The sequence below is a fragment of the Nothobranchius furzeri genome, chromosome 2 (assembly GCF_043380555.1).
Source record: "Nothobranchius furzeri strain GRZ-AD chromosome 2, NfurGRZ-RIMD1, whole genome shotgun sequence".
NCBI classification, from domain to species: domain Eukaryota; kingdom Metazoa; phylum Chordata; class Actinopteri; order Cyprinodontiformes; family Nothobranchiidae; genus Nothobranchius; species Nothobranchius furzeri.
This window is the reverse complement of record NC_091742.1, coordinates 1,943,297-2,012,934: the sequence shown is the minus strand read 5'-3', so window position 1 is coordinate 2,012,934 and position 69,638 is coordinate 1,943,297. Positions and strand designations below refer to the sequence as shown.

The window sequence follows — 69,638 nt, the reverse complement described above, 5'->3', positions numbered from 1 at the left end:
AGTTAGTGTTCTTTTTTCACTAATATTAAAGCACTACTGAACAGCAGGAAAAATGAAACAAAATACTGATATGAGCCATTATTACAGAATCATGTCCTGTTTTAGTCAAGTTGTCAGTTATTTATTTATTCTTGGCTAAACTAGTTTAATGAGTTGTTTCAGTGATTATTACCAGCTGGATTTCATTGTGTCGATTATCTTCATGTTCTTTGTTCACATGTTGTGGGGAACATGGCAGCTCACGTGTTCTAGATTTGTTTGGTGGATTTTTTATAAATGTTCATCAAGATCACTGACTTCTGATCAGAATGAATAGAAATCTTAGATATTTGCCGTCTTGAGTCTGCATTTATCTCCATATTAGCAGTGTTTAGATCAGCTGGAAACTTTTTGGTAAACATGTGAAAAAGAGGTTTTATCTAAATGAAATACCTGGTCAGACTTGTATATAATTTGTGGGTTTCATTAGGGCAACATTGTGTGGATGTACGACGACTTTTTTTACATCAAAGTTAAGGTTTTGGTCAAAAATAACAGGTTCACTATAGCGGCACTGGAAAACAAAATGCTAGACCACAGGGTGAGAGGGCATGGAGGTGATTTTATTTGTTTTTTGCAGCAACTTAATTTCATTTATGAGTTGGTTTTGAGAAAGTTCTAAATGTTTTTAATTTTGACCTTTTAAGTTTGCAGCTGGTTTTGTGTCTTGTGCTTTTAATCGTACAAAGTTTTTTTTTACATTTCTGTAAATGAGAACCGTTATAACAGAAGTTGATAAATATTGAGTTTTTTCATGTAAAATCATGCAGTCTTGTACTTATTTTGTCGAGTTCTGTTTGTGAACTTTTTAATTTTCCATTGCCATAAACTTCTGGATTGAAAAGTCTCATTAAATGAAAATGTCTCGGTTTATCGAGGTGATTGCCTCCAAATGTTTGAGTTCTGGTAACCTATTCGGGTTTACAGTGCAGCAGCTTAATCAGCTAAAACAACATAAAACACATTATTGATGCAACAATTAACAATAAAATACTTGCACATGCAGTCAAATGAACTGTAAAAAAATACTAATTTGTAAATATCTAATTAAATAGAAAGAAAAATTTTATTCTCACTATAATTGTATATCACAACTAGCTTTACAACATTTACAGTTGGAGGCCCAAAGGTTATTAAAGCCACACTTTGCAACTTTTTCATATTTTAAAATAATTTCCTTGAACCATTATGTGCTAAAAATGACCCTTTACATGGTGAATGAAATGCCTGTGGGTAGAGTACCGGACTTGCAACTTCAGAGTTTCCGGTCTGGTCCCTGCTGGTGGGGGAGCGGTGGAGCTGGAGTCAGCTTCCAGCACGTTTCCTTGACTTTTGTTTGATTTAATGATAAATCGCTCCTGTAGAAAATAATGAAGGCGCTGTTAGACTAAAGTCTCTTTTTGGAGAATTTTTCTTATCCAATGGCACCATCTAGTGGCTGACAAGCATATCACACAAATAATTTCTTCTTCAGTTTTTTTAAGATGGCGACTTCACGTTAGTTTATTTATGTCCTGTAGCCGACAAACAGAGCTAAAACACGTTTTACAAGTATTATTCTCATGTAATGTGTTCTCGTATATTTATGTTTTAGAGACTTTCTTGTTCTTGAAAAGTTCATCAACTTTGCATAAGCTGAGGTATTTCTTAAATTCGAAGCAGGTAAGCAGTAGTTTAACGCTTTTGGTTAGTTCTGGTCGGCGCTCAGTTTCCTATTGCATGGAGCTCTGTAGGGTAGGAGCGTGCTTATCAAAAAAATAAAAAGATGTTTTGCTTACATGATGTCACAGTACATGATAAGACAAAGATTTTTACAGATTTTTGAAAAATCACATAATTTCTGAAAGGGGAAAACTCCAGAAAGATGCATTAAGTTACAGCGAGGAGATAAGTTTCATATTCGGTGTAACCACAGGAAGTAAATAATAGACACTAGGGGGTGCTAAAAGCAAGCAACACTGCGTATCCCTTTAATGATTCTTTGGAAATTGTTTTTTTTTAAATAAATGTTTTAACTACCTATATAAACCAAGATGAAACAGCTGATTGCTCTGAACATCTGTGGGGATAAAGGATGCGTCCCCACGTGGTTTGGCTCTGACAGAAAACTTGTTTTAAGCCAGGGGTGTCCAATCCTGGTCCTGGAGAGCTGGTATCCAGCAGGTTTTGTGGTTTTTCTACTCCAACAGACTTGATTCAGTGGTTGAAACACATGTGCAGCAGCTCATCAGGCTCTGCAGAAGCCTGTTATAGCTGCTGATTGACATCAGGTGTGACGAAACAGAGTTCAAACTAAAACATGCAGGACACCGGCCCTCCAGGACCAGGACTGAACACCCCCGTTTTAAGCGATCTGATGTGCAGTTAAAGTCGATTTATGTCAGCAGCTCGATGTGTTTAAACCACACTTGCTAAGACCTCCAACAATGAAGGTTTTTTTGTGTAAAAACCATTGTGAAAAAGAGTCAGAAGTCCACCACTCACAAGGAAATTGAAAACATGAGGGTGTTTTCACACAGGAAGGGAACAGAATGCTTTGATTTCTTCAAGTGTTGACAGAGTAAGGACACCTTATCCAGAATCCTCCCTCCCAGTGGTGCCTGGAGCCGCAGCCCAGAGACCAAAACTAGAGTTGAGCTGCAGGCCAGTCGTTTCACTGATCGTCCTTTAACGGGATTCTGACCCAACTGTAAAAACGACTTAAATTAGGTAAAAAAAAAAACTCCATTGTAACTCCATGAAATCCAGGTGCCTCCTTTTCTCTCTTTTTATATTTGATGTCTTTTGCAGCACAAGTCTGATTTGAGAGTGGGAAAAGCTGTCAGCTGTGACATTAGAGATGAATCTGAGTTTTCATATCGAGCTAATAAGAGTCATATGGTGAGAAGAAGACAGCAGAAGGGATTGATGTGGAGAACAGAGGGAGGGTTGCAGTGTTTTTCTCTGGTGCTGGTGCAAAATCAAAAACCAGAACTCGCAGAAGTAGCAGCCACTCTGTAATCTGTGGTTTTGAAAGCAAATGAGAAATATATCCAAGGTGTCATTCAGATCTGAGCTTTATTTTGAAAAGAAGTTTAGTCGTACTTTACACTATAGGAGGATGGACTCAAAGATCTCTTCATTCAGGGAAGAAGTTCATCACAGTGGGGAGAAAAAAAGGTCTCGGTCAGATTACCTTTCACTGGGAACAGCTTGCCAAAGTGCCCTGAAGGCTTCAAGCAAAACCCTAATTTCCTTGCAAATCCTTTACATCAATATTGGTTTTAGACTAGCAAAGCATTTTACGTCATCTCAGGTGACTCCAGCTGGAAAAGTAGGAAGGATTTAAAGTTTGAGAATTTGACTTGGATGAACTTTAATGTAGTCTCCTGCATGAAAACCCTGTCCAGGAATCTGTGATGGCACAAATAATAAAAACATTCAAATTCTGCTACTTCTAACGTGATTTGGGCCCACATGGCCAGATAAACTAGATTGTTTAGACTTTGAACTGATCTGTTTTAATGTCCTTTTGCTGTCTGTCAACAGTTCCCCTTGTGAACCATTAAAGCTTCTTTCAAGCTTCTGCTCAGTTTTGTTTCAAGCCAACTTAGTAAAAGAATGGAAAGCCCCAACACAGTAGTGCATCGTTATGTCTCCTAAAAACATGTTTGTTGCATCACTTAACATTTCTGTGTGATGACTGATGTACTGAGAGGATTTCAAACGGCTGATTAAGCTGCGTGGGATAAACAAAAAGAAAACCTTTGTGCTCAAGGAGCTACATTTTATCCATCTGCAACCTCTGCAGCCCCGTCGGTTATTATTCTGTGTTGAGTGGTAGAAGTTCAAGCAGTGAAAATGTGTCATGATGTGCAAAGATCCCCCCTCCTTTGGATGCATTTTTAGAGTAAATCCAAGCTTTTAGAGTTGGGATGGATTTAGCCGAACCGGAGTTTGAAGCTTCACGCTGGCTTAGTGGAAGTCTGAGAATACAGCTGATCATAATTCACAAAGTGGACATTTTACTCTGCTGATGTAACTTTCCACTTTAGTGATTATACTTACAGTTGACCTTTTGCCACCAGGGACCGTTTTCCAGAGGGGGTGTGTGTGTGTGTGTGTGTGTGTGTGTGTGTGTGTGTGTGTGTGTGTGTGTGTGTGTGTGTTCCAAAGGAACTGAAGTAATATGCAGCCAGAGGGACAAGCAGAGAGACAGGCAGCTGATGCAGCAAGTTGGCAATGTGACCAGTGCTTTACACACTCGGTTCATTCAATACTGGGAACTGAGAGTCAGTCTGCAGACCCTGGATCAGATCTGGATTGGCCGAGCCAGAGAATATAGGGTTTGTAAAAAAGCAGGTGCCTTAAAAGGTTAGGTGGATTTTTTTTGGAGTTTGTTTTGGTTTTTCATTTTTCCACCAATATTGCAGAGAAAAAGACATTTTTGCTGTTTTTTTTCTTGTATACTAACATGTTGCTTATTATTTAATGTCATGCTTGGTTTCTTAGTAATTTTTTTACAAAAATAGTTTTGCTACTTTGAGTAATCAAGTAACTAAGTAAGTCAGAGCTATTCAATTCTGGGCCTGATTTCAATCAGCAGGTGATTAACAGGCTTCTGCAGAGCCTGATGAGCTGCTGCACAGGTGAATCAACCACTGAATCTAGTGTGGTGGACCAGAGAAACCACTAAAACATGCTGTATACCGGCCCTCGAGGCCCGGAATTGAATAACCCTTACGTAAGTAAATAAGTGAGTGAGTAAATACATAAGTAAGTGAGTGAGTAATCAAGTAGCTAAGCAAGTCAGTAAATGTGTAGGTGAGAAAGTAAATAAAGCAATTAATAAATAAGAAAATAAGTAAATTACATTTTGAAAAACTAGAATTAAAACGTTGGACACTTTTGCGGGCTACCCCCTACATCACAGAATCCCATGGGTGAAGAAAATGGTATCACACTGGTTTGTGACATCTGCGGAAGCATTAGACACACAGCCTTGTTGAGCTGCTGTTAAGGTAGAAATTTCTAGAACCATCTACGAACTGAACCTATTCCCACCAACTTGGTCCTACTCCCAACTTGTATAGAAAAACAAAGCTGTTTTCATATTTATTGGTTTATTCTTAACTTCAAAATCACAAAAAGTCAGCCCCACTGGCAATCAAGGGAAACCCCACGACTGACTAAACATCCAGAACCTGAACCGAGCTCTCCAGTCTGCTCACTGCAACCCGTGCATGCACACACACAATATATGCACTCATGCTCGCACAATCGACGGAGTTGAGACTTGGCTTTGTTCCCAGACAATAACCCCACCTAAATGTTTCCCAACCATAACAGAAGCAGACTCTAAACAGAACATGTAAAACAACTTCTTAGGTGAGATCTGCTAACAGAACGGGATCTTCTGTGGCATCTCAGCTAGCTTCTGGTTCGCCTACTTTGCCGAGAATGTCGTTTTGTGCACAAGAGGGGGTGTTACGTGCAGCAGAGTGAGAGATGTTCAAAGACCAGTTTTATGGATGGGTTATTATCCAATCGCTTTAGTATTATGTTTCAGAGGAGATTCAAATTTTCCATTTGTTGACAAAACATTTATTTTATTGGTTGCCGTCAGTAAGTGAAGAGCATTTCAATCAATATAGCAAAAAATGTGACAGAAGAAAACCTCAGACGGTACCTTTAACTGCAAAGATTTTAACGTAACTCCCACAGCTGGAAGGAGGGCTACAACAAAAAGATAAATAAAAAAGTCACTTTGATCTGAATTATTTTTTTGCCACAAAATGACAGATCCAGAATTCTTTGTTGTGTTAGAAGAATGCAACCACGTTGACCAGCAAGAAGCATCCCATAGTTATAAACAGTAATTACACTTGGATTGTGTGAGTAATAACAGATATATAGTTGCAAATGAAGGTATTTGCAGAAGACGCAATAGTATCGTTGAAAAAAAACAAAAACAACGGAGGGATCAAAGGTCACTGTGATGCATATCGATCGTGTTTTATTTCTCCTTCAGACTGAGGAAGGACAAATGCCACAGACGGTGATTAAATCCAGGCCTCTTGCTTGGATGCTTCTGGGGCAGATTTTCCAAGAGTGAGGGAGTTGGCGCCGGGGATCCTGAGTATTTTCCACCCTGATCTCTGCTTGGCAGTGGCCTAAATAATAAAGCTCCTTTTACTGAGCTGCCTGGGGTTCCCTGTGTACAAACACAAGCCCCCCACCCCTTCGTCTCTGCTGTTTTAACATGACCTACCGCCATGGGAGGTTTGCGTCACACCCCGCTAAGCTCCTGTCCTGCAGTTCTCTAAAAGTCAACCCCCCTCCACCCCTAATTCTGTCCCAGACTCAGACACACAGCGGGGTCAAGCTTGCTTGGCCTTGGAGTAATTTTGCCAGAACATGAGTACACAATGCTGGGATTGATGTGAATAGTGGAAGTGATTAACAACTGATAACCATCTAAAATTAAACTTGAGGAGGGAATAAATCCTGGAAACAGTTCCAAAATGTGAATTATTGTGACGTTTTCAGCGTTATCGGTCCCTATAACGTCTCAGCTAGCAACGCACATGTGTTTTTGCATTTCAACTGTTATTTTAAATTGCATCATGGAGTGTAGCCGCGTGTTACTCAGGCGCAATCACGGAAACGTAGCGGGGCTGTGATGAAGTGTCCATTCATGCGGCCATGAGTGGATGTGTGTTTATTTAACTTCTGTGTAGGTTAATCTGGGTCCCCTAAGCCCGCTGCTGTGTATAAGTGCCAAGGCCCACAAACCTCGTGCACTCTGATCAGCCTGCCAGCTTTGAAACCTGAGGCGTTCAGGGGAAACCTCCTCCAAAAGCTACAGCTCAGGCTCCTCGTGCCTCCAGATGTACATTTTCAAAATCAGGTAAATCAGAGAGTTTTTTTCCTGCACAAACTATTCCATGAATACCTCTCTTGTCGTAAAAAGTGTGCAGTCTCTACCGTTGGTTATTACAGCCACTAACAGGATTTGGCCACAAACGTGTGTTGCTTAATGAATCTGGGCTGGATGATTGTAGGTGAAGGACGTCTGTAAAAGCCAGAACGGTAGTTTGGGTTGTAGAGGAGACAGATCAACAGATTTATTTTCGATTTTTGGTCGATGAAACATTAAAGAATCCATGCCAATATGAAATATATTTTGTGTTATTGTGGTTTGAAGTTGTAGGTTATTTTTGCAGCTTAGGGTAGCTTATTTCTTTTGTGGTCAGCTAAACACCCCAGCTGTTCATATTCACTTTTCACCCATCCCTGTACTCGTAGTCCCAGCTTCTCAAACTCATTTTCACTTTATTATGAAACTTTTTGTTAGTGTACTTTATCCATCTGCATTTTGTACCTTTGTGCTTGAGATCATAACAAACTACTGGAAAGGTACAGATGTGTGCAATGGTGAAATAAAAGGAGACGAATAGCTAAATTGGGCTTTTGTGTGTAGAAATGTGATCATTTGGGATCTGTTAGGGAGTAGGAACTGAGCTGAAAGGCCAGATTCTTGATTTACTGGTCCATCTTCATTCCAACCCTTACCTGTGGTCACAAGATTTGAATTCCAACCAAAAGAACAAGATTCAGGACGCAATGAGCTCCAGGTTGGCTTTGCAGGATCAGCCTTGCTGATAAGGTAAGGAACTCCTTCGTCACGTGGGAGGTTGGCGTAGAGCCACTGCTCCTCCTCGTTTAAAAAACAGTCAGTTGAGGTGATTTGGATGGCTGCTCATGATGCTTCATGGCTGGTTTTTCTGGGACATCCCACTGAGCGGTGGCGCCACCAAGAGGAGGCTGCGGCGCAATGGCCGCACCTATCAAACAGCTGGCTAAACGTAATAAGAGGAAAAACATTTATATTTGTACGTATATAGTTTTTTTCTAAAGACTAATTCAAAATGTTTTTTTAATAGCTACAACAGCATAATGACATTCTGGCTTAGTGCCACCCCAGATTAATCCAGATCTCACTGGACACATGACCTTCATAACCAAACATCGAGTAAAAATGGACGAACAGATGAATGGAAATGGGTTTTTTTAACCCTAATCCACCTGCAAACTTTTTTGCAGAAAACAATAAAAAATCACCAAAACTGAGGTTCATCTTTAAAGAGCAAGTCACCCCTTACGAGAAGCGTACTTCACTCCCACTTCATGTTTGAAAAATGCAACAAATGCTGTTGCCTAGCAGACCAAGAGGGTGGAGCCACTAACAAATACACACACTCACAACATTGTGACACCATAATGTACCAGTTTACATCATAGCATACCTCTTAGCCAATAGCGGTGGCAGATTTAAATTCAATTGCAGTGCAGAGTTTTTACCTGACAACAGCACAACACTGACAGTTCTAGGTAGAAAATTTAAATTTTAACTAAAATGCACTAAAGTGCAAAACTATTGACGACACGTGTCTGCAGCACGATTAGACACGCATTTATATAGTTTATCCGAAAAAATAGTTAATTTGGGGGTGATTTGCTCTTTAAATAATCAGAAAAAGACACCCAGACTACATTTATTCTGAACCTGCTAGGTACGTTTCCAGTATAAAACCTCTCACACACTCTGAGTGACTGATCTCTGTTCCGCTGAGTAATAAGGCACAGCTCCATAGCTTCGTGTCAGTGTTAAATATCAAGAATACAGTCTGACTTCATAACAGCACCTCCCTTCTCTGCTCTCCATCCGTGATTGCTCCAGAATGTGCGCAGATAAAGTGCTCATTCAGCAGCCTCTGCAAAGTCCATCGACTCGCCATATGTGACTTAAAACACACTTGACTGTTCTCTGTCAGCTCCAAACGTGTTGTAATTATATTTAATCTCCAGGTCTGAGCTCCATGCATACATCAGTTCCACCAGGCAGCACAAACAGGAGGCAATGCCAAGTTCTTCCTCTTCCGCTTGCACGCTCCTCCAGCATGTGGCAGCGATATTTGCAAAATCATGGTTTGCTTGTGAGAAGGCCAGTTCCTTTAAACCTCAGTTGAAATAAACAGCACACAAGTGAATCACAGAATGCAGGAAACGCTAAATATAGCCTATGATTTTAGCTGTGTATTTTTGGTTTGTGGGAGCATGATAGATAATGTGGGTGCAGAGGTCACCACAGGCCACTAGGGTGTGCTGCGATCAAGCCTCGAGGGAAAAAGGTGATTTCAGGGATGTGCCTGAAGTCACGTACAGGTGACTATCCCCTGCAGGGACGTGCCTGAAGTCACGTACAGGTGACTATCCCCTGCAGGGACGTGCCTGAAGTCACGTACAGGTGACTATCCCCTGCAGGGACGTGCCTGAAGTCACGTACAGGTGACTATCCCTCACTGTACATACTGATGCTTCTCATTTGGATTGCTACTGCTCAACCATCACACTGCTGTCTATCCATGCTACTGTTCGACTTGTATCTGTAAGTCTTCACCTGCTTGTTAAGCTAATGTAATGGTCACATTGTCAGTATGCATGCTAAGTTGCGCTGCATTTATTTACCTATTTTATCGCATTGCTTAGCTTTGGTCTTCAGCCCATGCTGCTGCTTCACGCTGCCGTTAGCTTCTGCTCACTCAGCTTTGTATGTCGCCGCAGGGCTCCTTCATCCTTGTCAATAAAACCATTCTGCAAATGTGAGACTTTCGCAACTGAGTCCCCATTCCACCTGGCGCGCCGGATCCCGAAAGGGACCTGGAAGACTGTCACTGACGCCTGGACTGTATATCACAGCGTGCCCCTGCGCGAGTCGGACTGTCATCTCACTACCTTCATCACTCCTTTTGGCCGCTGGCGTTACACCAGAGCCCCACAGGGCTTTCTGTCGTCTGGCGATGGCTACAATCGCCGCTTTGATGCGATCCTCTCCGACTTTGAACGGAAGGAAAGGTGCGTGGATGACACCATCCACTATGACACCGACCTTAACACTCATTGGTGGAGAACAATTGACTTCCTGACGCACGTTGGCCGATCCGGCATCGTGTTGAACCCATCAAAGTTTCAATTTGCCGAGAGGGACATTGATTTAGCTGGTTTCAGGGTCGCTGATGCTACAATCAAGCCCCTCCCAAAGTACCTGACAGCCATCAGGGACTTCCCCACGCCTACCTCGACCACGGACATCAGGAGCTGGTTTGGTCTGGTCAATCAGGTGGCCAACTATGCGCAGCTGCGTGATATAATGGTGCCATTTAAGCCCTTTCTGAGCCCTCGATGCAAATTTGTATGGTCACCCGAGTTAGAGGAAGCATTTCAGGCATCCAAGCTGGCCATCGTGGACTCTATCCGGGCAGGCGTAGAGATCTACGACATGGAGAGGTGTACTCGTCTCTGCCCAGACTGGTCCAGGCGTGGCATTGGATACTTCTTCCTCCAGCAGAACTGCACCTGCAGCTTTGGTGTCCGTAGCTGCTGTCCGGATGGATGGAAAATTACTCTGGCCGGCTCACACTTTCTCTCCTCCACTGAGCAGCGATACGCCGCTATTGAGGGGGAGGCCTTGGCTGTAGCATGGGGTCTGGAGCAGACCAGGTACTTCACGCAGGGGTGCGACAACCTGGTCATGGTCACCGACCATAAGCCCCTGGTGAAGATCCTTGGGGACCGGACATTGGATGAGATAACCAACTCTCGCCTGTTCAGGCTTAAACAGTGCACACTCCCATGGCACTTTGATATTGTACACTTGCCTGGCAAGAGCAACTGCCCTGCCAACGCAGCCTTCAGGTATCCCTCGCCCTCTGGCTCTGATGAGGGACGCTGCATGGGCGCATGGAATGTGACCAATAGCGAGGAGTCGGCACATATGGCGTCCATTTGCAGTGACGCACTGGAGTCTGCTGCCATTGCATGGCCACTCCTTGCACAGGAGACGGCCCGCGGGAGTCATGAGCTCTCCCGCGGGCACCAATCTCGGGGGCTCCATTGGGCTTATCCGTCACTTAAGGGAATTCTTCGCCATGTTTGGTGTGCCCGAGGATTTGTCAAGTGACGGAGGCCCGGAGTTCTCGGCAGGGTGCACAGCGGACTTCCTCCGCTTATGGCAGGTCAAGCACCGCGTGTCCTCGGTTGGGTTCCCCCCAGTCTAATGGAAGGGCGGAGGTGGCTGTCAAGACGGCGAAGCGCCTACTAGTCTAAAACACCGGCCCGACCGGGAGCCTCGACCATGACCGCTTTCTGCGTGCGATGCTGCAACTGCGTAATACGCCTGACCCCGACTGCGACCTGTTGCCCACACAAATCATCTTTGGTCGCCCCCTCAGGGACTCGCTGTCATTTGTTAATAGGCTAGAGAAGTACTCCAACCCTCACATCCGTCCGCTCTGGCATCAGGCATGGGCGGTGAAGGAAGAGGCCCTCCGGACTCGGATGGCCCGTACCACTGAGTCTCTGAGAGAACATGTACGACCGCTCCGCCCTATCATAGTCAGGGAGGCTGTGTTCCTCCAGAACCTAGTTGGCTGTAGCCCGCGGGCATGGGACAGATCTGGGGTGGTAGTAGAGTCACTAGGACATGACCAATACCGTGTCAGGGTCGATGGGTCTGGCCGCCTCACCCTGCGCAACTGGCGCTTTCTCCGCACCTTCACCCCGGCCACCCCTCGCACTCACCTAGAGAGCGCTGGGCCCCTGCCTGCGCCCGACGACGAGACACACGACTTAGGTCCCACCAACCCGGGGTCAGCGGGACCCCTGCCAGATCAGTCACACACACCACCCGAGCCCCAAGGCACAAACCCCGGCACCGCCCAGCCGGTACCTTGTCGCGACTTCATGTCGGCCGAGAATCCTCCAGACGTAGCCAACGGGGACGCTGCCCCAGCGGCGCAGACCCCGGAACAGTGCCCATCACCCCTCACCTCCCAGCCAGTGGGCTCCGGTAGGGTAAGGCGGCCACCCAAGCGTTATGTACCTGAAACTGGCCTGTGGGTTAGGTCATAAGTCCACTGCGCCGGTGTGTCACACGGCTTCCTGGACTGGGGGGGATGCAGAGGTCACCATTGGCCACTAGGGTGTGCTGTGATCAAGCCTCGAGGGGAAAAAGGTGTATTCAGGGATGTGCCTGAAGTCACGTACAGGTGACTATCCCCTGCAGGGACGTGCCTGAAGTCACGTACATGTGACTATCCCTCATTGTACATATTGCTGCTTCTCATTTGGATTGCTACTGCTCAACCATCACACTGCTGTCTATCCATGCCTCTGTTCGACTTGTATCTGTAAGTCTTCACCTGCTTGTTAAGCTAATGTAATGGTCATTGTCAGTATGCATGCTAAGCCGTGCTGCATTTATTTACCTATTATATCGCATTGCTTAGCTTTGGTCTTCAGCCCATGCTGCTGCTTCACGCTGCCGTTAGCTTCCGCTCACTCAGCTTTGTATGTCGCCGCAGGGCTCCTTCATCCTTGTCAATAAAACCATTTGACATTGAGGAGTGTATTTCTTCAGTGGGGAGTTGGTAATACGTGAGAAGCCCCAAGAAGAAGATCGAATCAGCCACATTTAGGGAAATTATGCAGTTTACTAGCATGCACAGCGAAGTAAATCATCACTCAGTGGAGTGAGGTACACCGTGACCTAACCCAAGGTAATGCTGGTTAATTTGAGGTATTACAGTTTCTGCAAGGCTTTAAATTTAAATATCTAGGAACAGGCCATATGATTAAATATCCCGTAAGGCGTAATTTGTGTTGACTTAGCTCATCTTTAAAGGTTTTTGCTCATTTGAATCCTTGTTGGGACTGAAATAAGATCATCCAGCGTTTACATTTTTTTTTTTTTGTTAAATATAGAGTTCGAGGTGGGAATTAGACAGAATTCTTCCTACCAATAGCGCTTCCAAATTAACAAGATGTTTGCCAGATTTCAATTTGTCGGAAAATTCTACGGTGCGCTTTTTGGCTCAAACATGAGGATGTGCCCAACATGGAAAACAACCTTAATGGTAATAAAAGATCTGAGGTAGTAATGAGTCCTAACTCTCATCAAAATGAATAAATAAATAAATAAAGCATTTTCTATTATTAATGCGATCTTTATGTAGTTATATGGTTTTTGTTCTGACCACTTGCAAACCTGAGAAAAATATTACATTAACATGACATAAGTGGCCTAATTATTAAACTATTAGTACTTGATGTGTGTATTAAAATGTCATCATATTTGGTGTTTGCGGTTGGTTGTAAAAGTCCTTGTAAAAGACTCATGATTATTCCATCTCTCAAAGTGGTCAGTTAAACTTATTAAATCGTACTTATTCCTTACTTTGTTCCTTAATCTCAACGGTTTTACAGTCACATAAATTATAACTCTGAAGCGTTTATAAAGATATGGATTTCTTGCTTTTTATAAGCATATAAATATACTGTTTAAGTAAATAAAAAAGAAAAATTACAAATAGATTAAATGTAAAGGGACATTTTGAAGCACTGGTATAGATATTTGAGCTGCTTTCGGCTTTGCTTGGGACTAAATATCCTTACTATTTTGATTGTTATCTCCATTATTTCTTGTGCTAATTGTTTATAATGGAAATACGTCACAAAATGGGTCTTCAGATATGCTGTTTTATTGTCGTTGATGCAACCTTGTCTGTTTTTTTAGTCTTGTAAAATCAAAATTATTCATATATAATGACCACTCAAAACCAGAAGTACATCAAGTGTGTCTCGTGGGCCTTTTATAGTCCTCAGAATGGCTTTGAATGCATTTTGGCCCACCAGAACGAGCTGTTGGTGGACAAACACTTTTATTTCGATGTTAGGAAGGACCATACACCTCCACTGACCTGTGTTCACCACTGATAACACCTGCTACCTACAGTCATTTCTACTTAACCACAAATTGAGCCAAAAGAAAACCTAAAATTAAAACCTAACATTAAGATCTGCCATATTTTTGCATTTTCAGTGAGAAATAGCTGAAGAGTTTGATGATTAACGCCGTGTGATTAAGAGTAAAAACCGATACAGATCACTTCTGATGTTACATTTTAATTCTAATATCGGTCGATGATATCAAACATCCCTAGTGTAGAAATCCAGACAGACTGTAGCAGAAGCAAAAGGATCTTGCTCTGCAGGTTGGTTTAGCCACACTTCATAGGAGCCTCAGCAGGTCTACCAATAACAGTTTTGTATTGTGCCATCATTGGTTTGGTGGGTGGGATTAGCCTCAATATGCAACAGAAAGAAACAAAGAGGGCAGCCACTCGTTTCAAATGGGTTTGGCATCAACTTTGGATTATTTAGACGTGGTCTTTCTTTGACTGAAGAGCAGAAACAGGTACTTAAGTCCTTTATTTAGAAAGAGGATGTACTTGCGTCCTCTTCGACGCTGACTGCAACGTTGCTCATCCGTAGTGGAGAGTATGCTACGTTGTTCATTGTCTAACAGTATGCAGACACGGTTTGAAAGACAATCATAGATTACACCCCACAACTGAGCTCTGCCCATGGGTCGAGGCCAGACTATAGATGGCTTTCCAGGCTAAGATTAGACAATAAAAAACAATAAAGAAGACATTAAAGTTATTGTTTCATGTTTTCTGGCTTTAAAGGGTTAAAAGGCGTGTAGACTATGTTTAGTTGGCTCCATTGACCAAGTTTTACTCAGAATAATGGTCGTAAGGTATGGAGCCACTTTTCTATTTCCAGTTAACAGGCAACCCGTCTTCTCTAAAACAGCTACCAACTTTCAACGATGGAACCGGCCCATCCGCTGTTTTAACAATCTTTGATTTCATACGATTGTTTTTAGACTCTTCCAGCACAGTAGGCTAAAATTCCTGTACTTACACTTCAACAGAGCTCATGTCACGTTTTTAGACAGACCAAATGATGCAACAGTAAAAAGCAAACAGTGAAAGCCATACACCTCTGCATATACAGTCAATTCTTCCAAGCAGGTCTGAGATGTCATCTATACACAAGGAGCCTTATTCAAACATGCATTCATACATGTGGTTTGGCTGACATTCAGCCTGCAGTCTCACACACACCCTACGCTTCTGTTTACAGTTCATATACACCACAATGATAAAGCTGAAGAAGAAATAAACTCTGGTGGGTGGTATGAAGCAGCACTTACTGATAAACCTGTCCTACCGTGTGTGGCAGGAGACTTTAAATGTACAGCATGATGTATGCTAGGGGCCAGTCGTAACTACAAAACAGTGAGCTCATCAGAGAAATGGGAGCTGCTCACTTCGCACTGGCTTTAAGTCAGGATGAGCTCATAACTTCACCGCTCCGAGGCAAGTTTATCTTTTTACCACCGACAGCAGCTTCTGTAGCGTCAGCTCGGGTGAACTCACAGCCCCTCGTCGACTTCTAGATTTTAATCTGAGCATGAAAGTCTTCAAAGTTTTGTTCCAGCATCATAAATAATTCATTTGACACGTTAAACAAGCAGATCGACAGATTGTTTTTGTTCCTTGAAGCTCCAGAGGATGTTGGTCAGAGGTCAGCCATGAGGTACGGAACAATACTGCCCCCGTGTGGCCGAAGGCAGCACACACAGTGTCCTACAATGGATAATAAACTTTATAAAACAAAGTGTATTAAGAGGAAAATAATTAAATTTTTGTATAAATCAAAAAAACTTTTTGTGAATAATATTTCTAATTGTGATTAAATAAGACTCCTTTCATTTGAATAAAGTTTTTCCCCATATAGTTTCGATTTGATTACATTTTTTTCACGTTTCTACATTTTCCTGAATTTTTTTTTAATAAGCAAAAGTTACTTCAGCTTTAACAAAACTGTGGTTTGCATTTAGAACTGGTGTTTTATTGTAAAATGTGCCCCAGAACCACTTCATAAATGATCAATAAACTGCAGACAACGTTCATTTCAGATTCAAACTGGACGTGCTGTGTGTGTGTGTGTGTGTGTGTGTGTGTGTGTGTGTGTGTGTGTGTGTGTGTGTGTGTGTGTGTGTGTGTGTGTGTGTGTGTGGTTGTCAGTTCAGATTGAGACAGAAATTTTAAGCATGAGAAATTAACTGGACTCAAAATAAGAACTTTTTTACAAAACTGTTTTATTTCATGTAAAATGACGTCAAGATGAAAAGTGTCCAGGATTAAAGTTCATCTTCTACTGATTTCATCAACTGAGCACAAAAATTACTATTAAAAACAGTTTGTAACAAACTTTGCATCAACTCTTTGTGGTAAACGCAGCGTGACCAAAAAATTCAAAAGAACAAACTAAACAGTCACATTAAAAGAAAGGTTATGCCAGAAGAACCGGCACACTGCGATTCACCCAACTGACTGCCGTTGCTCAACAGCTACAGGACCAGCAACTATGAAGTGGAAGAAGGCGGCTGGAGCACTCGGGTCAAAATAGAAGTACTTAATTGGTGCAAATAAATGAACTAACATTTGGAAATTGGTATTTGCACCAATTAAGTACTTTTATTTTGACCCGAGTGCTCCAGCCTTCTTCTTCCACTTCCAAAGTTATGCCAGAGTTTTTGAGCAAAACATGGAAAATTTCATGCAAAGACTCCAGATCTGATGGGATCTGCTAATGATCAGGGTCTGTGTTGTGAACCACTCTCAGCTACCAACACATGAAGTTCTATGTTAATAACTGTAAAACTACCTGAGTTAAAACATTTTTGGATTTGATGAATAATGGGAAATATGTTTTGGTAAAGCCAGATTATTAATCTGTGATGAGTACAAGTCAGAAAAAAGGATACTGGAAATAAAACAGGCGCATCTTTAAAATCTTTAAACCCTACAAATACTGCAGGGAAGGGAACCAATATATTTTAATGAGAACTCCCAACATTTTTTCTGTTTATTAAAAAAACATTTAAAGATCAACTTTTCTCATATTTTTCATACATTTGGAGTGGTCGCTCCAGCGCGTCTGTTCCAGGAAATAATAATAAAAATATAGTTTTTCAGTTAAGTTGACCTTTAAATTAAAAAAATCAAATATGATTTAAAAATGACTTATCGGGAAGTACATAAATGGATCAAGGCATAATGTGAGCTGTAATCCAAAGCTAAAATGTCTGTTGTGCTTTTTTTTCCTTGTTTTTCGGACCAGGCACGGTTATCTCTAAGATCTGCCTTACACCTTTTGTTTAAATACAGATTTATAAAAACAACTTTTCCAATCAGTGGATTTCACACGTTGTTCATTTAATTCTTCTCAGAATGTAAACAATCTTAAGGCTTTTTGATTGTCAGACTTTTACGAGAAAACAAAAATAAAACGTTTGGGGTCTAAAACTGGACTTCTTTGATGACTGAGGGTGAATCCGGGCTTTCTGTGTGACGGTCAGATGTTCCCTGTCGATCAAAAGATGGATTTGTTTTAGACACCTTGAATTAAAGTTCAGCTAACCACCCTGGCAGCACACCTGGGGGTCTGTCTCTTTAATATAGCACAGATACAGATTCACAGGTTTCAATTTGTAACAATAAATATAAAATAACTAATGATCTGATCAAGATAAGCTTAAAAAAATCTCCAAAGCTGAGAATTCCAGTAAACAATAATGACTAAAGATTCGGTGGAATCATGATTAAAGGTGCAAAGTGTGCATGATTTCAATTAGTGATAGTAGGGGTCGACCGATGTGTCGGTCGGCCGACTAATTGGGTCGATTTGTAGCTTTTTTTTTTATTTAATCAGCCTAAAAAATAATCAACAGAACTTATCAGCCATTGGCTGACTGTGAACGCCTCATATCGGCAAAGAAAAAAACAATATCGGTAGACCTATAATTGATTGGGAAAAACTCTGAAGCAAAGGGTGCAGGGAGGGTGGAGGTGATTTCTCTGTGCTCCTACCTTTCTGATTCAGCGCTGAGCTAAGATTTGAGGAGATTTTGCTTTTTTTGTGTGTGTGTAGAAGCAAAACATTTTATTGATCAGGGTTGAGAAGCAGGAGTCTGTGACTCGGAGATTAGCGCCGTCGCTCCGTAATCCTGTCCCGACAGCGGCCCCTCCGCCTAAAACAAATGCTGCTGATTACTTCTCATTCAGGGTGGGTGGAGCTCCGGTCTGAGGTGAAGTTCAGCTCATCCTGATGCACTAATGTGCCTCAGTTTTAAAATTAATTCACAGGTAATGTTTGTCGTGCAGAAAGCACACCTGTGCATGTCACAAAGGATCAAAATAGTGACTCAAAATCAGAAAAGTTCCTGCAGATTTGTGTGCAACTTCACCACAAACCTCAGAGTCTCATTTAGATAGGAAGCAAAACTATGATGGAGAAGTTAAAGGAATCACAAGAGCAGTGGAAGAAGAGTTTAAGAGATGCCCCGAAATAAAAATCAGCTGCGAGGACATTCAAGTGAACAAACAACGCCTCCATGTGGAATTTTTCACTTTAAATCCCATAAATCAGAAATTTAAATACATGTATGTTCTTTAACTTATAATTATTGGATTATTCGTATCAAGAGATCAGGATCAGGACCAGAAATCGGTATCGGTCCTCAGATCTAGAATTGGTACACCTTTGCACAAAGCTTGAAGGAAAAAAGCTAAATTAAATCACACAGGTCGGTCAAATATCACCTTCTGAATTTGATATTTAGATGTTTCACCACCAAAGTATAGTTTCTCATGCTAAAGAATGTTTTTCAAACACATGAAAAACCGATTTATTTCTTCTTCTCAAGAAGCTCCATTCTAATACTTTCATCCTCAGATTATATTCTGGATGTTTGGAATTTACCACGCATCTCATTTCCACATAATACAAACTATTCCAACTTTGCTATGATTAACAGGTTTGACAAACTCGATGTGGGACTTTTCCTTCTTTTTCGGTCATAAACTGCAGTTTTTTTTTAAATAAGTGCATCCTGGTGATTTGTAAATCTTTGGGAAATGTCAGTCCTGCCACAACCACACCACATTTAAGCAAAAACAGGCAGCAAAATGTTAGTAATTTATGGAGCAGCAGGTGGTGCAAAAGAGACTTTGATTCTAGCCCCAACATTCAAACTTAAGAACAAAAACAACCACATTGGTTTTTCAACACTTACAGCTGCTTTGGCCTGCTGGTTTGCATTTTGCCTGCGTAGATCCGACTTGATGAAAGCTGCAGGAACATGCAGACACAAAAAAAGAGATATAAGTTATGTTTTATCCTCAGTTATAATAAAAAAGGGAGCAGGTGTGAATAAAGCTGAAAAGTTGCAAAAGCACAAACAATGCCATGATGGCGACTCATGAAAGTTTATTCTTATAAACTGTAATTAACAAGTAATCACGCCTCCTTCTCAAAACAACAAGAGGTTAACTCATCCATCTAAGTATTGAGTAAATAAATGAGTCAGTCTGTTGACCTTTGAGAGCAGTTTGTTGTTCTTTGTTTAGTGAGCACAAAGTTGATGACATCAGTGGCGGATCCATAGTTACAAACGTCATCATTGCTGAAAAAGCTAACTGCAAACCCACCTTACTGTTCGCCCTTACATTAACCCTTTAGAACCCAAACCTTTTTGAATTAGAAAATAGATTAGAATGAATTCATAAATGTAGAAAATAAATACAATAAATAAGTAGAATCATTTTCAATTTATGTACGGATAGAATGTCACTTGGAGGCATTTGGAGACTTGTCACTCAAGAATCAATTTTGCAGATGCTTGAAATGGGTTGTGACACCAGTTTCCACCACGGGTCCTTAAATGTTCACTTGTCATCGAGAAAAAAAAAGCCATTTCAGTTGCTAAACCACATCATTTCTCCAACTGAGCTCATTGTAGCACAAGTATATCAGTCATTCGATGGGAAATGTTTGATCTGTTTCTGGAAGTCAATTTAAAAACGGACTAAGAACAACAGACTTTCTCAGAATTGACCATCTTCCCACGGGCGTGTTAGTAACAGAGTAACAGAGTTGGTGAAAGTCAAAGTCAGATGTGACTGAGAGACTTGAGATGACTATACCGTTCACACTTACAAAGGTCGTACCTGTCATTATCGAGCCTATTAGAAGGAAGACGCACAGGAAGATGTTTCCTTCCAGCGTGCCGAAATTGTCAATGATTTTCCCCTGGCAGATGGTGAATATGATGCCAAACACCTATGTGTGCAGAACATGTGTAGTTAGAAAAAATGCTGGTTCTTGCATTCACAAACAGATGAGGAGCCACCAGGGACATTATTCTAATTTACCTCTCATACACACATGTGAAAACCTCTCATACACACATGTGAAAACCTCTCATACACACATGTGAAAACCTCTCATACACATGTGTGCAACCTTTCATACACACATATGAAAAACTCATTCACACATGTGAAAATCATTTCATACACACATATGAAAAACTCATTCACACATGTGAAAATCATTTCATAAACACATGTGAAACCGTTCATACACGCGCGTGAAAACCTTTCATACACACATGTGGAACCTTTCATACACACATGTGGAACCTTTCATACACACATGTGGAACCTTTCATACACACATGTGGAACCTTTCATACACACATGTGGAACACTTCATACACACATGTGTAGGGTTGTCACGGTAACCGGTATAGCGGTAAACCCCGGTAAAAAAGTTGACAATAAAAATAACCGTCCAGTTTTTAAAAAACTATATTATCTCGGTGGGTTTACCGTGGCCGCGGTTTCGGCGCGATGACCCTTACCAGCCACCGTCGCTTCAGCTGAAGTTCCCGCGGCGCGCACTTTTTAGTTTGCAACGGCACCAAAACTTTGAAGCTGAAATAATGGCCGAAGGAGGAGACGGCAGCGCCCAGGACATCCATCCGCCCTCAAAGAAGACTAAATCGGAAGTATGGGCATATTTGGGATTTCTGAAAAATGCTGAGGGACAGTTAATAGAAGACGGCTATCCCGTTTGCAGAACGTGCAGGAAACAAGTGTCTGCAAAAGGTAACACTTCGAATCTAATGGCACATCTGTGTGACGATCACCCACGTCTCTACAGCCAGTGCAAGGTAAGTTAACATTAGCATTTTAGCTGAAATGCATGACGTGAGGACTTTTGGTTGAGGGAGAATGCAACGAGTCACTATATACTGCAGCCGCAGCGTCCTCTGCCAGCATTTAAACCGTGTCACGGACACCCTGTTGCTGGATGAAGCATCTTATTTGTTGATGAAGAGAAATATACAATTAGTTCCTTGTCAATGATTTGTTTACTTATTCAATGCCATTTATACTTGAACATTTGGATTTTATTACATAGTGTAGTAGTTATTTTAGTCATTTGTTTAAAGTGGCTATTTATTTTAAATACATATTTTTTTAAGGTTGACTTGTACAGTGCTCAAGTCAAGTGTGGACTGGAGTTTTAGATTTTCATTTTGATAATGAAGAAAACAAGTATATGAGAAAACAAGTGGTGTTTCTTTGATTTGTTTACATATTGTTTATGTTTTGAATGTTTGGATTTGTATAATTTAAACCTGCACTGACTACTGTAACATGTTCCAGAAAAATAAGCTATTTGTTCCTTTACTTGTGAAAAGTTGCACTTTTGCTAAGGCTTTGTGTTATTTTAGGTTTAATAAACACTGTTAAACATTTTCAAAACTATTTCAGTTTGTGTAGAACAGGACTATCAATGCTTTCTGAACATATGCAACACCGTTTAAAAAATACCGCGATAATACCGAAAACCGTGATAATTTTGGTCACAATAACCGTGAGGTTAAATTTTCATACCGTGACAACCCTACACATGTGGAACCTCTCATACACACATATGAAAACCTCTCATACACACATGTAAAAACCTCTCATACACACATGTAAAAACCTTTCATACACACATGTGAAAACCTTTCATACACACGGGTGGAACCTTTCATACACACACGTGGAACCTTTCATACACACACGTGGAACCTTTCATACACACACGTGGAACCTTTCATACACACACGTGGAACCTTTCATACACACATGAAAACATTTCATACACACATATGAAACCTTCCATACACACATGTGAAAACCTCTCATACACACATGTGAAAACCTCTCATACACACATGTAAAAACCTCTCATACACATGTGAAACCTTTCATACACACATGTGAAAACCTTTCATACACACACGTGGAACCTTTCATACACACACGTGGAACCTTTCATACACACATGAAAACCTTTCATACACACATGAAAACCTTTCATACACACATATGAAACCTTTCATACACACATGTGAAACCTTCCATACACACGCGTGGAACTTTTCATACACACATGAAAACCTTTCATACACACATATGAAACCTTTCATACACATGTGTGAAAACCTCTCAAACACGTGTGCAACCTTTCATAAACACATGTGAAAACCTTTCATACACACAGGTGAAAACCTTTCATACACACATGTGAAAACCTCTCATACACACATGTGGACGCTTCTCATACACACATGTGGACGCTTCTCATACACACATGTGAAAACCTCTCATACACACATGTGAAAACCTCTCATACACACATGTGGATGCCTCTCATACACATATGTGGATGCCTCTCATACACGTGTGGAATCTTCTCCTCAATACATGTGGAAGCCACTCATACACACATGTGAAATGCTTTGATACACACGTGACTGAACCGTACCTGAGCTGAACAGTTCAGCAGTCCTGACGACGTTCCTTCTGACTCTGGATACGTCAGTTCAACTGCAAACTCAAAACCCAAGGGCAGGTAGCCGGTCATGAAGAACCTGGACACATGAGGACACACAGCCATGAGCAGATCAGATCTTAAATGTTTATGAATCCTATAAAATCAAACAGTGAAAGTTGATTAAACTGCAGATTATAATCTGATAACACCTCAGAAACCTTGAACCTTCAAAGCAGCTTGTTTTATGTGACTGAGGATTAAAGCAACAGACGTCAGTATGAGTCAAGTGGCATCAGATGTTTTTTAATAAATACATCAGTTTGAGTCATTTCCCACATATGCCTCTTTAGTGACAAGAAATAAAAAAACTGACATTTGTGCATCTCTTTATATTTCCTGCTGAGGTAACTATAATATTAGATTACTACAAATTAGATTAAATTAAAAGAATACCCGAGGGCTCCGGCGGTGATAAACACCAGCCAGAGGTGTCCGAGGCTGAGGGTGGCAGCGAACACGATCATCCCCACCAGAGACATCAAGTAGACGGAGAGTGTCGTCTGCCTGGAAACAAAATGAAAATGTTTAATAAAATACTTAACTAGAAAAACAGAATCCATTACGTTAATTATACATTTTGCACATGAGACAGCATTCCCACATCCAATGATAACATCGGTGGACTCCAACAACTTCTAAAAACATTTCAAATCTACTAAATCTTGCAGATCTAAAACACAAGCTATGGTCGGTTGGAATTTCCTGTTTGATAAGCAAAACTTCCAGAGACGGGACTGGATCAGGGAAGTCGGCTAGACTGAGCCGTCTAAAACCAACTGCTGTCAGCATTTTTGTCCACATCTTGTTGTGGTCCGTCTCAAGGTCTTCCAGTGAGACTTTTCAGTCCGTAAACGTGTGCTTTTGTGAGGAGCTGTGCCCACTCTTGCAGCTCCAGAAGCAACACCCACATGCTTTAATCCTCTCAACCGGAGAAAAGAGTTAAGGTGGTTCTTCAAAAGGCAAAACGTTAGTATGTAAAACAGCTGGGGTGGTGATTCAGACGGTGTCAGTACGAAGCGTGAAGGGCAAAAAGGTCCATGAGGTCACCGTACAACAGCACGCTGCACCTGAACAAGCAGCTGCACAAGACTAAACACAAAACACAACAAGAGGAAGACCAAGAAGAGCAGCTGTCTGCGTAGAAAGAAAACTGAGTCACATGTTTGTAAAGCCACTTCTCCAAAATCCTGGAATTTAGTTCTACATTGAATTTACAGAAGAAGAAAGTCTGACTTGTATGTTTTAGTTCTGTCCAGCCACATGCCACAGATGAGCGAGCCGACCATCCCTGCGATGACGATTGTGAGCCCGATCCTCCCAGCATTCACCTCTTCACCCTAACAACGTGAAATACCTTTAAACTGCTGCTAGTTCTGCTAATCGTTTCTCCAAACGGGGACAGGAAGTTAAACGGGACACTTGAGCTTACAGGGTAATGACTGAGGACCATTCGGTTCAGTAGGGTCCCAACGGCGTAGAAACAGCCAACGTTGAGGCCTGTCGGAAGAGAAATGACACATCACACCAAATCTGCACACAGAAGTCCCTAACACACTTCATTTACTAAATTATAATGAACATTTGGGTTTTTGGTCTTAGTTGACCCTGGAAAGGATGGACACATTTACTAAAATGCTCACTGAAACTGATGCTATTATAAAAAGTTAGGATGATGAATGTATTACTAATATTACTATTATATAATCCATATAATATTAACTCAAAGGTGTTTACAAACCTTCTAGTTTCCATAACTAAACAAAACAGAGGTCAGCTCAGGTCAGCTGACATGGAGGCTGCAGAGATCCCAACAGACATAACGTTTACCTATCATGACTTTTGTAGGACAGAAATCAGAAGAACTGGTGACCAGTGACTTTGGTCCTGTGATTGTGTCACATGATCAGAAAAGAGGAAGGCCAATACACAAATATTTATTTGTAACTATGTCTAGCAGTTTCACAAGAGTATCAAATACATTTTAGAATTATATCACACACACACACACACACACACACACACACACACACACACACACAAACTTCTGCAATGTCACCAGATTTATTTCCATCCAGTGTTACATTAATTGTTCACCAAGATCTCACATAGATGATGGTAGAGTCTGACCGCTGCACACAGCCTTCTCCTGCACATCCCAAAGATTCTCAGTGCGGTTCAGGTCTGGACTCTCTGGAGGTCGATCCATGAGTGAAAATGATGTCTCATGGTCCCTAAACCACTCTTTCATTATTTGAACCTGATGAATCCTGGCATTATCATCTTGGAATATGTTCTTGCCATCTGGGGAGATGGAATAACCTGGTCATTCCGTTTATTCAGGTAGTCAGCTGACCTCATTCATGAAGCGCACCCTGTTGCTTAACCTAGACCTGACTTTACCTCTAGATGACCCGAGCTTGGAAGGATGAGACCACCCGCGCAAGGTGAGATGAGAGTTTGTTATATATATATATATATATATATATATATATATATATATATATATATACATACACACATAATTTATATTTAGCATAGAAATATCAGCTGAATTAAGGATTTTCTCTAAAATAACACAGCTACTTTTTTTTTTTAGATTTAAAACTAGAGTGTAATACATTCATGTTTATTCATTTTAAAACACAAAAGGTGGAAATCTTCATATATTTAATTAGAACCTGATTTAAATGATTCTTAAGATGTATATCTAATGGACTGGAGACAAAAAAGCTAACCTTAATGATGTTCCAGATTTCCTTAAAGGAGCATTTGATCTTCCAGTGACATTGATCCAACACATTAGTTATTCATTGTCAGGCTTTAAAAGAAACTTTGGACTTCTGCAGGTCGACCTCACTTTGATCTTTAAAAAAATCACAATTATAATGTTTGCCTTTATATGAGATTGATAAGATATAAACCTTGTTACACAATGAAGACAGCCTCTTGATGTTTCTGGTCCACCTGTTACTATAGAAACCCAACAATTGACCCGATGAGGACAGATATGCATACTAGAGAATTGGCATTTGCACTAAATAAATCTGTGGGTAACAGTTTACATACTTTCATAGTAGAATAATACTGTAAATCTTTATTAGCACTTTAACCGAAGAGTTAGGACCAACCGTAGCTGATGATGAGGAGGATGAAGGCCTTGTTTCGCAGCAGCCTAAGGATGGAGGCAGTGTAGGAGTACTGCTCAGGTGGGATGCTCCGAGCTGTGGCCTGGGCCTGAGTCGGGGGGAGTTTAGGGCGCTCCTGGAAAACTAATGGATAGACAAATTGAAGGCAAACGGGGAGATTTAATTATGAATAAATAATAATTATGCCCTTAAATAATATGTTTATTTAACTATAAAGACTGCTCTGGTGATAAAAATGCTAAAGAGATCAGAAGGATTGGGAAAAGTTGGATTTCCAAGCATGGAAAGAAAAAGTATGATGGAAAATATAGGAGAAATGGAAAACTCTGGAATCCTCCTAAAAAAGTGCATCAATGAAATCACTAGAAAGATAAGTCTAAGTAGATGGCAGGAAGATGGGGCAATGGTGACAAAACACTGAACTGTAATGGAACCAATTATGGAAAAATGGAAATGTTTGAGCAAATTTAAATTTAAAGCTGCTTTTTTCAGGGAGAGAGGGATCACAGTGTTTCCCCCAGGAATTTTTCCAGCTGTGGTGGTGGTGGTGGGGGGGGATTATGACACGTCTCACCTTCATGTTATTATTGTTTTATTTGATGCACTCCACGTTGAACTGCACCAATCCAGCCACTACTGCATTTTAATAACTAGTATTAAAGGTGAATACACCAATATTTGCACAAGAATAATTTTTGTTTTACACTCTCAGTGACACACTTTGCAGGGGGGTTTGGCGTTTATTTTTATTTTTTTATTTTTTACCGTGTCCTGTCTGGCTGTGAAGCAAACAGATTTGATGTCTGAATGCTGGTAACAAGCCTTACAGATTTACTCTCAGGTGGAGCATCAAAGCATCTGCTTTTAATGTCACGCCAGATACTTAAAACTTTATTGTTATTGTTGTTGAATGCTTTGTAATTCCGACCAGACACGGAGACAGAGGTGAAAGAGAAAGGAAAAGACAAAAGGTGGGACGAGAGAGGGGGGGTCCACAAAAAAATGAACAAGAGTCTGCTTCTAGACCTGCAGAAAGACAAAAAAAAGCAAAAGAACAAAAAAATGGGACACAACAACAATACAACAGGAGCACACTATCACTGCATCAGCCTGATGATGAAATATAACATCAACATTGTTTAACTGAACAATCACACGATAATAAATCATAGTGCATTTAGTGCCAACCACAGCCTTAAGACATGTGTTGAACGTGCCCAAGCCCATACTTTTGAGAGCACCATGTGAGCACCTGTGTGTGTACATGCGCTTGTTTAAGTAAGGTTTCTCTATAGGAGCGTCCAATAGAGAGTGTGAGGGGCCACAGATCTGCCCCCAAAGATGCGTAGGAGACGGGGGGAGCTCCAAGTCCCAGAGATCCAGGCGCTGCCCCAGAACACAGGAACCCCAAGGAGACTGCAACCAGAAAGGCCCCCGCACCCCTCGAGAGGCACAGAGGATCACCCCGGGGGGCCACAACCAGCAGCCGGCAGAGTCCCGGGAGATATCAGCGGCAAGTCCACAGGCCCGCCCGCAGCCTCCCACCCCCTAGCCGGCCGAGCCCGGGACCCACATATTTGGCATTATTGACCAATATCTTTGATTTAATTCATTTGTTGAGAACATCAAGATGCATTACAGTGAACATTATAATAAAGTACATTTTTCTAGTGCAGAGAGGAGACAACCCACAGAAGCACTGATTTGATCTCATTTCAGAGAAGAATAGAACAGGTCAGATGCACCTAATAAATAAAATTACTGACATAAACTCAGGAATATGTTTCTTTGCTTCATTGTTCTGGTGCTGAAAATATCACTGATGTGGATCAAAGGAGACACACAGATGAATGCACCTCTTATTTATTATTTGGAAATGAGGGTGGGTGTTGTTTACTTCAATACATTATTTTAGATCTGAAATTGATATGGATTGATCAGAAGTTGATATGTGTATTGTTTATTTGAAAACTATTTACAGAGCAGCCTCAGAATTGAGATTAAATATTTTTGATCACAATAGTAAAGGAAGTATTACAGAACAAGTGTTTCAGTAAAATCAGAACATTAATATTTAATGAATTAATACATCTGAACTCATGCAGCAGGAAATATGAAATACTAGAACCATTTTATTTTTATTTGATTAAACTGATTTTTTCCTAACGCTGTTGGAATTTTTCCCACACACAGTTAAACAGAACAATGTTGATTGAGGTGTGTGTGTGTGTGTGTGTGTGTGTGTGTGTGTGTGTGTGTGTGTGTGTGTGTGTGTGTGTGTGTGTGTGTGTGTGTGTGTGTGTGTGTGTGTGTTAAAATAATAATAATAAAAAAAAAACTGACCGGAGCGGAGGCAGTGACCGACGCACGCACGAGCCGTTTTCAGCTCTGTGTTGTCAAATGCACGATGTACGTTACGAAAAAAGTAACTTTAAATATTCAGCCGAAAAAGAGGCGAGCTGAAGAAAACCTAGGGAGCACTGAAGAAACGTGAGCGACAGTGAAGCAAGCACAGAGAGATCCGTTACTGTGTGTGTGTGTGTGTGTGTGTGTGTGTGTGTGTGTGTGTGCGTGCGTGCGTGCGTGCGTGCGTGCGTGTGTGTGGATGGGTCGGACGGACTGAGCTCCCGGCTGCAGTTTTGTGTGTAGGGAGGGGCGGGCGCTCTGTGTGACTGGCCAATTCCAGAGCGTGAAGACAGTCAGTTACCCAATGAGGAGTTTCCTTCAGCACTGTTACAGATATTTACAAGTTTTACTCGTTTCATGCTCGTATTCGTCAAAAATGCTTTATCCGTACCGGATACTCGTCTGAAACGATCCCCTTAGCTGTAACCACCCTGCCCTGCCTCCTCCTCCTTGCTGCCTGCCGGCTGTGATCACAAGCAACAACAGAGTAGTTCCCGCTGCTTCTTCGGGAAACGGCGCAAAAATAAATAAATAAATAAAATCAATACAACTTGGGATCTTGTAGGCGTGGCGCTGGGATTTCAGCCATGGCAGGCCGCCACGGCTACGCCTATGTAAGGGAAACACTGGATCACCATTCAAGTTCTTAAAGCAAAAGGTTATAATTCATCAGGTCTACATTGATGTATGTGAAGTTTGAGTCAAACAGAAGCAGCAGAGCGCTCACAGCTCCTATACGTAGTAAGTTTTATTCTCATATGAAGACTATCTATGATCTGGTTCTGTCACCTAGGTAGGAGCCATAGATGTCTTAGCTTTTTGTTTCCTGAGCCTGCCTGAGGCCCGTTTTTCTCCTGAACGCCTCTAACCATGTCTCACTAATCCCAGTGGCCTAACCTACATTTAAACACAGCTGTTCTGCCCTTTGCTGCACTTGACTACACTAATCTATATAAGGGAAATCAACCAGGTGACCCCCCTTTTCCTGCCGCTGCAGCTCACCAACTCTGATGTTGTTCTGTGTTTTTTAACAAAGTGAAGCCGCCAAACTTGTATTCTCACCTCTCTGAGCACAGCTTATGCAAATCTCTCAGCAGTGGGACTTTGTCTGCCCTGCTGACTCACCGGCCTGTGGCTACAGATGGCCGCGCCAGCAGGACAACCCTCACACATGGCATTTTGCATGTAAGCGTGAGTGTGTTATGTGCATGAGTATAAATGTGTTCATTTCATGAAAAGACTGCGGCCCACTGGTGAGAAACGCTTGAGCGATCAAGGGGAGTATCATCAGCATAGAATCTGAGCTGATATTTTCTCAGTTTTGTTCTGACCCTATCCTTCAGACTAACTTGTGCTTTTGAAAAAAAATGTCCTCCATTCTAATCTGGGAAATTCATCTACACCAAAATCTGCTCAAACGTAAAAAGGGTGTTTAATAGGAGTAAAGGAGTTTGTCCATTTTTGATGTTTGTTGAAACAATTTCATGTCCTTTGAGAAATCAAGTTCAATTGTCTGTTTCTTGAAATGTCTTGAAAAACTCAAAACAGGTTCTTCTCTGGGATTTCCTTAAAGCTGTTCTAGCAAATTTACAGAACACTCACCCCTCCCCTCAGGCAACTCCTGAGATGCTTCTGCCCGAACTGGAAACCCCTGATGCCAGACCACACAAGATAGTGCTAAACACCAGTCGCCATTTTCTAGGCCCAAACATCTTTTGTTGTCCATGATTTGTAATGGTGTTTTTCTTTTTGGGACTGGTAGTTAGTTCTAAAGTTGAAGCGGTTGCAGCCGGCTGTTTCTGCTTCTCTGACAAAATTGAGTAACAAACGTCACACACCAGTGGTGTTCTGTTGATAAATACGCGAGTGCGTTATGAGCTGAGGACCCAGGTAAGTGCGGCGGTTCAGCTGGACCAACAACCAGATAGTCCAATAGTTGCTTTAGACAAATATGAGACGCGCTTTTTTAAATCCCCACAATTTATTTATAACTTTACTATGTTGGAACGTTGTTAAAGAGGGACTGCACACCATCAGAAAACGTAACTCCACCCCTAGTCAAGATATGAAAAAAAAAAAAAGGAGGCATGGAGTGACATGGCAAAGTGTGGGGAATTTCCATCCCGGGAGAGAGGGAGAGTGGGCGGAGATTGTACCGATGACATGAAATTGTACCAGCCCCAGTCCCTCACAAATTTAAAATGCAGTAGCCACAGTTAAACCCACAGGGGGCAGCACTAAGACATTTTTAGGCCTAGCTTCTATATTTAATCAAGTTTACACAAACATGTCACAAAATGCACAGAAACTGAAAGACTGCATTTGTAAAAACCCACTTATACAGTTTATAAGCAAAAAAAATAATGTTATTTTGGGATTTAGTTACTCTTTAAGAGGCGGGAAAATAATGTTTTAAACTCATTTGTTTTCCAAATTTGCCATTGTAGGTTTAACTAGTTCAGAAGTCAGTGTTTATAAAACTTTAAATTTTTATTTCAAGCATCAGTCATTTATTTGTTAATCACCTAATGACAAAAATATTAAAAGAAAATGTAATCTGTGTTGTTAATCCACTATTTTACCAAGATTTTTAATAACTTAAAACCCATTTCTCTGACCTGTACCTGTCAAAAATAGCTCATCTTTTTATTAAAGTTGTGTGAAAGCTCACTTTAGTGACTCTCCTAACTGCTCTGCACAAAAGAATGAATATATTTTAATATTTTATTGCCCTACCAAAAAAGACCTTTAATATAAACTTGTTGGATTGGAAAACATGCCCGCCTGCTGGTCACCTCAACAAAAAATTTGCCTAAGTTCGCATTTTGGTGGAATTTATCCACAACAGGGGATGCTAGCATAGCACTAACTCCTAGTCACAGCATAGCCAGTCTAAATGTTGTGCATGGTACTGATGGGAATGCCTTTACAGGCATCCTTTTGTGCTGAGGAATGCTGTTGTGTGCCCCCACCCTCCCTCCGCTAAGATGAGACATTATTATATACTGTTGACATGGGGTGCTACAAATCTGGGTAAAAATGTAAAAGTTGAGGAATGTGGAAGAGAAAATGCACAACCTACAGAAAAATGAGGTTTCTTCCTTCCGAGCAGTTTTCCCAAAGACTTGTCAGTAATGATGCCACATCCCTCTACCAAAAAGAGCCGAGTCTTTGTTTGGCCTTGGGTTTTTTTTCTACTCTGGCTCACATGGATGTGACAAAGTATTACTGTGTCAGAGCAGAAATGTCTCCTGAGCAAATGTTTTTGTGTCTCCCTTGTCTGAACACTCGGTTGGTCGGAGCTCTTTCTGTCAGTGTGTGTAAACTAAAACCATCACTGCAAAGAATTCCCATCGGTCTGGACAAGAACAGATTCATACAGAACTCCAAAAATCAAGACCCATCAGGGAAAATTCAAACAATGAAGGGAGCATCAGACCGCTTCATCTATCCATTACGCCATTCATAAAAAGCTACTTCGTAAAATTAAATCATATTAGTGATGCACCGATATGACATTTTTGGGCCAATACTAAGATATTAAGATCACTGTTATGGCCGATAACCGATATTTGCCGATACCGATATGCTGACATTAATGCCTCTAAAATCAGCAGATTTTGTATAGAATCAAAAATGATTAAAGCTGAATTTACGTTATCATGTACACACAACACACACATTTATGCTTCTGAGATGATTACAATCACTGTTCACATGACTAAACAAATACACATCACCCCCCTCACCCTCTGAAACAGGCAAACAAATGGTGACAAGATGGAAAAAATATCGGTTGATAATATCAGCCGTGTTTTTTTTATTGGACCGATACCAATGTTAAAAAATGACTAACATCAGCCGATACCGATATTGATGTCGATATATTGTCCATATCTATTTACCACATTTATTTAAATAATAGTTTCCATAAATTCTAAATGCCACGTTATGCTTGATGGAGACCAAGTATGCAGAAAGTTTTCCTTGTATCTGCAGAAGTTGTAGACGTCTTGATTTCTGCTACCACGAAGTTATGAACAGCCTGCCTGCAGACTTTTAAAAGGTGGTGTAAAACAGTTTAATGAATGGGAGATTAGCATGAGCCAATAATCTGTAAATCACAGAACAAATAACATGTTCAAACTATGTTACTATGCTAATTGTACCTTCCTTTTAACCTGCTAAAAGCGCAACTGCGATGTTCATTGTCCCTGTTAAAACTGATGATTTAAGCCCCACCATCGCTGATTTCACTGACATTTTAGTTACATTTTTTGTACATAAAGTGTACTTCCTGTCAACTCTTCTGCTGCTGCCATTCCTGCAGCTATATTACTTTCTCTGTAGCGAAGCCTGCTGTTAAACAAAGGCACTGCAAGAAGCGTGGTGCATTTTGGTTAAAGCCAGATTTTTAGTCTATTACTTTTATTAACAACCAGATAATAAAATACATTAATAGGACAGCATCTGTTAATAAATCTGCTGTATTCTCTGGTATACAACTGGAAGATCTCAATTGTGTGCTACCAAATGAAACCCTACAGGACACTAAACAAAGGGTACTTATTTACTAGCATTAGCATTAAAAATAGCTGTATTTCCATTATTAGGAGTTCCAGGAAATTTCTGGGATGGGGGAAGGTGACAGGGAAGATATGCTGGCTTAGTCCTCTCAGTTGTGGTGTAAAACAGAACGCTACCATAGGTCATTCATCTCCTCTGCAGTAAGTGTGTGTAACTCCTCAGTTTAACTGGTCCTGGTACTATCCTGTTACACAATAACATCAGTGCATACTCAGTATGTGTTCAATACTTAACGCCAGATGTGCATTAGTATGTTTGTGTCCCTTGTACTGTATAGTTCTGGAAACACAAGTTTGTTCCCTTCTGGGGTCAGGGAGAACGGCTGTGAGATGTAAAACGTGGCGTTCAATGAACAAAAGAAGCGTTGATTTTCACTGTGCTCTGTAAGAGATCATAAAGCAGCATGATTTACAGCGATGTGGTGAGAGATGCCACATTTTTCAGAGCTGGGTGTTTAGAAACAACAATTTTAAAGCAGCATAAGAGCTGCTCATTTTCTTTTCCTTCCATTCTGCCTCACCAGCAACTCTTCCAATTTTACAAATGCCAGTTGTTTGGGGACATCTGTCGATATCATTTCCCAATCAGTTATAACCAATCAGCATGAGTTAACCACAAGTCCAGCCCAGAAACTTGACCAGGCCATTTCCAAATACCTACCCCAATGCAGGTACTTGGTTGGTTCATGAAATGGCCCAAAAGACGGACTTGTCCGACTGGCTCGAAATGAAGACTTGTTAAAATTGTTAAAATTATCTGGAAGCTCTGATAGCCTAATGTGAGTCCTTTAAAAGGCTGCTACCATCTGTTGCACCTGATGTTGTGGTTACAAATAAATGTAAAGTTTGTTTTTTAAAAAGCAAAACAACACATGTTTGTTCTTTTTTTAAAGGAATGGTTGACTGAAAAACAACTTTTAAATGTTATTTCTGATTATTGGGCACTGAGTTTTTCATGCAGGCTGAACATATCTCCTGCATTAGCTTCTGACAGAAAATCCTCACAGATCTACGTCACACTGTGAATAAGCATTCATGGACTCACCCGTCTTTACTCACACGGCTGTTTTTTGAATGTCTGGGAATCAGCAGTGGATGTCGTGGCTAGTTTAAGCTAACCGTTAGCATTAGCAACTCCACCACTCAGCGGAAGGTCCTCCAGGCTTGTGTTATTTGTGGAGATAAAATGTCCCCCGTTGCAGGTCAGCGGTTGAGTTACGTTGCTGTTATCCAGTCTGGGGCGAGATGTCCAAATATCAGGAAATAAAAACTCCAAAACCTGCCGTCTGAAGATATGATGTGGGCAACTTTAAGGTCCGAGAAATGGTGCACTGCTATACTGTTTCCCCAGAGAACGACTTAGAAGGCATTTATTTCTGCTCTACAATGTATTGATTAAACGAGTCAACCACTCCTTTAAGTCTTTGAAAAACCAAAAGATTCAAACTAAAATCCTCATCAGGTTTTATGATTTGGGAAAGTATAATCTTCGTTTATCTTACCAATAACAACGAGGATGAAGAGGAAAGTCGCCACTCCCGCTGTGATATAGAACATGATACTGATGTGATGAGCCAGCTCATCCAGGTCATCCACATTGGGCACCAGAATTGGAGGCACAAGGAAGCCGATGGCGATACCCAACTGGGTGCAAATAAACGGAAAATACACAATTAGGACAAAAAGTTAAAACAAAATCATCCAGGAGACATACCGTTCCATAAATCATTAGGGATGTCCCGTTCTGATATTGATATAGGAAGTAATTCGAAATCGACCCAAAAACACCGTCTCGGATTATGTCGGACTGCATCCAAAATCTCTGACATAAGCAGTCCGTTAAGGTTCACATTGTTGCAACCAATGGTTAAAAGCCATTTATTTCATACTTACTGTTATTGGCTCTTGTTCTCTGAGTAATATCACTTAAACAAGCCTTTCATACATTCAACACTACGAAACAGGTAAAAGTATGTATGATTTGTTCTGATATTGTATCAGATTGATATTGGTATCGGTCAATACTGAAGGCTGCAATATCTGTATCGTATCAGAAGTGAAAATGTTGCGTCGGGACATCCCTATAAATCATAGATTCAACCCTTTAACCTTTTTGCAGCTGACAAGAATAATTCCTAATTCATTTCATTTTTATTCAGACCAACCTGATTTCCCACGACTCCGATGGAACAAGCAGAGGAAACCTCTTCCTCTCCAAACCAAACCGAGGCGAGGTGAGAAGGAACTCCAAGAACAAAAACTGTGGCTACTGAGCACACTAACTGACCCACAAAGGCGACCAGGACCATATCAGGCCCGGCACTACCAACCTTTATCCATGCCCCAATGCAGTTAAAGGCTGACCCAATGAGGACGGCCTCCCTGATGCCCCTGTTGTCCAGCAGCCAGAGGACAGGAAGAATGAGAGGAATGTAAGTGAGCAGGTAGATCATAGACAACCAGTCTATCGCCAGTGGGCCAATGTTGTAGAAGCGCATGAATATGTTGCTTATGATGCCGTACTGGAGCCACATGAGGGCGTTGCTGGCTGAGACAGAGCTGAAGAGAAAGAGCATGAGCCATCGGCGACGATAAAGCACAGAATGTGGGACCTGTTCTGATCCGGATCCAGAGGAGATGGCCTTGCCTAACAGGCCCGAACTCCACTGAAGGTAAGAGAGTCCTGCAGCGAGGTTCCTTTTAGTCTTGGATCGCCGCCATTCTTCAACAGAATTTGCATGGTTTCCTTGCAAGGTATTGTTTTGTGGCATTTCAGCGTTCTGAAAGAAGGCCCCTGCGGTCTTAGAACTCTTGTGCCAACAGCTTGCAGACCCAACTCCAAAGTGCTCGGTGGAGAAAGATGCTAAAGTGTAAGGGCAGCTGGAAGTGGCATCCCGTCCCTTCTCAACATGATGCATGTGACAACAGTGCACGTCCACATATTTATTACCTTAAGCCCTGTCATGGGATGCCAATATAGTAGCAATTCTCCATTTTGAACAAAACCACTCCTACACACTCAAGACTGTCCAAATACTTCTAATTAAACATGAGAACATATTAGTAGCACATTGTTTACGAGCTGTTTATCACACTGTCTCGCACAATTGCAGAAAAAAAGTCAGAAATTACAACAACTATTTATTTTGCTCCTGAAATGTTTTTAAATCAATTTCAAAGCTACCAGTTGGACAGAAACTGCATCCAAATACCAAAACTCCTGCAGCACAAGGACGCTTTGGCGACATTTGCTGCAGTTTGATGCTAAGGCGACTCAAGTGCTGTTTAATCAGGAACCTTTGGGTGTGAACTATGGTGCATTTATGCCAACAATGTCTCTCAGCTGATCTTTGCACTCGGTTTATCGTGCCGCTTGACTCACATACGTTTTCAAATCTCCTGCAGCAACAGGCTTAAGAAATTAACCTCCGGTGGGTACATTTCTGCAGACAATAAACACGAATCACTATGTGAGGAATGCTGTGTCCATTGTGCTGTTGCCAATCAGCAATGCTTTTTATGGAGCATATTTCTGGTTCTCTTTCTGTTTCTTTACCCTACAAAGCATCTATTTGTATTTTACTTTATTCTCGTGGTGTAAAAGTGTGAAATTCTGCTGCACGTGTCTTACAAGGTTACGTAAAACAGCAGTAAATGTGATATCTAGACACCCTCAAAAGGCTCAAAGCTTAAAAACAGTCTATTTTATTACCTAACTAAAACAGTGTGGCATAAATTTGTGCAGAAAGCTGGAATCAGTGGATAAAACTATAATCTTGCAGTTGCAGGCCCATGCTCATGTTCTCAGTGATCCTCTCAGCAGTCTAAAGTTTTCACTTCAGCCTAACAAGCCTGATTCGTACGTCTCCATCAGCTCGGGGGCAGCGTTGTGCACATGCATTAACAAAGACATTTGCCTTTGAGACTTCTCTGAACTCTAGAGAGTGTTACAAAACAATATCCCACCGGACAACAGAGTACGCTTTTCTGGGGTACTCACCACCATCACCATTGAAGTCTGATCCACAATGGTGTATTTACTATTGTGTATTTGTAATGTGGGGGTCACGTGACCAATTCACAGTTGTCTCTCAATCACTGCGTTTACATGCAGCCAGTAACCCTTTTAAAACCCGAATATTCACAATAACCCGGTTCCGCATAACCATGTAAACACAGCCAAAAACCCGGATATGCTCATAACCGGGTTTTTAAAAACCCGGTTACTACACCTGGGGTAACCCTTTTCTAACCCGAATGTTTGGTCGTGTAAACGCATATCGGGATATCCCCATCAAAGCGTGTGTTCTATGCATGCTCTGTTCGCAAGGAATCTTGGTCTTTTGAGTAGCGAGACGTCTTGTATGTGCCAGAACTCCGGAAGTAAACAACAAGTTGGGAGCAACATGGCGAGTCGCAGTAAGAGCTGCTAGTGGGTCAATACCAGCACTAAAGCGCAAACAAACGCGGTCGCTATCTTCCGAACTGGGAAACATGTTGTTGTTTTCACGGATACCGGAACAAGAAGAACCGGAAATGACGCATATTGCGTCTTGACGTAGTCCATACGTCCTGACGCTACCCCAACGTCCGCATTTAAATCGGGTTATGCAAGTTAGGGGTAACTCTTTCTATTTATGCTTGTAAACGGGTTATTCTGATCAACTCAGAAACCCGAATCCCGACCTTAACCTGATCATAACCCGGATATTGGCTGCATGTACACGTAGTCAATGAACAGCGCACAGAAGCATGTTTTCAAGTTAGGACTTGCATTTACCCACATGTGACCCATACTGTTCAACCAACTGGGTCCCACCCATGTCATCAGTTATACCAACCCCTACATTGATGATTTGACTTTGCTCCACATGTGGCCCACAACAAACGTTTATCTCTAAATTGCGATGTTTGCCCATTTCTAACACCCCCACCCCCCACCCCACCCCCAAACCCCCCCCAAAAGAATTAAAAAGTGGGTCCTATATGTCTTTCCCATTTTCAACCAATTTTGACAGTTCCCACCTTTTTGACCAAGCCAAAACTAATTAAATCAGTTACTTTTTACCTGCAAACCTGCTTCCTGTGCCTGCTCTCCTGCATTTGGTTCCAAACAACCCTCCACAACATGGCAAGTTTAAGCCCATACCAAGATGGAACCAATCTAGCCCAAGTGGGGCCCATATATACATATATACATGTTGGCTGGGACTGCATTAAGCTATCTGTGACAGACCGGTAGGGTCTTCAAGTATGTGGGCGGGGCAAAGGACGTGTGTTAAAATCAGTGGTGTCTCAAACAAAGGCAGCCATGAGCATGTGTGTGTGTGTGCTCTTCACAGCAGTGAGAAAGAGACAGAGCTGCTGCAGCTTCAGTCAGAGGCAACGTTTATGTATCAGCATCCAGAATGATAATGAATCACGCATGTGGGAAGCCCCCGCTGGTTGATTCTACCCGCCAGTCGGAGGCTACCCCTAACGTATGTGTGTATTTGAGCCAGCCAATCAGTCGTAGTTGGCCCAGACCAACCCTGAGCGGACCACCGGAGGATAAGGGCTGAAAAACTGCCGGTAGGATAGGGGAAAATACCTGGCAACCTAGGTATGAAACCTATATAAACAATGAGTCAGCGAGCAGTACCAGATGCAAAACACGTAATAGTGGGTGTTTAGGTTAATCTAATAATAAACTTCAAATTGACAACAATAAAATAATAAAAATCACCTTAAAAAACACCAAGGATCTGATAGATATGGTTCGACGGCCGTTTCTGGCCCCCGAGCCGTCTGTTGACTCACAGTGATATTAATAAAACAGAAATTGCATGAGGCCTGAACCCAATCAGCTGATTTTAATAAATGCAGCTCCTGCATCACCTGATTCCCGAAGACCCCGACAGAGCAGGCGGTGGACACCTCCCCCGAGCCGAACCACACCGAAGCGATCCTCGAGGGCATCCCCAGGATGAACACCTGCGCGAACGAGCAGCAGAACTGCCCCAGGAAGGTGACGGGGAACAGGTTGGGCCGGACGCTGGCCACTTTGATCCACGTCCCGGCGCAGTTGAGCGCCGTGGCCACCAGAGCGATGACCCGGAGCCCCTTTCTGTCCAGCAGCCAGGTCACCGGGAAGATGAACGGGATGTATGTCAGCATGTAAATCATCGACATCCAGTCTATGGTGAACGCGTCCACGTTGTAGAACTTCGTGAAAATGTTGCTGATGATGCCGTACTGGATCCACTGGTAGGAATTACAAAGGGAATAGGAGCTGAAGAGGAAAACGATCAACCAGCGCCGCTTGTAGAGGCGCGTCGGTTGCGGCGCTTCGTGACCGACCTCCAGAGGCTGCTCGCCGGGGAGCGTCCCCGCGTCCCCCGCCTCCAGCCCGACATGGTTCTCCAGCTCCTCCTTACCCGGCTCCTCGTTTAGTTTAGTCTCTCCCAGCGCTTGTTTCTCCTCCATACTCAAGTCTTCTCAGTGTCGACTCTCATAGAGGACAAACTCAACTTTCATCTACTGTAAAGGAGGGAAAAAAGGACAGCCCTCAGTTATTTAGGGTCACATCTTCTGTTCGAGTTCAAGGACGTCCACGAGTCCAACTAAAACTCCGAAGGTATTAATTAGTCAAATACTGATGAGTAAAAATAGTTTCACGAGTCGTAAATATCGCCGACTGTTAGCACGTGCTGGGACGCCTGGTGTGACCCTCCACCCGGACTTAAACCGGCCGCTTCGAGTTCCTCTAACGAGTCGGTAAAATTCGACCCCCCGGGGCGGAGTTTCAGAAAAAACTTCACTTTTCTCTCACGTGGTCATTAAGTGTGTGAGACAACATCCGGCACCTTTTCCAGCGAGTCTATTCATTTATTACTCTCATTTTTCTGCTTTAACAGATCATTTTTTCACCTCTCCATAAAAGCAACGAGGTGACTTGAACGCCTCATTTGTGCTCAAAGGCTGAAATTAAAATTTCCACACAAAACCATGGACACCAGCAGTCTGCATGTTTTTTTCCTGTTTATAAATATAAACTCTTATTAGGTAAACAGCGCCATCTATTGGTACTCCTTCATAAGCAGAAAAAACTCACATTGGTCTTTTATCAGTAGCTGTGCAGACTTTACACACCAAGCTGAGTCACAAAACAAAAATTGTATTTAAAAATAAAAAATAAAAAGTATCACACTTAATAAATACATCTGCGGATTCTGATCAACACTGATTCCTAACCAAGTCCTCTCTCCTTGCACTTTCGGATTATTTTGATGTTTTACATTCTTCATGTCCACAATCAAAGCCTGTCGAATAAAAATAAAAATCCTCTGAATTTATACACACACAAAAACAAACTCATAATACAACCACTTGTAGCACAAGACATGACAGTATGACATAAAAAAGATGTTCCCCATGACATTAAATGAAGCACAATTTACAAAAACTAAGGCTCACCTGAGAGTACACTATCCTCCCACTGTAAACATCGACTGTTTGATATTGAGCTATAAACAGACCCGGATGCAAGAAAACAAGAGCGGAAGCTAAATAAATAAATCTGATTTCTACATGTTACAGGTGGGGCTTTGATGAACGTGCATCATTAACAACATCAGACGAGTCTCCAGTGAGTCTTTCTCCGTTGAGGTCAGTTTTGGCAGCATGTCCTCGGGCAGGTCAGCGCTGGTAGTGTGGTACAGCAATGTGCTGGTGGTGGTAGCTGTTCTGATGGGGGGAGTAGTGCAGGTCGGGGTTCTGAGCAACGCCCCCGGTGCACACCAGCTCATGCTTGGTCAGCATGGTCTTCAGGTAGTCGAACTCATCGGTCAGATGTTTCACCTCCTTCTTCAGGGCGGCGTTCAGCTTCTCCAGCTTCTCACTCTCCTGCAAACACACAGATGGGATGTTAGTGCACCTCGCAGGGATACAAGTAGTGGAAATGCTGCTTTTTAACCTCTTCTAGCAGGTATCTGTATAAAATGATATGAAATAAATGCCATTGCAACTAGAGGAATATCGATATATCGGTGGGTTGATATATCAAGCCGATATAAATTTTATACATTGGCGTCGGCTGATATTTGTCCTTAGTAAAGCCCATTTAAAGTCAGGCACATCCTCGGGTTGTCCGATGCTGTTGCAGAATTTAATTTAACTCATTCGCTGCTATTGATGACTAAAGTCATGAACTGTTTTTTTTAAGGCTCGGGTACAAGCTTGCGCAACTTGAAAGTAAACATCTCTAAAGTCGATTTTCATCAGCGCTAACCCAGAAAAAGCTTCTGCAGCTCACACTTGGACAAACGGGTAGTGAAAGAACGGAAAAGGCTAGAAACACGGTGATTCTTCCTGATGTAAGAAGTGAGTCTACTCTTTCATTTGGTCATTTGATGTTTACATGATCATGCAGTACAACGTTCTGCGACTCTTTAAAAAACAGTAAAGATGCTCACAAATGCAGGAAGTCAGTGGCTCTCTGATCAGAAAACAACTGGCAGTGAATGGGTTAAATTAGTTTTACATTTACTAATAACATCTGCATAATGCATATTCTAAATTAACTTTATTTAAGTGTCTAGCTTCAACACTGAGCAGTGCACAAAGTTAAAGAAACACTTTTACACTGCTTTAGTTAACGTTATTAATTCACTGTGGTTAAACCAAAAATGAAACGTGTCTCCTTGCTGTGCGTTCATCTTTTTAACACCTTAATCTAACAGCTGAAATGTCTCCCAGCCTTCATTAGTCTCTACAGGAACGATTTGTCACTAAATCAGCTGTGTTCACGGACTAAACTGTTAAATTCAGAGTTCAAAACTGATTCCGCTTCAGAAATTTAGTGCATCAAACAACGTTATTAGTGACATTTTTGCATGAAAATAAATTGGAAAATGTCTGGATGTCGGTCCATAAAATCAGCCATATCGGTATCGGTTGACCTCTAATTCCAACCCTTGCATCTTTATGTGTTTTCTGATCGCTCAAGTTACATTTAGCACAGTTTTTACCCAAAGAGGAAATAAATGTATTTATTTTCATATTATTTTAAGTTATCACTGCTATTATCATTAGCTATCAAATGAACAACCTTTCATTTTTTGTTGCAATTTTATTTCTCCTTTTTAGTGTTTTTGTTAAATCCCCGGGTTACAGAACACCTCAGTTCAGATGAAGAAGGGAAAAAAAAATTCACCTCCTGTTAGCAAAATTCCTGGATGATCACATTTCAGCTAATACTCAGAACAGGAGTTGAAACAACCACACACACACAACCACACACACACACACACACACACACACACACACACACACACACACACACACACACACACACACACACACACACACACACACACACAAGTGATCTGATTTGTTTAATAGATTCTGACTTTTTTACAATTACCACTAAACAAGTGTGTAAATTCTTCATTCAAATCACAAATATGGAAGTGATCCTTTCACTAACCAATAAACGGATTTCCACTGTTCTTTTTCCTGAAACTGACGTTACTCCCCCTCTTCACACTTTCAAAAACTGTTATCTGAAGTCATCATTAAGTTGGAAATTTAGCCCAGTTTAGAAAAATAGGGGCTATTTCACCAGCTACAGCTAATTAATGTACATGTCTGTATTTGTAAAAGTTGATTAAACCAGTTTAAAGTCTGGATTTTATTACCTCAAAGCAAGACTGTGGGGTAAAGAACGCCGCCACAAAGAAGACAACCTAGCTGTAAATGTGTTTTTATTTAAATATGTGATAGTTTTTAATCATGAACAGCCTGGTATAAATGTCTAATGTCACTTTTTAAGCTAATCTGTATAGAAATGATAAATTGTTTAGTAAAAAAGTAAACAAAGTTATGAAAACTAGCTAAAGCATGCTAACTTGTTTGTCTTTGGTGAGTTTTATCCAGATTCATCTCTCACATTTTCTTCTTTTTAAAGATCAGCTTTAATCATGTTTTTAACACATTTGCAGTAGGCTCCAGTAGGAATGGATGCCTAGAGGATACGTACTCTGGGGGGGGGGGGATGCTCTGGTGCACCTGTTTCAGGAACTAAAAGTGAGCCAAATCACAGTTGAGCTGAGTACAAGAATTTGGAGTCTTATTTCCTGATATTTGGACGTTTCTCTTCTGATTGGCTAACAGCAGCTCGACCCTACTACTGACTGAGTTCGCTCTTCAACGCTGATGTTTTATTTCCACAAATAACACAAGCCTGGAGGAGTTTTGCTGTGTGGTGGAGTTGCTAACTTCTAACGGTTACATTCCTCTAGCCATGACGCTCTCTGCTGTTTCCTGGACACTAAAACAACAGCCTTTCCCGTTGCGAGTCAAGATGGATGAGTCCATGAATGTTCAGTGACAGTGTGATGTCACTCTGTCAGACTTTTCTGAACTGAGCGTTTCACCGTCTAATTTCTATCGGAAATCAGATAAGTGTAGGAGACTATTTTCATGTTCAAGTTTTATGAGCAGCAAGTAGCTCAGGAGGTGGAACAGGTTGTCCAGTAATCGGAAGGTTGCAGGTTCAATCCCGACTCCGACCAGAGAATACTGCTGTTTTGTCCTTTGGGCAAGACACTTAAACCACCTTGCCTACTGGTGGTGGTCGGCGGTACCGGTGGTGCCAGTGTCCAGCAGGCCTTGCCTATGTCAGAGCGCCCCAGGGCAGCTGCGGCTACATCATATCTCATCATCACCCATGTGTGAATGATTGTGTTGTGAAGCGCCTTTGGGGGTTGCTATACAAATACAGGCCATTACCATGTTCAGCCGGCATGATAAACTCACAGTGACCTGTTATAATAAGAAATAATCATTAAAAGTGGCTTTTCAGTGAAGTTGACCTTTATATCCGTCGTCTGATTTAATTTAATTTAATAATTTAGAGAATGATAACAATTTACTTTCATTTAATCTTCTTTGCGAGAAATTTGATTGAGAAAAGTCAGTAAAAAGGTTGCTTGGGAGTCTCTCGTTTCTCCTCTAAGCTCAAGTACAACACTTTGTAGCAAAGGTGCAGGAAAAAAATACACCTTCATCCCCCTGCAGCAACAGCAGCGAGGCCTGAGCACGTGCTTTTCAAACACTTTCAAGTCTTCCACAACAACTTTTTGTTCTGATCATCAGCTTTGAGATTCTGCAGAACAAAGCAAACATCAGAGCCTGATACAGGTTTGTATGTGGGAATAAAGGTGAAAAAAAAACCTTCCACCCAGGTATTGAAAAGGTCATCTCACCATGACCGAATGCATCAGAGCTTTACCGTCACTCCAGCTTTTGGGCAAACCCCTGTACTTGCGTCACCTAACCAAATACAGCCCACTGGTATCAGCGCTTTACAAGAAGTGACTGCCTTTTTTTCCCCTCCTCTTCTGTACGCCCACGACATACAACTTTCAAGCTCACTCAGAAGAAAATACTACTGAAGAAACAGGAAATAAGGCACCGTGTCACAGCGAGGGAAAATTCACCTTCCTGTTTATCTACCCAGACCATGCAAGCTCAACTGCAGAGCACGTTTTACGGTGCCCGCTGCAAACCCTTCCAGAACGTGAGAGTGTTGTGAAAAGGCTGATAGTGGGTTTCGCTGGAAGGGCTCGTGCATTCAGACCTGTTACACATAATCTACTAGTGTGGCTTCTCTGAAGCTGAAAATCCATTCAGCTCATGTCTGATAAAGTTCACAGAAAACAGATGATCTGAAAATCAGCATGGCAGCAAGAGGATGGCATTACCTCGAATGAGGAAGTCACACTGCAAGAAAGTGACAAATCAGGTTTAATCTTTTATGTTTTTAGTTCTGCTGTCGTGAGCAGGACAGGTAAGATCCATCAGAACACTAGGGTGTGAAATTGCTGCATAAAAGAGAGTGGTTGCCCACACGTGCTAATTTATTCCTTAATCTTCACCAAACACAGCAATAGCATCCAAGTGTGCAATTCAACAAAAGCCATGACACATCGCCGCATGGTCAGGTAGTTTTTGTGCAAACATAGTTCAAACCTACATTCAGGATCTTAATTTGGCTGCACAAGGATGATTTCTGCTTGACTTAAGCAAACTTTCTTAACTATGTGTTCCTATTTTTGCCTGTTTCCCCTCAGAGCCAAAGATCTGTTGGTGCATGGATGTGATCTTTGTGGTGATGAAGTGTCCTCACCAGGTGAAGGCTGTCGGCCTTCTGTGTCTGTCTCAGCCGGCTCTTCTGAGCAGCCAGTCGGTTCTTCTCTCTCCGCATCACCTTCTTTGGATCGTCTTCTGAGCTCTAGTGAAAGTAAAGCAAACAGATTTATTCTCAAAAACACACGGAAAGGAGGAGTTTTCTTTCAAAGTTTGGAGTTTGTGTCATTTTGTTGTTAGAGGTGAAAAAGGAAGCGTCATCTGCATAGATGATGACAGTTTGACAGGAGATGCTTTACACCTGTGGAGAGGGTCAGGGAGTGGCTGAGTCATCGGTTAGGCATAACACACACCCTGTTTCGTGTCCTGAACGCCCATTCTTCTTAGTATCACAATAACTAAACCATTTCATCACGCTGACTCAAATTCATTACCATAATATCACAGAAAACCCCAAAAAGCCGCCATGTGCTTCCAACTGAAGCACTTGTTGATGTGACTCGAGTTCCAGAACACGCTGGAGACTTTCATGCACACGTGAGAAGTGCACATCAGAGGATCTCAAAGAATGATGATTCACCAAGATGAATAAAAACCTCACAAAAACAAAGGATTCCCATTACTTTGGCAAAGGAGAAGTGGTGCAATTCCAAAAAAGCCTACACTTGAAGCGAGTCATGCCTGCAGCCCATGTGTGCATGTGAAAAACCCTGACAAACCGTGAAAAGAGCCAATAGAGCGAGGACCGGTGCTGCTGCTCACAAAGTCAGCACAAAGTAAGAGATGTAAGACAAAGATGTCTCATTTGATTTGTGAAGCAAAGTAAGAAAACTTTGTTTTTTATCTGAACACTCACCGGTCTGCTTCCAGGTGATGGAGACTTGTAGCTAGCATCATTGCTGTCAGAGCCCTGAGCCATGGCCAACTGCAGCGACGGAAATGTTGCGTCCTTGTCCACTTCTGCTTGTTGCTTCTTTATGTGTGTGTGTAAAAATGTGTGTGTGTGAGAGAGAAAGTCCTTGTCGCAGAACAAGTGTTGATAACAGTTCTTCTTACCACTCAATGAGTAACGAGGCGTTTTCTTCCCTCTTTTCTTTTCTTCTCTGACACTCCTCCTTCTTTATCACCCTTCTCTCTCTCTCTCTCTCTCTCTCTCTCTCTCTCTCTCTCTCTCTCTCTCTCTCTCTCTCTCTCTCTCTCTCTCTCTCTCTCTCTCTCTTGGTTTCACACTCACTCACACACACGCATGCTGCGAGACTATAGCTGTCCGCCTAATTAGCTGTATGTGATGTGGCTTCTGGTAAGAATCTGGGTAAGTTGCATTAGACTGGAAGTCACATGTCTGATGAAAAGTTAAAACACAAAAGGTAATTGTGTAAATTCCAGATTAACAATGCATTTGTGCCCTTTTCCTCATCTGATCATCCTTTGGTGGCTGATGTTTGATAAGAAGAAAACCTTCTCAGAAGGGACCAGAACTACGAAGTACTTTGAAAAGAGATCTCCTTCCTCTTTTTTTGGCAGCCACATAAAATGTTGTGTTTCGACTAAATCCCCCGAGAGACACCACATCCCAGACCTCCACATGGATGACTGGCTCGTGAATATCGACACGTCTTGTGGTGTTTTCCAGAACTGTGCCATGCTGTCTTGCCTCACGACACACCAGCTGCAAATACATGAGGCAATATTTAGTATTTTTTGTCTTTAGAAACACTAAAGGGGCTCCCCAAAACCCTACTCAGAATTTTCTCGTTGCTTTTCGCTGTAAACGAGGGTGTGGGAAGCATGGGGACTCGCCTAGAAAACGCAGAAGGTTAAATATCCACTAAATGTGCACAATTGGGGATGCGTACTGGAAATGTGGGGAACAATTGGTCTTCTAAGAGTTTGACGGTTAGCTCCAGATGCTAAATCGAAATGCCATCGTGGCCGTTTTACTTGTTAGGCCCTTTCATGTTTGGCCCCATCACAAGAAGGCATTTGGTGGTGCAAGAACAAGATTTTCTTGTGAGGAAAAAAAAAAGAATTATCAGGACTAAAACAGCTTTGCTTGGCAGAACAGTCCTCCCACACAAAAACATGTTCCATCATCGCAGGAATTTTGAAGAGCTCGGGCAAGGGCAGACATTTCTAATACTTGGCATTTAAGGCTGTCGAAAAAGAGTTGAGCCTGTAAAAAAGACAAGAAGAGAAGCTGATTGGTTCCCTTCGGCTGGAGACACAACAACAAGGTTTGAAACGGAGAGAAAACAAAACAAGTCTGACTTTGATAGAGTTCAAAGCCTGAATTACCTAATCGATCTCAGAAACAAGGTACAAATGCTGGATTGTGGAATACAAGATGGGATTCTTGGACTAAATTTTTATGTAAACCTTAGAAATGATCACAACCTAACCCACTGTGGGCATTACAGTTTCAGTTCAAAGATGAGGGGGCCCACTGATAATCGGGGGGGGGGGGGGGGGGGGGCTCAAAACCAAAAGCCCCAACAGAGTTTCAGGAGCAGGAACAAATTTCACAGAGTGTAGACGCATGTGCCGAAGTGGAATGCTGCCCTCGTTTTACATGTTACTTCCCTATTTTTGCAGGTCAAACTGTGAGGTAGACTGATTTCCATGCTCTTGTCCAGTGGTACCTGTGTCCGGCAGACTCGCCTCCGTCAGCACACCCGAGGGCAGCTGTGGCTGCAGATCATCACCTCCAGAGTGTGAATGGGTGAATGACTGATTAACTAAATTTGTAGATTAGTTTAGAAGCCGTCACCTTTTTACTATTTAGTCTTTGGCTTTTCTTTGAGTCAAGAGCAGGTAGACATACCAAAGTTTCTTCAGAAAAAGGATGTTATTTACATGTTCTTTGACAGAGTATGATGGACTGCCTCATTGACTGAAATCTGTAGCAGTAAGCACATCACATTGTTTGTAATCCAATAGCATGCGGAGACACTTTGAAAGACAACCGTAAATCCTGCCCCATGGCTGAGAGCTGTCAATGGACTGTTGCCAGACTAAATATTCTCATTAAAAGGTTATGAAATGTGAAATTTTAAAGTTTAGAGCTGATTAAAAATGGCCACAATCCACTTATGTGGTAGCTGCACCTGAACTAGCCATTAGGTTATCAATCTTATTGAAGAAATGGTTTGTTTCTCAACATAGAGGCTGTTAAGAAGGAATATAATAGACCTTGTAAGATTATTTCAAACATTTAGACAAAATCACACACCAGAAAGGCCCAAACATCCTATTCAAATATATGCAATTGTTTTAAAGAGCAAGACACCCCCAACTAGAGTCTTACTCCACTCCCATTTCCTGTTTGAAAAATATGCCACAAGGAGGCATTTCCTGGCAGAACGAGAGGGCAGAGCCGCTACACACACACACACACACACAGGCTCACAATGACATTGTGACATCATATGTTACCAGCTAATGTCATAAGGTACATCTTAGCAGATTTAAATACAAATGTAGTGCAGAGTTTTTACCTGAAGAGGGCGCAACACTGACAGTTTTAGGCAGAATATTTGAATTTGAACTAAGATACACTAAAGTCCCAAATTATTGATAACACGTCTACCATTAGATACTAATTTATATAGTTAATCAGCCAAAAAAATGGTGATTTGGGGGTGATTTGCTCTTTAAAATTTTAAGTTGTCTTCCAGCTTCTCCTCACAAAAATTCTAACTTCAAACATTTCTCACAACTCTTCAGGACTCTGGGGTAAAAGAAACTCAGGTGTGCATTATCCGTGAGACCTGTGTGTGGTTTTCTTGCTTGGAACTGATTGTGGGAGGGTTCTGACTATCTCAGAAATGGGGAAAATTAATTTTAACTCATTTGAATGCAAAGTTTTCTCAGTTTACCGCAAATTGTTCCTAAAATTCTTTGGAAAAAAAAGTCTGCTTCCTGTTGACCTGTAAGATATATTATGTAAGTTGTTTTCTGTGTTAATTTTAACACTGTCAGTGCGTCAAACCCGGTAAATGATGGGCTTTAACAGAGTAGCCTGCTACAACCACACCTACAACACCAGGGGAAGAGGAAACCCTCTGTACTTGAAAACTAGACTTCCTTCAGCTGAGGTCTACCACCTGAATGGAAACCTTTCTGCAAACAAAGCTTTTCACAGTGAAAGGAGTCCAACTTTGCTATTTTAAAGCCTTTTTTTGTCAGATTTACTCAGCTGAGTGAGAAATGATTCAACCTTTATGACGAATGGTGCAGTGTGAGCTTTTGTCCAGTTAGGGGCGGTGTAGCACTCGTGTCTAAGGTTGAATGTGGGGTATATAAAACAAATAAAACCAAATAAAACCTAACATGTTGTGTAAAATAATGACACGTGGAATTGGTGTCGAAATACAAAACGTATAAAAAGACTGTGTCTCGCTGTATTGCTCAGGCTGAACTACAGTGTCTATTCACGGGCGCGATCCCACTACTGAGCGGCACGGGGGCTTTGACCTGCTCCGTTTCCGACCTGGGCCGGTGCACCCCTCCTTAGACGACCTGGTAGTCCCGGGCTCCCCCAGGAGCACCATATCGATACCGAGCTTAGTGCGGACACCCGATCGACATAGTCCACAGCAGTCCAGAACTCCTGAGCTCAAACGATCCGCCAACCTCAGCCTCCCAGTGACTTGGATTACAGGCGCGCGCCACCGCACCCGGCGAGAAACAGACTTTCTGCTAGGAGTTTTGACTGTTAGGTAGATGACGTCAGTAGTGCATGCAAACAGCGACACCAATAGGCGGGAAATAAAACAGCATTTATAGAAGGAAGAAAGTGGGTTTCTTCACGGACGTCATTTACGTGAGTAATGTAGCAAGTCGCCATCTTGGGTGGGTCCCCATTTGCCCCTGTGCATATATTTCGACCAGACGAAGGTGCTTACCCCCCAAAAAAATCTAACATTTTTTAATGGGTTTTAACAAAATCAGACGCATGATAATTAAAATATAAATACAATTAAATAAAAATAAGTCAAAATTTAATTATATGAAATCCCAAGTGATCCGTTTTCAATAGTGTGCCAATTGTTGCAACCATAGGCTGTACAAAAGGTGGGCATAGTTGTCCATCCTGCGTTACCTTCAGTTGGGTTTTGTAAAAGTGAGGAACCCACCTAATATGGCGGCAGCGCTGTTACGCTCTCCAGTGCCTAATGATGCGTGTTCTTATTCATGTCTATGGTTTTCTCGAGCTTTTATTTAGCGGTTATTTAAATACTTCAGGTGAATGATTTATTTTTGTGTGTAAAGCCATTTACCACCGACCAAAACTAGAGATGAATCAGTGTTGTCAAAACAAAAACTTTACAGGACATAACGTCATTTTAATTTTTTAAGTTTCGTCAGTTGCAGGTTGTTCCTTTAGTTCTGAAAGTTGGCAAAGATGAGTGACTTTCCAGAGCAACTTAGGATACAAAATATCGATTCAAGGATTATTTCTTGTGCGATTATTTTGTCCTGATAAGTTTAGGTCACAGTACCGAGAACTTGATGCTACATAGTTTTTGTTATGAACTGAGCTTTCCAGAGATCTTTAAGATATTAAAAACCTTCACCAGCACTTATGTGTGGGTGAAAACACAGCCTAGATGTTTTCATACAACCAAATGCATTTCTTAAGTCTAATTTTTACTAAAATGTAAAGAAAATTATAAAATATCAGTAAATGTAACACGGTCTGTAATTGACCGCTACGAGAACAAATTAGAAATATGTTCTGTATTTAAAGACTTGCTCAAAATTCTTACATGTTAGTTTATTGCTACACATATACTAATAAAAGAAATCAGTATGCTGGTAGCATTCCATTATTTATTAAGAGTCTTAGACTGTATCAGAAAACACGAAGTAAAAGGCAAGGTCTTGATAGAACAGCCACCAACTTTCTTCCTTATGTTTTTAGTTTTTGTACAAGATATAAAAACATCTGTGCTGACTTAGCAGCATAAATTATATCAGAGAGAAGATATGGAATAAATACAAACGCCAGTGTTGATTCTTTAATACCAGAGCACATCAGGACAAACTCGACCTTCAACTTACAAAACATTTAAAACTCAGTCCAAACAGCACAGTAAAATAAAATTTGACCAGTAATTATCATTGCTGATGTTTCGGGATCTTCCACGGCTTCACGTGAAGACCGTCGGATGTCCAGGCCTCGATTAGCTGTGAGAAGGGAAGAAAGTGATCATTAAAATGAGCGGCGGCACAGGGAGGAAACAGCGTGACCTTCCGTTGACCTGCTCTGTGCTTTTGTCCACTTGAGGGCGTGTCTTGGAGGCACCGCTGTTGTTGGATGGTAGAAGGTACAACCGGTTCGTTTGCACTGTGCAGCAAAGCGACAAGGCTGCAGATATGAACAAGCAGCAGGTCAGCCTGGGTCCAAACAAACACGTAACAAAACAGCCAGCATGCCAAGCTCCACTTAAGTTCACCTTTGGGTGATAAAATGCACAGTCCATCTTCTTGCACTCCGGGAAGAAGCGACACACACTTGTAGTTTGTGCTGGCTGCACAGCTGTGAACACACACGCGCTAAACTTTTACACATCTATTTAGATTTAGAATCTGATCAAAATATCAACACATCTGCTGCAAAATCCCCGTTTTTAGTTCCAGGTTCTTACTTTGCATGTTGCCTGGTCTGGGTGGAGCGGCCACAGCACCTCTACGGCTCACGTGTGTGAAGGGACAGTCAGGTTTGGTGCAACGGGCATCGTATTTACAGTTGGGGTGCACAAACAGGCATTTGTCCCCGAACTTGCAGTTGGGAAAAGTCCTAAAGATGACACACGGGATCGTGACTGAATGTAACTGAAGCAACAACGGTGGGATTTTAAATCCAGATACTAACTTGCACTGCGTTGTGGGGTGATGGTACGGACACTCGTCTCCACTCTTACACACAGGCCAGAACTTGCAGCGCTCCATGACCTTGGCTTTCTTCAAGAGAACAGCATCCTCCTCCGCCTCATCAACATCCAACCCCTCATCTGGAGAACGAGAACGTAACAGAATTATAAAATAAACCCGTAACATCTTTTTAAAGGCGGACTTTGACATTTTGCTTGCTTTTAGCACCCCATAGTGTCCGTTACTAATTAACTCCAGTTAAACCAAAAATGACCCTTTTTTTGTCTTTTTAACACCTTAACAGCTGAAATGTTTCCTCTGCTTTCATTAGTGTCTACAGGAGTGATTCATCACTAAATTAAACAGATCAGCTGTGTTCAGCTTCTAAAACATACAGGAAACTTGCTGGTAGCAGACTACTCAATGATGTTCTGCTGAGCTGTGGTGGCCTCATGGAGGGGGCCATCGTCTAGCACACTGCTGCTAACCACTAATACATTCTCCCTCTCCTGATAATAACTTTTTGTTTCCTTGATGTTGGATGTGCTACTGCTAGTTTATCTGTTTAATTATAGATTCACTAGGATAAATACAATAAAGTTTATCTCTCACCAAATAGAATATTTACTAAGAAATCACAATATAACTATAGACACATTGCTTGGTGTGTGTGTGTGCGTGTGTGTGTGTGTGTCTGCTCTGTCTTCTCGATCCCCAGTGAGTCGTGGAGGATGGCTGCTTATACTGAGCCAGGATTCTCTGGAGGTTTCTTCCTGTTAAAAGGGAGTTTTCCTCTCCACTGTCGCTTTAGTATGAGGATTGCTGTATAGTCACTGACACTAGTCAGTGACTTGATGCAATTTGCTGGGTTCCTTATATAGGAAACATTATTTCTGGTTGGCTTAATGAACTGACCTGAATTGGAACGTTTATTATGTGAAGTGCCTTGAGACGACTCTTGTCGTGATTTGGCGCTATATAAATAAACTTGAATTGAATTGAACTACAGCTCCACCATGTCAGCTACCTTCACTAGGGACCTGACCGGCAACTCTGAAGTTGCAAGTGCGGTATTCTGGCCACAGAGGGCGGTAGAGGTCTGAGTGACATTTCATTAACCCTGTAAAAGGTCATTTTAGCACAAACTGGCTCAAGACAATTATTTTAAAAATATGAATAAGTTGAATAGTGTCCTTTTAGTAAGAGGTGCATCAAATAGGATTAATCTTTAAGTGCCCTAAACAATACCTTCAATTGTTGCGAACACCCCCTGTAACCTGTGCAGGACGCTGACTTTGGACTCTCTGGCGTTGCCGGTGGTATCCGTGGCCTTCATGGCTGGTCTCACATCGTCCAGCTCTATGTCTCCATCTGTGAGGTTTCCCAGGGGACTTGGAACCCCGTCCAACGTCACTATGAACTTAGGGCTGGAGGAGTCACCTCCCTCCCTAAAAACGTGGTTCAAAATGTTAAAAAGTAACAAGTGGCATAAAAAAATGGATAAAAGACATAAATCCTGAGAGAACCTGGCCTGAACTGTGCGAGGCAATGATGGCTGGACCTGCTGAGAGCTTTTGACAGAAGGCTCATCCAGAACGGGTCGACTCATTATGAAGGAACGTGTGTCGAATGTCTTCAGCTCGGAGTCAGAGGCTACATCAACAAAACAGGAAAGATGGAGAAAGAAAAGGCATTTTTAAAAAGTAGTTGTCATCCTGTGATGCAATCTAAAAGAAAAAACACTCACTACATTGGTTCTTCTCTCCTTTGTCACTCTCCAGCTGAAGGCGTGAGGCCAATGACCTGGTTGGAGCTGGAAAAGAAAACAAGAGCCAATGAAGGATGGAGAAGAACTGTTAGAGTGACTGTCGTTCATTTTTATTTGTACATACGTGCTGCTCTGGAGGTCGGCAGGTCTGCAGACGTGTAGGCATGCGCGCGGGGGGTCAGGCTGGTCAGGTGCTGCTGGACCAGCTGGATGGCTGCAGTCATCTCTTCGGTGCTGGCCAGGCGAGTTCTGGGAGCCACAGGAACAGTCTGTCTCTGAGGCACTGTGGAGAACATCTGTTGACAACCCGTCGTGTTTTCCTGGTTAAAGGTGTAGACGAGGGATACTTACTGGCTGTGTAGGCTGTGGTTTTGGTGATCGAGTCCTGTGCCTCTGAAATGGCCTTCAGGATCAGGTTTTTGTTAGCCTGTTTGGCTGGTGGGAGAGTTGGCCTGGAACAAACAAAGTGTTTACATGCAAGAAGGAAAGTGGAAAACTGTTTAAGTTGAAACGCAACACCAATGAAAACGGCAGCAACGTAAACTAGTAATAAAGTGAAGATTTTTTTAAACGCAACAGCCACCTTTGTTTCTCCGATATAAAACAAGTGAATGATGTGACATTATGATTAAAACGTGGTGGTGATTTAACACTGACTTTCGCTCTGGTTTGGCAGGCAGCGACACTCGACTCGACAAGCCTCGGCTGCTGTAGCCCGTCTCCTCTTCTTCTGCGTCATCGCTGTCCTCATCTTCAGCTTGGCTCACTCGAACAACAGAACTCGCTACTGGTGCTTTCCGCTTCCGGGCCATCTCTTCCTGCGAACGCAAAGCTCGGGCACATCAGAAAGAAAAACAAAACAGAGAATAAAGCTGGCTCGAGACCTCACTGCACCTTACTAACTCCAGGTCTGGATGATCTGCTGCTCCTGATATTAGACGATCCTTCTGAGGATTGATACATGTCCAGAGAGCTTATTGATGTAAACTTGCTCTGACCGGCTCTGTAGATTTCTGCAGTAGGCCTACTGGCTAGGCGATGTGTCCGACTTCTGTTGCCGCTTATTTCAACAGGTTCCTCAGTGATGAGGTCGTCATCCATATCCGGTTTAATGTCGATGATAGCCTCTGAGGGGAGAGACTCCATTAACGGTTTAATAGTTGAGGTAAATCGAGAAGAGCCCTTTCCAGACGTTCCTTTCCTAGAAGAAAAGTAGGGGAAAAAAGACATTTTTGAAGTGAAAATGGTGTGAAAAGAAAAAAAATAGCTGCATTAAAAATTTTCATGTACCTGCTTTCAAAAGCAGAACTTGTCACGGGTGCTTCAGGGTTATCAGAGCGTGAGCTGGATACCGTCAACACCTTCAACTCCTCAGCTCGGCCGTTTTCACTGGCAGACGTGTAACTCTTACCTGTCACAGCAACGTCGGACTGAAGCTGCTTCAGGGAGGCAGGCTCTAAAAACATGCAAACAAGGCGTTAAACTACTTTAAATACACTTTTACATTTTCTGGGTGCAAAATGATCCGTTTAGCACGTTGGCATGTCTCACCCCCCGCAACAGATCGTAATTTCTCCAGAACACCATGCAACCTGAAAGAAACGACAAAAGTTATGCATGAAAAAAACTTGTAAAATAAAGTAAAAATAAAAAGGGTTGAAGTGAAATGACTTACCATGTAGTAAACTTGACCGTGTTGCTCCCAAGGAACAGAGAGAGATCCTCGCTCATCTGTTGAGCCGTTTTCTTGTTGGCCACCATCACCATGATGTAATCCGGGAGCTCATCGTCTGCGGGAGAAATATCAAATACATGAACACGTCAGAATGAACTACAAAGCAGCCACTATCCCATATAGGAATCTATTCTTACCGATGTATGCACCGAGCTCTTGGAGTTTGCTTTTAATAGCAGCCTGTAACAAAAATAAAGCTATAAGTTTAATAGTTTTTTTTAAACAAAAACAGTGCCGAGTGTGGAGATAGCACATTAGCCGTAGCCTAGTAAACTACACCAAATTCTTGTTTTACAACGTTTGAATAAATAATATAATCATATAGTCTCGCTTGTCAGGCTACATTAGCCTTGCTACACTACTAAAACACCGCACGGAGTTGCCCAAGCAACCAATTTACCAATGCAAGTTACCTACATACTGGAGTAAAAGAAAACAGAAACTCTGGAAAAGGGAAATCTAAGTATAAAAACACAGGGCGCTTAAATAAATAAAAACAGACTGGTCCTCATCTCGTCTCACACGCTAGTTAGCAAGCTAACAAGCTAGCAACGGTTATTTAACAGTAATTTTAACCGGAAATTCCGTTCAAACTATCTGCTCTGCTACTCACTCTTATTTTCTTGCTGATTTCAGTTCCAATTTCCATGTTTGGATTTTTTTAGTCAAGTAAAAACGTTTTTAAAATGAAGAAACTCTTTCCCACAACCACTGCCTAACAAATCTGGGACAAATTTAGAGTAGGACCTGGCTGCAGACCTATGCTGCAGACATCAGCTGGTGTGTCGAGAGCAAGATGGCGTGTCATTACATTTACCGGAAAAACGGAGAAGGGTCTGCGGCCACTGTGGAGCTCCACAGTAACCGGAAACACGTGACCTCCGCACTAACCGGGAACACGTGACATCCACAGTAGCCGGAAGCATGTGAGCACCACAATGGCAATAAACACATGGATACCGCGGACGTCTTGCAAAGGTTGGGACAGTCTTTCTTAAATAAACTCGCCGTTAGTGATTTCATAATTCTGGTTTTCTTACAGTGATCATGTTGCCACTTTTTTTTGCGTTACAACAACATTCCTTCTTATTTAATTGTTTTTTCCCATCATGCGCAATGGCAGAGAAACACACAGATATGCTTTTTCCTGGGCCTGGTTTAAGTAAAAGAGTTTGATTAGCGGCTTCTGTGGGCGAGAAAAAGAAAAAACACGTTTTGCATTAGAGTATGATTTATTGTTGGCGTCAGAGATGCAAAATAACGAATACTTCAATACTGTACTTAAGTAGAATTTTCTGGTATCTTTACTGTTGTACTTTTTTGTGCCTACTGTATACTTCTTTATACTTCTACTTCTCACATTTTAGCACGCGTGTCTGTATTTTGTAATCCGTACATTTGTAAATCAGCCCCACACACGCGTGCTTTGGACGCAAGATTACTTCAGGATTTTGTACATAAATTATATTTTATACCCTGTAATTCTTACTTCCACTTGACTAAAAAGTCGAGTCAATGCTTCTACTTTTATTTGACTATTTTTAAACAGAGGTATCTAAACTGTAGTAAGGAACGTGTGCACTTTTGACACCTTAGTTTAGCGTCAACACCGTACATTTCGTCACAAACAGATTTATATATTTATCAATACTTGTATTCGTTATTCTATTCTGTACAGCTTTTTTATTGCCCAGATTTTAGTTAGCCCCTGTTCAATTGACTGTTATATGTCAATAGAAAGATATCTCACAAATGAAAGTGTGTTGTAAAATGTTTGTTTTTTTCAAGAATTTTCCTCCCAAATCTATTACATGCTAACTGTAATGTGTTATTTCTGCTAAAACCTGAACTTAAATGTGTATATGGTGTTTATCTGTTTTTCTCTCTGTTTTAGATGCACATATCAATCTGGAATTCGGGGTTAAAGCCAGAATTGCAGGAATGCAACACGTGCTGCAGAGGACTCTTTCACTGCCCTCTGTGCCCCACTTCCAGCCCTACTGTCAGGGCAAAGATTGAGAAGCATCTAAGTGTGCATATGAAAAATCCTTTGCATTTCAACGGTATGTTTGTATTAAAAATACTTTATAGTTATAAATATGCACTTTTTAAGCACTTCTGCAGTATCTTTGTTGACTTAAAAGTTGCTGTTGACATTGTACAGTTCAGTGGTAGTTATGGACTTACACAGAAAAGGGGTGTTCAAGTTAGCAGGTAAGTTTAATGTACATTTGTGTTCATAGTTCATTGTGTACATTATGTGCATGTTCTTATGAGTAAATTTATTATAGTGAGTGACCTCAAAGCCCCGAAAGACTTCAATGGTGAACATGACATTGAAGGTTTTTGGAACTCTGTTCACCTGGAAATGATAAGCCGTGGGTTTTTTTTCCAAGTGAGTGATGGCAAAAACTTATTGAAAGTCATTCAGTGTTTTAAAGTAATTTAGATTGTAATTAAAAACATGCCATTTTCTGTAGGCGGCGTGAAGAATCTATTTTCAGTTCTACCAAGTTACACGTCCTGGGCACCATGGATCGGGAATGAAACTCGAACAAGTGACATTGTGCTTAACACAGAGTTTCAAAAAGTAGGAATAAGCTCTTCACATGAAGCAAAGCTTAGCGGTGTCACAGAAGACCGTCTGTTGGATGAACTCGCAAAACAAAAGGTAACATTGCTTTTATGTTTTCAGAAGATGTGACATAAAGTTCAGGGGTTGTTCCATTTACATTTTTCCCTAATTACTGTCAGGTTGGAGTGGTGAGAAAATTGTGTAAAGCATGCAACATCGACTCCAAAGGCTCCCGCTTTGATCTCATCACCAGACTGAGGGAGAAGATGAAGAGCAGGCAGACATATGATAAGGTGTTTCAAAGCATATGGGGTGCCTCTGGTAAGCTTCACTTAGCGATTATTAGAAGTAGCATTAAAATATGTAATTACATTCACAAACAACTTTTTAAATCTTTGCTTGCAGGAGGATGGTCTGTAATACTATGTCCACATGGCATTGTATACAGTGTTAAATTTAATCTTCGTGCTGAAAGTCCCCGGGATTTTGCTGACCTTCTCCTGTCCTGGAAGCACATGCCAAACGTCTGTGTTTACGATTTTGCGAGGGGTTTGGTGGCACACACCAATTTGCGGGTTCCTGATAAACTGCCATTTCATCCACATGAAGGTCGACTGGCTGAGCCCACTGAGGAAAATGTCAAGGCTGCACAGGATGGAAGCCTGAAAGTGAATCTTCCATGGCTACATGAAAGGATGGATAGTGTAAATGAAGATCCTCATCCTGTCACTGGATCATCTGACCATTATGTCCTGTATGACAGATTTCATGAGGGAAATACAAAAGATCCCAAGGACATATTACGCAGAATTCAACTTGTCCCAGAGCTGAAAGGCTGGCTGAACAGTCAAGTTGTTGAGCAGTTCTTTGCAAACATGAGGAAAAACAATTACTTTTTAAGTAACATGAGTCCATCCACACGTGTTTCTGATGAGAAATATGACTCATCATTATAACACTGTCACCAACAAGAAACTTCTGGAGAGGCAGCTAAGACATGGTCGACTTGGAAAGATCAATATCTCATTGTCGGCACTGGGTCAAGCTGTCGTAGGTAAGTACATGCATTGTCTCATGACCAGAACGCTACCATTGTTCACATGTTAGATTTGTTCCTATCTGTGTGTTTATATTGTTTTCTTTGTGTACCTAGCCCCACAGGTGTGCAGTAAACCCAGAGAAACCACAGAAACGGTGTTGAACCCAGCACCTTCAATGTCTGGTGACACTGGTAAAATTTCTTATTTTGAATAGTGATTGTCATATACAGGTGAAATAATAATCTTGCATTCATTATCTTGTTGTAGTTGCGGGCTCGTAAACGAACTTGTCTGCTGTTTCAAATGAATTTCCTTCTGTTATCAGTGCTTATTTTTCTTGCATTTGTATGCATTTAATATGCATTCTATGCAGTGTTTTGTCTGAAAACTGTTAAAGTCCCTACAGATCCTCAGGAAGGAGTTGACAACAAGAAAGCCAATAGAAGGTCAACAGATACAACGTTTCCTGACCTGTGTGGACCACCGTGCGAAGCTCTGACAAAGCCTGAGAACATTTTGGCCAGCCGTTCATCGTGGTGTTTCGTACCGCACCCTGGCCAACAACAGCTTGTATGTTAAAGTTTTCAGATGTCACAAAGTGCAACGTGCTTATCTGATTTTGTCATCCACAGTCTATGACCTCTCTGTTTTTTTAGCTCAACTATGTTCTGGACATCAGCAGACCCAAAGATGAGCTGATTGTTGAAACGTCTTCTGGATGCCTCACGCGGGCAGATTTTTGGACACTGGGTTTAAACAAAGAAATGGAATCGACTGTAAGTGTTTTGTTTCTATGAATATGAAATAATAAAGTGTACTTTAATTTTTTTTAATGATTTTTTCTGTTTCAGATTGCAAATGGGTGTTTTGAGCTTATCACTAAAATTGTTCAGTCAAAGGTACTGTATGTTGTATAGGATGATTGTCAAGCTTTAATTTAAAGAGTTGTTGTTTTAAATGTGCTGTTTTTACATTCTAGGGGATACGCATTTACATAGGAAATCTGTACGTCACCCGGACTTGGCTTGCACCCTATGGCTGTGATCCATTGCAGTCCTTTCCTGTAAGTGTACCGTCCTTTAAAGAAACAAGCAAGTAATCAAAAAGATAATTTTTTTATAACTTTGGTGAGAGTTCATATACAGAATAGTTCAAAATAAAATTCTGTTTCAGACTGATGCTCAGAGGATGGACATCATAGTTCTCCCTCTCTGGACACCTGCTCATTTCCAGTTGTGTGTAAGTCTTGTTTTTTGACACGTACAAACTGTTAGAATGTTGCTATGTGTCTGAGATGTATTCAAGCTTTTATGACGCAGTTTCAAACATCTTTGATTGTGATCGCTTGCAATGACATTGTTTTCAGGTTTGAAGTCATGGCTAACTGTCTTTTAGGTACTGAAGCCACTTAAAAGAGAAATCCTCTTTCTTGACCCGTTACACACAAAGGCAGGATTTGGTGGCCAACATTATGTTTCACTTTTGAGGTCACATTTTTATAAGCATTTTTGGTTTGTTCCAGAATTTTCGGGAACCTGTTCAGTGTTCCAGGTTAAGTGCATGATCATGTTCTGCTGATCTTGAGTACACTCACATGCTTTTTTTATAAACTATATCAGCACGATGCTTCAACATTTTATTCTATTTCTCATCTTCACATTCTGATCAAGTCAGTGATGCTGTCTTTAGATGAGTTTCAGACATAAATAGGGTCTTCAAATGTTTTAGTTTAACATAAAACACCATTAAATATTAGTTTATAAAATATGCCAACCTCAAATTAAAGCTGAAAATGCTTTATTTTGACCAACTGTGAGCATGCGACTGTACTTTTTCATTTTGTTATGCTGTTTTGTTGAGGTCATGTTCCTAAGGCCTATAGTTACAGTTGGTGCTATTAGCAATAAACATTTCACACCCATCATGATGATGTCTGTTAACTTGTGAATGTAACTGTCTTGAAAAAAAGGAATCTTGCAGTGAAGCTCATTCCCGGGCAGTGGTCAGAAAAAAACAGCTTTGACTTGAAGGAGGTATTTATATTTTGACTTCTGTTCTATGTTGTGTTAAAGTTTACACTCCTTAACAATATCAAAATTTTCTGTTAAGCTCTGGCAAGCTATTTGCACACTGGAGAGAGGAAGCCAAAGCTGTGCTTGAAGGACAACACGTGCCCATTTTCAGACTGAAAAAGTGCAAGTTCCAGGAAGTCAGTCAGGTCAGTATTCACTTTAAACAGTAGTGTAATTACATGGTAAGTGACATTTGAATAACTGTTAAAAAACTGTTCTGCAACAGAGAAATAGCTGTGTTTTTATCCCCATTTGCCTGACACAGGAGCCAGCAGTTGTTGAAGATCTGCGTCCTGCTGTGCAGTGGGTTGTCCAAAATAAGGCACTTTTCCGTGGACACGTAACAATGCCAAAATATCTGTCCTTAAATCAAGGGGACCAGCAGAGGGTCTTAAGAGACATGTCAGAGGAAGACGACACTGGAGCAAGGGACATGTTCCTCTTTGTTTTTCAGTTTGCAGAGGACATGGAGCTCTTTTTGAAAGCATGTGCTGATGAGCAGGGACTAAGGGTCAGTGCTATGTTTGACATGTAATGGACAAATGAAGGCACTGACTGTGTTTGTTTGTTTGTTTGTTTAATATGTTGTTGTTGTTTTTGTATAGTACAAAATTCCAATTAAACTTATTTCAAAATGTTGTTCACTTGATTCTGTGTCCATACTTATAAGAAAGGATTACAGTGTAACAGCATTAAATGTAAATGTAACAGCATTTTTTTATACTTGTAATTTCAAAATAAAAAGCTTATTGTTGATATTAACAGTAAAGAATTGTAATCAATAATAACTGTATACATTTTAAACATTAGCACTCTGGGCTCTATCCTGGCCATTTGTGGCCACTTCACTCAAGATTCACTTCTTCTTTTTTTTTTTTTTTTTTTTTTTTTGACTGCTGCACTGCAGTGGGCCAAAAGAATGACACGGGTTTGATTTTAAGGATCTAATAGTTGTGTGTGTTGTGCATGACATTGCCACACAAATATGTATTTGCAAGATCGAGTAGAATAAATTATGATGCATCAAATATTACATAGGCTGCAGTGAATTTCTGTTGATATAGACTATTGAGCTTTGAGTTTCCCAGTCAAACTTAGCTTTGAAGCACATGCTAAAAACACTTTTACTCTTGTACACTTCATAACAAGACAGCATAACCAAAATATTAACAAAATATATATTATTAAAAAATTCAAAGCTGCAGCACATACAGCAACAAACACTGTTAGTAAATGTGTCCTGGAGTTTATGCAGGTGCAGAAAGTGCTTTTGCTGTAAATAAGCCTAACAGCTTCCAGATCACTTATTTTTCTGGAAAGATGGTAGGAAGGACATCACTGCTCATTTCTACAGTCTCCCAGATCTTGGAATACAATGCCTTTGTACCATGGAACCACTTCACAGTACTAGGAGTCCATTAAAACCTATAAAGAGAGTGATCCTGGAAGAAATGGGGCACACACTAGTGACCTCAACAATTGCAAGACAGCCTTTTCCCCGATGCTCAGATGAGGAAAAAAAGGAACTATCATGAAGACATTAGGACTTTATCACCGTTGAACAAAAATAATAGTGCATAATAATCTATGTTGATGTTAATCAATTAGATGTCCCAGACTCTACTATTAATAATACAGCAGTCCCTCGTTTATTGCAGGAAATACGTTCTAAAAATAACCCGCGGTAGGTGAAATCCATGAAGTAGCCAACTTTATTTTTTACAATTATTATAGATGTTAAGACTGTAAAAAAAAAACCACTACATGCTTTATACACTTTTCTGAGACGGGCACGCTTCTCTGATCGCTATGGTAACGTGTAAATAGTTCTTTCGTGCTTCCGGCTACTGTGGAGGTCACGTGTTTCCGGTTACTGTGGAGCTCCACAGCTAAGACACACTACTACAACCATACATTTCACACAGGGGCTTTTTATTTCTCAGCAGCATCAATAGTAACAAAATCGCAATTTGGTCAAAGTCAATTTAAGTAAAGTTACGTGTTTTTCTGGTTACCGTGGTGGTGACGTGCTTCCGGCTACTGTGTAGGTCACGTGTTTCCGGTTGCTGTGGAGCTCCACAGCGGCCGCAGCCAGCTCCTTTTGGAAAATCGACGAGCGAAAGACCTCGGCAGGAAGTTGGTCCTTTTTTGGCGGCCGCTACGTTGTTTTTGTTTCAACCATACTCGGCGGGTTTCAGTTGAGGAAAGGTTAGGATAAGGATGATAGATAAAGAAAGAAAGGTAAGGATGAAATTAACTAATTGTTGCAACCGTTCTTAGTTCTTAAATGTAGGCACTATAGCGTTTAAAGCGTTACCAGAGAATTACTGCAAAGGCACCGTGTTTCATAGCTAATTGTATCAATATTAACACGCAGTCTTAAAACGAATGCAGGGAGTTCACAAGCTAGCTAACACAAAAGCTACATAAATAAAGCTATCAGCAATTGTAGCTTAGCTTTAACTTAGCTATTTGATTTTTCTGGTCTCCCTGTTTGTTAAAACAGTTAAAGTAATAATATTAACTTTATATATAACTTAGATATGATATAAAGACCACGATTTCTAATACTGACTTGACTGAAACGTTATTAATACCCTTTTTTAATTAAAAAGCGTAGATTTTCAGAGATTTGTAAGTGGTTTCAATCACTAGTTTTCATACGAGGCTAAAGTTAGCTTCCGATTCGGGAAATGGCTAAAGGGCTAATACACCCAATTTTTCTCTACTCTGACCATTTTTATTCTGCTCTAGCTCAAAACCTACAACACATACACTCTTCAAACCTGTTTTAGATTATTCTGGGCTCGTAGGAATGCATAAAACATAGTTTGTGATTTGTGAAACCTTCCTCTGATTTGTGAAACTTCAAAAAAGACAGATTTATGAATTTATTTTTCAGCATCTGGCCCACACTGGAACTGGTCCTGTGCACCCAGAAATAAAATGTATTTTCTGGACAAGCTTAGCTTTCAATATCTCTAAATATTTTTCTGTTATTGTGTGTGGTGTGCTGGATCATTCTACTGTGGTTGCACAAATCAGGTGTCCTGCACCAGGTACAATAACTTTGAAATAGTAGCCGCTTCTCTAATTAATGCCGCCCTCCTTCTGATTCTGTTTCAGAATAATCCTAACCTTATAAAAAATAGATATTTTTGTCGACTGACTGCTTTGATCGGGTTTGGTTTATATTAATATTACCGGATTTAAGCACATGTAGCTGCAAATCATTCAGGAGTTACAGGCCTTAAATATAGATCTAAAATGAATTGTCGGACTTCTTCAAGTGACACTGACAAAACTCCTTACATGTGCTTGTATTCTTCATTTGCTAATAAGATGTATTTTTATCTAAATTACAGGACAATCGAGGCTTTGAAAAATGGAACCCAGGCAGTGATTTCAGATGGTGAAATCAAGGTAATGTTTAATTATAATAAATTAAGACTCTAAAATTGGACATAGGATAATGCAATCCCTTGTTTTCTGTGGTAATGTTGCTTATTTTTAACTCTTGTCTCTACTCAGACTGTCTGCAGCGGTGGAGTGAAGTCTGGCCTCATGTATCTGTGGCACAATCCAGGTGTCTCGCTTAAATTAAAGCAAAGACTAAAGCCACCGATGTTCCACTTTGCTGATGCACAGGTAAATGTATACTGACTTACAATAAGCTGCATCACATTTATTTATGTGGATGCGTGGTCAGTGGGCCACCTGGGTCCGTTGTCTAATGCTGAGAGGAATGTTTTGTTCATTTTTATGTTAACGTGTTTTATAGGTTGACGAGCTGGCAGAGCGGATTGGTTCATGCTCAGGAATAGATAAACTAATAAAGAAGAGAGAGTTCCAGTTTCTGGACTTGGTGTTTGATGTCCTTGTTCCAGAGGTACAACGCAGTCTTCAGCAGTGATTGGTATAAAAGTTACTTTTCGAAAACATTTGACAGTGTATGAAGTAATCCTTAACAGAGTTTGGTGGCAGGAGAATCTCGTCTCTGCTTTTTGTGGATGATGTGGTCCTCCTAGCTTCACCCAGCTCTGACCTTCAGCTCTTGCTGGGTAGGTTCGCGGCCGAGTGTGAAGCGGCTGGGATGAGGATCAGCACCTCCAAATCCATGGTTCTCGACCGGAAAAGGGTGGCTTGCCAACTCCGGGTCGGGGGAGAGGTCCTACCTCAAGTGGAGGAGTTTAAGTATCTCAGGGTCTTGTTCACGAGAGAGGGTAGGAGGGATCGGGAGATCGACAGGTGGATGGGTTCGGCATCTGCAGTGATGCGGACGCTGAGCCGATCTGTCGTGGTGAAGAGGGAGCTGATCCAGAAAGCCAGGCTCTCGATTTACCGGTCGATCTACGTCCCAATCCTCACCTATGGTCATGAGCTTTGGGTAATGACTGAAAGAACGAGATCGCAGATACAAGCGGCCGAAATGAGTTTCCTCTGTAGGGTGGCCGGGCTCAGCCTTAGAGATAGGGTGAGGAGCTCGGACATCCGGGAGGGACTCGGAGTAGAACCGCTGCTCCTCTGGATCGAAAGGAGCTAGTTGAGGTGGTTTGGGCATCTGGTCAGAATGCCTCCTGGACGCCTCCCCGGGGAGGTGTTTCGGGCAGGTCCTGGCGGCAGGAGGCCCCCGGGTTGACCCAGGACACGTTGGAGAGGTTACATCTCCAATCTGGTCCGGGAACGCCTTGGGGTCCTGCCGGAGGAGCTGGTGGAGGTGGTCGGGGAGAGGACGGTCTGGAGCTCCCTAGTTGGGATGCTGCCCCCGCGACCCGGACCCGGATAAGCGGAGGAAGACGACGATGAAGTATCCTGCATGTTTTTCAGGTAACAATAAAAGTGTTGGAAAAATGGGAGGGGATGAATCGATATGCAGCTGAGAAAGCCATGCTTCAGCAAATTCATTTGTACCCAAAATAAAATGGTTGTGAAATTAAGTGTTTCTTTGGTTTTATTGTCTTTCACTCAAAATAAATACCAACTAGCTAAATAGTTATCAGCTGTAGTAGTTAATTTCTGTTGCAATGAGCTGCTGTGATACACAATAGGACAGTGTTATGGATATTTAATAACTAATTTTTGTTGCTGGTGAGAGAGGAGTGTTGCTCAAATGTTTTTCACTGCTTCTGGGGGTCCTGTACTTTAGCAATTGGTGTAGGTCAAAAGTTCATCTTGGGCTTAACAATAAAACTGAATATTTAGCAAGTACTATTTTGTTTGCACATTTTGAAAAGTGTTAGTTTAATGTGTTCTCATTTTTCCATATGTTTTTTTTAATTCACTTTACAGCCTTTTATTGTGTGTGTGTATATATATACATATATGTGTGTGTGTATATGTATGTGTATATATATATATATATATATATATATATGTATACATATATATATATATATATATATATATATGCATGTGCTACTGTCATAAAAATTCCCTGTCTGAAGGACAAAGGGATTTAATATTCAATTTTCATGCAATGCAGGTAACAACATTACTTAAGTTTGCCAGTCCAGATCTGAAGAGAAAAAAAAAATCCGAAATAAAAAGCTTTTTCCGGTAAGTTTTGTTTTTTAAAAAACTACTTCCAGTGAAAGTAATGACTTCTGGTTAAAGAGCGGGTCAATTGAGCCTCGGAGTCCTTCTCCACCCACGTATCAATTTTAAAAAATGCAACATTAGTAGGCGTTGCCTGGAGGACCGAGAGGGCGGAGCCGCGGCAGTGACGAAGACGATGGCTAACTAGACGAAGCTAGCTCCCTTCACTCTGAGCAGTGAAAAAATGCTAAAATAAAGAATGCACACATTTAAAACACTATAGACACTCATTTATACAGTTCATCAGCAAAAAAAAGTTAATTTAGACGTTACTTGCTCTTTAAGGTAATGACCCACCGTGTTATTTTTCTCTTAAATATGTACAAATCGAAGAGAAAAACGACACGGTATGGTTTTGACAAATTCAAACTACTTTTGTGCTTTGTCAATAAAGCGTATTCAAGGAAAAAAAACTTCCGGCAAAGGTAATGACTTCCGAAAAAAAAACCTACTTCCGGCAAAGGTAATGACTTCCGGCGAAGGTAATGACACTTATTTTTCCGGATACGTCATTTCCTGGCACGGCAAAGACGCCAGCTGATGTCTGCAGCCAGATGCTCTTGGAAATTTAACGTACGATCACGTGACTGTCGGAGAAACCCGAAGCAGCGCGAGAAGAGTCGACTTTGATGATGGGTTCGCTCGTTTTTCTCACCGGTACAAGATCTGGCCAGAAGAGGTGACAACATGCAAACCAATGAATAAACAAACAAACAAATAAATATATATTATATAGAAAAATAATAAAGAAAAAGGAATTCTGTGTGAATGTGTTTCACATTGTTTCACATGTTAGATTGTGAAGGTTTTATTGTAGTTTTATTTATTTTATTTGAGCCATGGTTTAGCTAATCTTTTGCACTTTTAACAGTGATTATTAATCTCTGCAGCCGTTTCCACAATCTGTGGCTGCCTTGTGGTCTACTTGCTTTTAGATAAAACGGAAACGAAGTTAAAGCCACTAATTTAGTTTATCATTCACTTTGTATTTTTGATGATAAAAAAGCCACCATACTTAGGAAATGTCTCATGAACGTATGTAATATAAAATGAGACATGTAAAAATTAAGCAACTTTCTAAATAAATAAATAAAAGTAAAAAATCAACAGATTTGTTAGTTTATTACGTGCAGTTGCATGTACAATGTCCCCAAATCCCTTTCAAAATTAAACATCAGCGTTTTATTCTCCTTAGTGACTTATTAAACTATATTAAACTGACCTGAATTATTACTAAGTTCCTGTTTATTGTGCTGAGAAACGAACACAAATATTTTCTGGAAAGTGCGACAGGCCCAAACGTTTCATGGGGCAGGGCGAGTAAATGCAATCAGCAGTTTGATCTGGTTTTGGTAAAACAAGGTCAGACAGGGAAATAAACACAAAAAATAAAACAACGTTTTGTCCACAGGGTGGCAGAAGAGACTGTTCAGAGCACTAGACTCCATAGTTTAAACCACAACTCCTTAATGGATCATAAAAGATGAAAGAATAGTTGATCAAACTCTTAATTTTAAAACCTGCTCAGGAAATTTTCTGATTGTAGGAAAAACAAAGTTGTGCCAGAAACTTTAATCACCCAACATTGTTTTAAATTGAAATTTAATTTCATTACAAAATCCTTCATCTTACATTTTAATTGCATGTGACTTTGACTTTCTAATGCCCACTGCAGCATGTTTCTACTCCACAATAATTTCCTGTTTTGCAGCCATTCAATGCCATCTAACAATGACGGGAAGGATCTCGGCTGCAGTCTAGACAAACGTCTAACACATTCCCAGTCCTGCTTCGTCTCTGTCTGCTTTTGTTTGCACAGTTCATCAACACTAGTATGCAAATCGCTGAGGAACATTGTTCTCACAAGACTTTTAGGATGAAACAAAACCCTTTAAGGAGTTAAATTTGAGTTAGCATTGGTCTTAATTACAGCTATTATTTTCATTGTTGTGATATTTTTCCACTAGAATTGTACGCATGACCCCTCACACACAACATCACTCCTTGTTCTTTTCTGTAGCCCCACCACAACTTTACTGCAGTTTTTATTCATCCTACTATTTTAATTAGATCACAGGGATGTCTGGACCTCTTCAGCTTTGTACAAAGATCCATCAGCAGGGTTGAAACATCCTCTGCAAGTCGTCACATGCTTTAATCTGCATCAATGCAATACTGTTTTTTAATAAATATTAAAAGAAAAAACAAAGAAACTTTCATAGCGGGTGTGTTTTGAGGTAGACATCGCCCTTCTGAGCTACACAGGAGGCAGAGCAGGTTGTACAGTAATGGGAAGGTTGTCGGTCTGATCCCAGCTCCCGCCAGAAAATGTTGCTGTTGTGAACTTGGGCAAGACACTGAACCCACCTTGCCTGCTGGTGCTGGTCGGAGGGACCGGTTGCACCAGTGTTCGGCAGTCCTGCTTCTGTCAGTGTGCCCCAGGGCAGCTGTGGCTACGTTGTAGCTCATCACTATCAGCGTGTGAATATGTGGATGACAAAGTGCCTTGGGGGTTGCAGAACCCTAACAAGGAACTATAAACACAGGTCATTTTGTTGGTGAGACACATTTTAGAAGAAGAAAGCTTTACCTGACCAAATGCAGATTGAAAGGAGACAGCTTGAGTCCTAGCCAATCAGATTGCTCAATTTTCCCACCTATTGCACAGAACAGAAAGAAGATAAGCTGTACACAGCTGCTCTTATTGGGAAAAGGAGACAGTAAACTCTAAAACAGATTAGTCTTCATTAAAGAAAATTAATGTATGGTTTGTATGAACATGACTAAGATTTATCAAAGTGGGGGCACCAATGGGGTGGCCAGTAATTTTCCAGGAGGGACCTGGCCACCCCTGACCACCCCTCGGTGGGCACCTTTGGTCTCTGACGGTTTGAAATTATCAAACAATTTACAAATCCTGTTGTAAGATTTTGTAAATATGTTTCCCAGTCTAAGTCGTGACCTCGTGACCTTTCGCAG

The 69,638-nt window shown here is 41.3% G+C and overlaps 4 protein-coding genes across 12 annotated transcripts; 1 reads left to right on the top strand and 3 right to left on the bottom strand.

Moving 5' to 3' along the window:
• Window positions 1-17,189: 17,189 nt before the first annotated feature.
• On the bottom strand, window positions 17,190-39,591 carry flvcr2b (FLVCR choline and putative heme transporter 2b). Of its 2 annotated transcripts, XM_054747891.2 has the most exons (11): window positions 38,747-39,591; window positions 34,372-34,513; window positions 25,860-26,000; window positions 24,161-24,228; window positions 23,965-24,068; window positions 23,125-23,235; window positions 22,663-22,768; window positions 20,004-20,115; window positions 19,070-19,125; window positions 17,865-18,025; window positions 17,190-17,360 (listed from the first exon to the last, which is right to left on the bottom strand). In XM_054747891.2, exons 1-10 carry the CDS (start codon window positions 39,332-39,334, stop codon window positions 17,945-17,947), a joined length of 1,509 nt encoding a protein of 502 aa, XP_054603866.1. In that variant the 5' UTR covers window positions 39,335-39,591; the 3' UTR covers window positions 17,190-17,360; window positions 17,865-17,944. The 2 variants fall into 2 exon arrangements, with proteins under 2 accessions (XP_054603866.1, XP_015802648.1); XM_015947162.3 differs by lacking the exon at window positions 17,865-18,025.
• Window positions 39,592-39,732: 141 nt separating this feature from the next.
• batf (basic leucine zipper transcription factor, ATF-like) lies at window positions 39,733-46,861 on the bottom strand. The gene is made up of 3 exons (XM_015947164.3): window positions 45,855-46,861; window positions 45,039-45,143; window positions 39,733-40,753 (listed from the first exon to the last, which is right to left on the bottom strand). Exons 1-3 carry the CDS (start codon window positions 45,915-45,917, stop codon window positions 40,547-40,549), a joined length of 375 nt encoding a protein of 124 aa, XP_015802650.1. The 5' UTR covers window positions 45,918-46,861; the 3' UTR covers window positions 39,733-40,546.
• On the top strand, window positions 45,016-62,097 carry LOC129165250 (uncharacterized). 4 transcript variants are annotated; one of them, XM_070542698.1, is made up of 18 exons: window positions 45,016-45,152; window positions 47,591-47,717; window positions 57,272-57,440; window positions 57,542-57,591; window positions 57,669-57,772; window positions 57,858-58,048; window positions 58,132-58,273; window positions 58,358-58,476; window positions 58,562-59,006; window positions 59,106-59,183; window positions 59,390-59,562; window positions 59,649-59,768; window positions 59,844-59,891; window positions 59,972-60,055; window positions 60,166-60,231; window positions 60,962-61,025; window positions 61,102-61,210; window positions 61,330-62,097. In XM_070542698.1, exons 9-16 carry the CDS (start codon window positions 58,883-58,885, stop codon window positions 61,013-61,015), a joined length of 747 nt encoding a protein of 248 aa, XP_070398799.1. In that variant the 5' UTR covers window positions 45,016-45,152; window positions 47,591-47,717; window positions 57,272-57,440; window positions 57,542-57,591; window positions 57,669-57,772; window positions 57,858-58,048; window positions 58,132-58,273; window positions 58,358-58,476; window positions 58,562-58,882; the 3' UTR covers window positions 61,016-61,025; window positions 61,102-61,210; window positions 61,330-62,097. The 4 variants fall into 4 exon arrangements, with proteins under 4 accessions (XP_070398799.1, XP_070398801.1, XP_070398803.1 ...); XM_070542700.1 differs by having other exon boundaries at window positions 58,358-59,006; window positions 59,399-59,562; XM_070542702.1 differs by lacking the exon at window positions 59,106-59,183 and having other exon boundaries at window positions 58,358-59,006.
• On the bottom strand, window positions 51,004-56,249 carry zc3h14 (zinc finger CCCH-type containing 14). Of its 5 annotated transcripts, XM_015947157.3 has the most exons (18): window positions 55,991-56,156; window positions 55,515-55,557; window positions 55,318-55,432; window positions 55,194-55,234; window positions 54,933-55,098; window positions 54,671-54,843; window positions 54,537-54,589; window positions 54,300-54,460; window positions 53,994-54,094; window positions 53,767-53,925; window positions 53,622-53,687; window positions 53,401-53,527; window positions 53,123-53,322; window positions 51,876-52,014; window positions 51,649-51,800; window positions 51,457-51,539; window positions 51,262-51,368; window positions 51,004-51,187 (listed from the first exon to the last, which is right to left on the bottom strand). In XM_015947157.3, the coding sequence occupies exons 1-18, from the start codon at window positions 56,024-56,026 to the stop codon at window positions 51,184-51,186; spliced, it is 1,926 nt and encodes a 641-aa protein (XP_015802643.3). In that variant the 5' UTR covers window positions 56,027-56,156; the 3' UTR covers window positions 51,004-51,183. The 5 variants fall into 5 exon arrangements, with proteins under 5 accessions (XP_015802643.3, XP_015802644.3, XP_015802645.3 ...); XM_015947158.3 differs by lacking the exon at window positions 55,991-56,156 and adding an exon at window positions 56,195-56,249 and having other exon boundaries at window positions 54,537-54,843; XM_015947159.3 differs by having other exon boundaries at window positions 54,537-54,843; window positions 56,137-56,209.
• Window positions 62,098-69,638: the final 7,541 nt, after the last annotated feature.

Coding starts and splice junctions, on each gene's coding strand:
- flvcr2b (XM_054747891.2), bottom strand. CDS start 39,334: ATGGAGGAGAAACAAGCGCTGGGAGAGACTAAACTAAACGAGGAGCCG. Junction 24,229..25,859: donor CCTCCTCATCATCAGCTACG/GTTGGTCCTAAC, acceptor CTCTTCCGACAG/GCCTCAACGTTGGCTGTTTC. Junction 24,069..24,160: donor TGGTCCTCAGTCATTACCCT/GTAAGCTCAAGT, acceptor TCACGTTGTTAG/GGTGAAGAGGTGAATGCTGG.
- LOC129165250 (XM_070542698.1), top strand. CDS start 58,883: ATGAGAAATATGACTCATCATTATAACACTGTCACCAACAAGAAACTT. Junction 59,007..59,105: donor ACTGGGTCAAGCTGTCGTAG/GTAAGTACATGC, acceptor TTGTGTACCTAG/CCCCACAGGTGTGCAGTAAA. Junction 59,563..59,648: donor ACCCTGGCCAACAACAGCTT/GTATGTTAAAGT, acceptor CTGTTTTTTTAG/CTCAACTATGTTCTGGACAT.
- batf (XM_015947164.3), bottom strand. CDS start 45,917: ATGGCTCAGGGCTCTGACAGCAATGATGCTAGCTACAAGTCTCCATCA. Junction 45,144..45,854: donor CATCACCTGGAAGCAGACCG/GTGAGTGTTCAG, acceptor TACTTTCACTAG/AGCTCAGAAGACGATCCAAA. Junction 40,754..45,038: donor AGGCCGACAGCCTTCACCTG/GTGAGGACACTT, acceptor GTGTGTTTGCAG/GAGAGTGAGAAGCTGGAGAA.
- zc3h14 (XM_015947156.3), bottom strand. CDS start 56,026: ATGGAAATTGGAACTGAAATCAGCAAGAAAATAAGA. Junction 54,095..54,299: donor CCTGCCAAACCAGAGCGAAA/GTCAGTGTTAAA, acceptor TGTTTGTTCCAG/GCCAACTCTCCCACCAGCCA. Junction 53,528..53,621: donor AGGAGAGAAGAACCAATGTA/GTGAGTGTTTTT, acceptor TTGTTGATGTAG/CCTCTGACTCCGAGCTGAAG.